The sequence below is a fragment of the Oryctolagus cuniculus genome, chromosome 21, assembly GCF_964237555.1.
Source record: "Oryctolagus cuniculus chromosome 21, mOryCun1.1, whole genome shotgun sequence".
NCBI classification, from domain to species: domain Eukaryota; kingdom Metazoa; phylum Chordata; class Mammalia; order Lagomorpha; family Leporidae; genus Oryctolagus; species Oryctolagus cuniculus.
The window spans coordinates 23576414-23637361 of NC_091452.1; the positions used below are offsets into that span (position 1 = coordinate 23576414).

Sequence of the window (60948 nt, forward strand, 5' to 3'; positions counted from 1 at the left end):
CCTATCCTGATGCCGCGTTCCAGGAAGTGAGGGGTGGCCGGAGACTGACCCAGGTCAAGTTCCTCTGCCTCTGCGAGTTCTTCCCGTGTGGCTGCTGCCTCTGCAAGTTACAGGCTTAGCGGGGTCTCTTCCGAGAAGGGATCCTGGGTGTTAGGGGGGAGCCCGGTGTCCTGAGGAAACAGACGGGAGCTCTAACCCACCCCAGAGCTCCTCGGAGAGCAGTCAGAAGCACACACAAAGTCCCAGGCTCTGCCTGAGGCAGGATCTGTTGTTATCATGTCCATTTCACAGATGGGAAAACTAAGGCTCAGAGACAGCGATTTGCCCCAGGTCGCCCAGAACGGATGGAACGGGACTGAGGTGAGGTTTTGACCTCACCTTGACCTGCCTCCACCTACCCCAGGTGTCCTGTTACTCTGTGCCCACAGACATCTGCTCCTTCCTGGGTACCTATCGCCTGCCCACGTGTGCCAAGCGGGAGCTGGTGGCAGAGGTGTGGCTGCAAGCCCACAGCTGTTCACTCCACAAGTGCTTAGGGCGCCCCCTGGGTCCCACACACTGCACGTGCCTGTGTCCCTCCAGGGGGCCCCACAAGCATACACTCACAGGAGGACCCACGGACACATGTCTGTGCTCACACGTGCATGGACACCTGTGCAGACACACCCAGACACCGTCCACACGTGCTCACGCCCACAGACACAGCACCCTCTAGGACACTGATGTCTAGGCTCCAAGATGACATAAGAGGGACCCGTGCTGTGGGTTAAGCTGCCTCCTGCAAAACCAGCATCCCATGTGAGCGCCGGTTCAAGTCCCGGCTGCTCCAGTTCCCATCCAGCTCCCTGCTAATGTGCCCGGGAAAGCAGTGGAGGATGGCCCAAGGGCTTGGGTCCCTGCACCCATGTGGGAGACCTGGATGGAGCTCTGGGCTTCTGGCTTCAGCCTGGCCCAGCCCTGGTCAATGTGGCCATTTGGGGAGTGAACCAGTGGTTGAAAGATCTCTCTCTCTCTCCCCCCCCCCCATAAAATAAATCTTAAAAGAAAAGACACACACAGCACCTATACCCCAGCCACACAGGACCTGGGGTGTCCTCAAGCAGCCCACACCCACCAGCTTTCCTCACCCTTGTCCCTAGTCTTCAAGGGACAGACCTAGCAGGTGTGAGGTGTCCCGCGGTGCGTGTGACTCCCCTTCCTGGCCTGCAGCCCACCCCAGAGCCCCCGACATCTCCGGCCTCACCCTGTAAGAACCCCCTTCTCAAAGAATCCAATCCCCTCCCCCCATCCTCTCCCACAACAGAGAGACACAAGGGCTTTAGAAACCAGACAAGTTTTAAATATATGTTAGCACAATATTAACATTAAATATGCATCATAAATAAGCCGTATAAATATAAAAATGATTCAAAACTGATATAAAAAAATCAATAAATTAGTCGTATCACTCCAGAAATCGGCTCTGGGGCCCCCGCCTGGAGGGCCATAGATTCAGCAGGAAAAAATTCCCCCGAGGCACCACCAGGGGGCGCACCAGCAGCGAGGCCCCCTGAAGACTGGCCGCTTCCCAGCCTCCTGGCCCTTGGTCATTTGCATGTCTGTCCCGATTTACACGGACAATCTGATATCCACTCTGTGTCACCGAGCCCCAGCCGCTGCCAGGCAGAGAGGGCCTTACACGGTCCCCACCCGGCGGGATCTGGGCCCCTCACATCCGTCTAAGACACCTTGCTCCTGTTACAGCTGCCTACAGTGAGGTCACACAGGCGTGCAGGGGTCTGGCCTGAGATACGAGAAGGCATAGGCGGCCCACAGCCCAGGCCCTGACCTCCCGCTGAGAACCAGGCCGGCCCCGTGAAAGGAGGAAGTCCTGGGGGCCTCGGAGAGCAGATCGGGGGACAGTCAGCCCAGCCGTGAGTCAGCCTATGTCATCAGACCCCTGAATCAATGGAAAGTCGGCCCCGCGTGGCCTGACCTGGTCAACCCCACCCCCTCCCCGCGCCAGCCCCGACTGGGGAACTCAGGGCAGGGGGGCCAGCCTGGAGGAGGTAGAAGGGTCTCGCCCAGTTCCACAGCCGCGAAAGTGCACTTCTGAGCCGCAGGGACTCGCATCCCTGGGGCATCGCCCATCACGGCGGCCCCTCTCGGGCTACAGGAGCAGTTTCCCCCTGAGCTTTGGTCTCTTGGTCCTCCTGGAGGGTCGGATGCCAGGGATCTGCTTCGGCAGGTCCTCGGGGGGGCTGTGTGTCGGGCTCGGGTTCAGGCTGTGCGGCCACTCGCTGAAGACCCGGCGCGCGGAGCGCATGAAGCGGTGGTAGCCACACAGGAACCTGCAGTTCTCCTGCTTAGCTTGGAAGACGTGCTGGGAGCGGGTGGGCGGTGGCGGCGGCGGCGGCGGCGGCGGCGGCGGCGAGGGCTCGGAGCCAGACTGGGTGGGCTTGGCCGGCTCCGAGGAGCCCTGAAGCAGCCGGGTCATGCAGTAGAGGTTGCTCCTGAGCCCCAGGAGGTTGTTGGCGGTGGCCTGCAGCTGCTCCAAGTCCGTGGGCGCGAACAGTTCCTTCTTCATGGTCTCCAGTCTGGGCAGGACGTGGTCTATCGTGGCGTTGAGGGTCCACAGGAAACCGCGCCTGCTCAGCCGCTGCAGGGCAGCCTCACTGGGGAAGTCCCTGGGGTGCTCCGTGCAGGGTTCACTCGGCCCCGGCACCTCCAGGCCTTGGTACTGGATCTGGGGGAGGAGGGAACCGGAGAATCGGGGTGAGCGCTGGCACCCCATAACCAGGTCAGCCTTGAAAATGGAGACCTGGGGTTGGCACTGTGGCTCAATTGATTAATCCTCCACCTGCGGGCAGACACCCCATATGGACGCCGGTTCGAGGCCTGGCTGCTCCACTTCCAATCCAGCTCTCTGCTATGGTCTGGGAAAGCAGTGGAAGATGGCCCAAGCCCTTGAGCCCCTGCACCTGTGCGGGAGACCCCAAGGAAGCTCCTGGTTTGGGGTCGGTGCAGCTCTGGCCATTGTGGCCATCTGGGGGGTTAACCAGCAGATGGAAGACCTCTCTCTGTCTCTCTCTGCCTCTCACTGTCTGTAACTCCACCTCTCAAATAAATAAATAAATCTTTTTTTTTTTTTTTTGACAGGCAGAGTGGACAGTGAGAGAGACAGAGAGAAAGGTCTTCCTTTGCCGTTGGTTCACCCTCCAATGGCCGCCGCGGCCGGCGCGCTGCAGCCGGCGCACTGCGCTGATCCGATGGCAGGAGCCAGGTACTTCTCCTGGTCTCCCATGCGGGTGCAGGGCCCAAGCACTTGGGCCATCCTCCACTGCACTCCCGGGCCACAGCAGAGAGCTGGCCTGGAAGAGGGGCAACTGGGACAGAATCCGGCGCCCCGACCAGGACTAGAACCCGGTGTGCCGGTGCCGCAAGGCGGAGGATTAGCCTAGTGAGCCGCGGCGCCGGCCAATAAACAAATCTTAAAAAGAAAAATGCTAGGCCCGCTCCCCACCCCATTCCTGTGACCCACCCCTGTCCCTACTCCTGTTGGACAGAGTCAGAAAGGTCCTAGAAGGTCATGGTAGGCAGGGCCAAGGGGCCCGAGGGCGCTGGTCGGGGCGGGGCATCGTGCACGTGGTGACTGGGGTCTGGGGACCTCGGTGGAGGCAGGTGTGTGTAGGGGCTGGGCCTGGCCCTCCCAGCAGCTCCCTGATTTGCTGATGTCTGCACACACACACCACGGGGCTGGGAACTCACGTAGGGGATCAGCAGGCTCTCAGGGTTCTGCAGGAGGTCCGCCTGGTTCCGCAGCTGGTCCAGGAGCTCCGGGTACCGGCGCGAGCAGCTGCACCTGGCCGTGGTACTCAGAAGCAAGAGTCCAAGGACCACACCTGGGGAGAGAGGGGAGGCGTCACCTAACTCAGGGCCTCGCAGTGCCCATCCCTGGACCCGCACTGGGGCCTCCCCCACCCTGGTTGCCGCCCCAGTGAGTCACTCGCCAGGACCTGAAACCATGTGGGAGGGGACAGGGCCCTCACCAAGGCGGTCTCTCAGCAGAGGTTGCAGTGCTAAAATCAGGAGCTGGGAGGCAGGCGCTGTGGCATAGCAGCTAAAGCCACTGCCTGCAATGTCGGCATCCCATATGGGCGCCGGTTCGAGTCCCGGCTGCTCCACTTCCAATCCAGCTCTCTGCTATGGCCTAGGGAAGCAGTAGAAGATGGCCCAAGTCCTTGGGCCCCTGCACCCACATGGGAGACCTGGAGGAGACTCCTGGCTCCTGGCTTCACATTGGTTCAGCTCTGGCACTTGTGGTCATCTGGGGAGTGAACCAGCGGATGGAAAACCTCTCTCTCTCTGTAACTCTGCCTCTCAAGTAAAAAAATACATAAGATCAGGAGCTGGCTGAGGGCAGCCTGTGGAGGGGACTGGCTCCCACCAAGACCTCAGCACTAAGTGCTGGCCACTGCCTCAGGACCCTAACTTGTCAGCACCCCCTTAAGAGACCTGGGTCCTGCCCCCCACAGGTAGGCTTGAGAGAGCTGTGGGGCAGGCAGCCTGGGAGGGGCCTGGTGCCTGTGTTCTGTCTGCAGACCCAGGAGGTCAAGTTTGGAAAGGACCTGGCAGGTTGCCCAGGGCACACGCCCCTGTTCCCGACGGTTACAGTGAGGCTCAGCCAGCCGGTGCTCCCCTGACCTCCCACGCCTCCCTCTTCTCTCCAGCAGGGACAGCCACTTCTCTCAGGTCCCCCAGCGATGCTGCGAGCCACTCAGAAGGTCCCAGGGGGCGGGCCCAGTTACGGCTCTCACCGCACCCCCGCCGTGCACCAGCAACCACGTGGTCGGAAGAGGCCTGTGGCGCAATGGGCCGGAAGGCGGTGACACCATCGTCCCCTTCCTACAAACCGTTCAACCCCGTGGGGAAGACAGGCTGCTGGGGAGGGCTGAGGGGCCAGCCACGGGGCACCCTCATTGCTCCGCTGGGGGGCGGGGGGCTGCTGTGTGTGTGTGTGTGTGTATGCACGTGGGAGCAGGCATCTGTAAGGGTGCACCTGCTCTGCTCACCCGGGCCCAGGGTCTCAGCCTGGGCGACCTCAGGGGACTCCATGCACCTGTTACTGTGTGTGTGCTGCCTGACTGTGTGTGCTCGGGACGCTGGCCTGGCTGCCTTCCTGCCCACCCCGACTCTTCAAATCCAGTCGGGAGGAGAAGGAGGCCCCATGGGCCCCTCCACGCCGTGCACCGCTTCCCCACCCCACCGCTCCCAGTTGCCATCTGCCTCTCTCTCCTGCTTCCTTCACTTCCTCGCTCCCAGAGCTGCCTCAACATCTCCTCCAGGAAGCCTTCCAGGGAGAGCCCTTGTCTACCCGTGGGGATGCTGGGTTCCCCGTGGACCCCTCCGTTTGCCTGGCCTCCTAGCTCTCTCCCGGTCTCAGCATCCCTCTGCCTGGTGCCCGGTCTCCCCAGCTCCCGGAGGGGACAGGTGGCCCCGGCTCAGCGAGCCGAGCCGGCGGGAGGAAGTACTCACTGAACAGCGACCTCCATGTGAGCCGTGCCCGCATGCTGGGTGCCCGCGCTCGAGCCCGTGCCCGCCGCGGGTGACGACTCCCGGCTGGGAGCCCTGCGGGCTGGCAGCCACTTTATGCCCGCCGGGGCGATTGGCCAACACCTCGTGAGGTGGGTGGGGAGGGGGTGGGGGGAGGGCAGGCCTTCTGGGAACATGACCCCAAAAACCAAACTTTCCACGGGCGGCCAATGGGCTCTGGGCGCGGTGCTGTGCCCGCTCCTCCTCCTCTTTTCTTCGAATTCGTTCTTCGAGGTCAGCCCCACGCCCAAGGGTGATGCAAACTGCAGCCTCAGCCCTTCTGGGGTGACAGTGGGGAGCAGGGGGTCCCTGCCATCTCGGGGGAGGCCGGGAGCGGTGGGGGGAGGGGCCGGGAGCCGCGTCTCTCTGCAGGCCCCCGGGCCGATGTCCGCTCAGTACCCGGCGGCCTCGCGGTCACGGAGGTTTGGGGCTGAGGGCAGCGAGACATCCTCCTTCTTGGGTGCCTATCCCGCCCCCTTGCTGGGGCAGTTGGGACATCTGTGAGCGGAAACCACTGGGCTCTGGGCACGGAGCCAGACCCAGGCCGAAAGCCCCTGGTGTTGTGGTTCCAGCCCTGGGACCAGCATCACCACAGCCAGGTTCCTGCTGTGTTGCTGTCTCCCTCTCCTCTCCCATGCACCCCTGCTCAGGCCCCTCTCTGCTCACCACGTCCTCTAGTGGGAACAAGAGGCTTGGGTCAAGGGAAACAGGAGGCTGACATGCTGTGTGACCTGAGGCAAAGCAGTTACCCTCTCTGGGCTGCTGTGGAATGAGGGAGAAAAGCCCTGGCCAGCCCACTTCCTAGGGCTGCTGCTATCATGGACATAAAAGGCAAAAGGCCTTTGAAAGGAAAAGGAAAGATGAAACCAATTCCAAGTATTTGCTCTGGGGGGCGGGATGGAGGGGGTGGGTGAGGACATGGGGAAGCGGCGAGCTCTGAGGGGAAGCTGGGGAGGGGAGTCGCCCGCCCGGTGACGGTTGGGGACCAGGTTTCACTTTCTCTGAAAGATAGCGATCGTGGGTTGGTTCTCCGCTTGTCTGAACATCAGAGAGGAAACTTGGAGAAGGCACCTCCCCAGCCAGGTGCCACTGCGCCGTGCTACGAGGCCCGGGGGACAGCAGACAAGGTGCAGGCCATGCCCGGAGGCCTCAGCACGCGCACAGGCCCGGAAGGGGGTCCCTGGCCCGCCCCCTCTGGAGCCAGGCTGGGGTCCCTGGGGCTGCACGGGGAGGCGGGGGTGGCTGGGCTGCTCTGGCCTGCAGAGCCAGAACTGGGAATGGCCAGTTAGCTAGACAGAGGCTGTGCCCACCGCCCTCCACCTCCGCACACACGCCCCCCCGTCTGTGCCAGCCACTCGCAGGTGCATCCAGTCACAGCTGGATGTGACCACACCAGCTCCCTGGTGCTGTCCACTCGCTGGGGGACTCCCCGCTTGGGGCCCAGGACCCACCGTGGCCACGCCCACTCTCATCCGCTAAATTCCTGTGTCTTCGCCTACTCCTGCCCACCGTTCCCTGGGGCCTGTGCCCAGCTGGGATTCTTCTCCATTTCACATCCCTGAGCTCATCTTGCAAGCGCTCCCGGGAGAAAGAGAGGAAACCCGAGTACTGAGAAGTTCAGGGCTGCGGAGCTCCTTGTCCCGTCTCGGGTGTGGCTGGGCTGGCTGCACTTGAACCCAGTGCTCTGCCCTCCCTGCAGTCCCAGGAGGCCACCTTGTGGACAGGTAAGAGAGGGCTTCAAGCCCAGGACTAAGAGCCCTCAATACCCACGTCACCAAAAGCCAGGAGAGCTTGTATATGGCTTTGCTAGGGGACTCTGCACGAGGAGCCGGTTCCCTGGACCCCCCCCCCCAGATACCCAAATCCATGGATGCTCAAGTCTCTTCTGCAAAACAGCATGGTCTTGGGGCTGGCGCTGTGGCATAGCAGGTAAAGCCACCGGCTGCAGTGTCAGCATCCCATATGAGTGGCCGGTTCGAGTCCCAGCTGCTCCTCTTCCCATCCAGCTCTTTGCTATGGCCTGGGAAAGCAGTGGAAGATGGCCCAGGTGCTTGGGCCCCTGCACCCACGTAGGAGACCTGGAAGAAGCTCCTGGCTCCTGGCTTTGGATCAGCGCAACTCCGGCCGTTGTGGCCAGTTGGGGGATGAACCAGCAGATGGAAGACCTCTCTCTGTTTCTCTCTCTCTCTCTCTCTCTGCCTCTCTGTAACTCTGCCTTTCAAAAAATCTTAAAAAAAAAAAAAAAGGCAGTCTTTGCATCAAACTACACATCGCCTCCCCTGTTCTTTAAATCACTTCTAGATTACCCATGATGCCTGACACATTGCAACCGCTGTGTAAATAGCTGTCACGCTGATTGGTTTAGGGGATTATTTCTGAATGTTTTTCGTTCTCGGGTGAATCCGGGAAGGCAGAGCCCTCAGGTGTGGGGAGTGGGGGAGGGGAGGGGCAGTAGTGGTAGCAGGTGCAGCTTAAGCAGCTCAGATTCTATTTCTTCCACCCTGGAGGCTTGGAATCAGATTTGAGCAGAGCGCCGCTGGTGACTGCTGAGCTCCCCCACCCCTGCCCTTTTATTTATTTATTTATTTTAAGATTTATTTATTTGAAAGGCAGAGTTACAGAGAGAGAGAGAGGTCTTCCGTCTGCTGGTTCACTCCCCTGATGGCCACAACAGCCGGAGCTGCGCCGATCTGAAGGCAGGGAGCCAGGAGCTTCTTCCAGGTCTCCCACATGGATGCAGGGCCCCAAGCACTTGCGCCATCTTCCACTGCTTTCCCAGGCCACAGCAGAGAGCTGGATGGGAAGAGGGGCAGCTGGGACTGGAACCGGTGCCCATATGGGATGCCGGCACTGCAGGTGGCAGCTTTACCTGCCACACCACAGCGCCAGGCCAGAGACCCCGGTCTTTGGTTTGAAGATGGCTCTTTGCCACATCCTCACGTGACTGTCGGTTGATCTATGCATCCAGGTCCTCGTCTGCTCTTCTGAGGCCCCCAGCCAGGTCGGATGGAGCCTCCCCCAATGACCTCCTTCTACCGTAACCATCTCTTTCCAGGGCCCCACGTCCAAATACGGCCACTCTCCGAGATAATGAGGGTGGGGGCTTCCACGTCGGAGCTTGGAGGGGACCCGGTTGGGCTCCTAAGAGCTTGCAAAGGAGGCGTGGTTGGGGGGCGGCAGGGAGAGGGGCTCAGAGCCTGGGAGCTAGGTGGTGCCTGGAAGAGGCCTCGCAGCCGCACCAGCGCGGGTGAGGGAAGGTGCGTCAGCCGCGCTGGTGAGCTCAGCGCCCAGTGACGTCCCTGCCGCCAGCAGGAAAACCTTGCAACACAGCGCAGCCAGTATAAATAGGCTCCCCGACCACAGGCCCCGGGCTGTCCCCTCTGCCCGCCACGTCAGTCAGGTCCGCGTGATTCGGAGAGGAAGAGCGGCCCGGCTCGGTTCCTCAGAATCACTGTTGGCTCGCTTTTCCGGCCCGCCCTCCCACGGTGGGGGCAAGGACAGAACCTGCAGGGGCCTGGGGGTCAGGGTGGGGTGGAGGAGTCCGGGCAGAGCTGGAGGGGGTGGGGAGGAGGTGGCTCGGCAGCTTCCCGGTCAGATGGAGGTAGACTCCAGGCTCTAGACGCAGTCTGCTTGGGAGCCCGCTGTTCTCTGCCCTCTCATACCCCCACCCCCGCCTCAGCCTCAGTTTCCCCTCTGTGACACAATCAACAATAACAACGAAGACAGATAATCCTGTTTAATAAAAATGGACAAAGGAGGGGCCGGCGCTGTGGCTTAGCGGGTAAAGCTGCCATCTGTAGTGCCGGCATCCCATATGGGCACCGGTTCGAGTCCCGGCTGCTCCGCTTCTGATCCAGCTCCCTGCTGTGGCCTGGGAAAGCAGTGGAAGATGCCCAAGTCCTTGGGCCCCTGCACCCACGTGGGAGACCCGGGAGAAGCTCCTGGCTCCTGGTTTCAGATCAGCGCAGCTCTGGCTCTTGCAGCCATTTGGGGAGTGAACCAGTGGATGGAAGACATCCTCTCTCGCTCTCTCTCTCTCTCTCTCTCTCTGGCTCTCTGTAACTCTGACTTTCAAATAAATAAATAAATTTTTAAAAAACAAAATGGACAAAGGCTTTGAAGAGACACGTCTCCCGGAAAGACAGACAAGCAGCCGACAACCACGTAGAAAGGTGCTCACGTGTTTTTATCCAGCCTGGGGTGGGGGCAGGGGAGGGGAATCCAAACCACGAGCTCCCGCATCACACCGCACACACCATCACACAGTGGGAACCAGTGAGCACGCGCAAGGCTGGAGCCCCGGATGTCAGTGGCAGGGAGGTGCAGTTGGAGCTCCCGGAAGGGTCACAGGTGGAGCAGTCAGGAGCCCGAGGACCCTACTCCCAGACACAGACCCTGGAGATGCCATGTGCACGGAAACCCACACAGGTTCATGAGAGCAACTATTCATGGCAGCCAGCCAGCCAGCCAGCATCGAAAGCGGCCCACGTGGCTGCCAGTGGAAAGTGGACTCACAGTGGGAACGCAGTTTTTCATAAGGTTTTTTTTTTTTTTTTTTGACAGGCAGAGTGGACAGTGAGAGAGAGAGAGAGAGAGAGAGAAAGGTCTTCCTTTTGCCATTGGTTCACCCTCCAATGGCCGCCACAGCCGGCACGCTGCAGCTGGTGCACCGTGCTGATCGGATGGCAGGAGCCAGGTACTTCTCCTGGTCTCCCATGGGGTGCAGGGCCCAAGCACTTGGGCCATTCTCCACTGCCTTCCCAGGCCACAGCAGAGAGCTGGCCTGGAAGAGGGGCAACCGGGACAGAATCCGGCGCCCCGACCGGGACTAGAACCCGGTGTGCCGGTGCCGCAAGGCAGAGGATTAGCCTAGTGAGCCGCGGCGCCGGCCTCATAAGGTTTTTAAAAACAGATTTTATTTATTGGAAACACAGAGCAAGCCAGAGCAAGCCAGAGAGAGAAAGAGAGAGAGAGAGCAAGAGAGCACTTCCATCCATAAGTTCACTCCCCAAAGGCCCACCACAGCTAAACCAGGCTGAAGCTGCAATGAACTCCATCCGGGTCTCCCACATGGGTGATGGGAGGCAGGACCTCGAGCACTTGGGCCATCTGCTGCCTCCCAGGCGCATCAGTAGGGAGCTGGATCAGAAGTGGAGCAGCCGGGACTTGAACCTGCACTCTGATGTGGGCTGTGCGAGAGTCCTAAGTGGTGGCTTAAACCTGCTGTTTTTCAACGCCCGCCCCAGTGAAAAAGTCGCCAAGTCACGAAAAGGAATTAAAAACTGAGATAAGCTCCAATAGAAATGAAGCTTGAAAAGATGATGTTAAGTAGGAAAAGCCAAGACCCAGCAGTCCACGCACCCTGTGGTCCCACTTACATGAGACATGCGGAAGAGGAAAACCCGCAGACGGACCGCAGCTGCGCGCTCGGCGGGAGCCGGGGGATCCAGAGCTGGCGAGCGACAGCCAGTGGGCACAGAGCTCTTTGTAGTGATGATGAAGACACTCTGGAGTTAGACTGCAGTGGTGCTTGCACACTCGCGTGCAAATGCTCAGGCCCACGGACACACGGCTGCAGGTGTGCGAATCGCGTCGGAAATTTGATTTGAAAAATGCGGTGGCAGCGCGGCCACTCAGGACGAGCCGCATCTTCGGGGAGAGGCCGAGCATGAGTGCCCGGCCCGCAGCAGGTAACCCAAACACACCTACCCAGTGGCCCTGTGGCAGATGAAGACGCACATTCGCTTATGTCACAGGGTGGCTGCGAGGGCGGTTGGGAAAGGCCTTGTTACATAAACGCCCGGGGTGAGTGCGGCTCCACCAGGCGCCTGCCCCGAGAGGTCAGTGAGGTCACTCCTGGCCTTGGAATCCCAGGCTCACAGCCTATGCAGAGTTCTCCCGGGGGCCTGTCCTGCCCTCTGCTCCCAGTGCTTCCCCCAGACTGGGTAACTGACCCCTCCCAGGGGCTTGAAAACCTATTCAGAGAAGTATAGTATGGGGTATTGGGGGGATCCCTTTTTTTAGGTTTATTTATTTATTTATTGAAAGGCAGAGAGGGAGAATTTTTCTACCCATTGATTCACTCCCCAAATGCCCATAATAGCCAGGGCAAAGCTGGGGGTCTGGAACTCCATCCAGGTCTCCCTCACGGTGGCAGGGACACAGGCATGTAGGTCCATCCTCTGCTGTCGCCCAGGCACATTAGCAGGGAGCTGGATCGGAGGCGGAAGAGTTGGGATTCGAACCAGGCACTCCCGTATGGATGTGGAGGTCCCAAGCGCTGGCTTAAGGGGCTGCACCGCGACCTCCCTCTTCTTGTCCACTCACCCCAGCTGTACCCCAGACAAGGCTGGTCACGGGGAGCCCCCAGACCGTGGGGTGACCGCCACCATGCAGGCAGGGTGGCAGGAGGCAGCACTGGCCTTCTGTTGTCTCCAAGCCCAGGTCCTGTCTGTGAGGTGGGGACCAGCGATGACCCCAGGGGGGTCAGAGCCAAACCCTCACACTGAGATATCAACGCTAAAGAAAAGCGGCCCCCTGGGGCCAGTGCTGTGGCACAGCGGGTTAAAGCCCTGGCCTGAAGCGCCGGTTAAAGCCCTGGCCATATGGGCGCCGGTTCTAGTCCTGGCTGCTCCTCTTCAGATCCAGCTCTCTGCCATGGCCTGGGAAAGCCATCTCCCCTGCACCCGTGTCGGGGACCCAGAAGAAGCTCCTGGCTCCTGGCTCTGGATCAGCACAGCTCTGGCCATTGCGGCCATCTGGGGAGTGAACCAGTGGATGCAAGACCTCTCTCTCTGTCTCTACCTCTCTCTGTAACTCTGTCTTTCAAATAAATAAAAATAAATCTTAAAAAAAAAATCAGTCCCTGGGGCGGCTGTGGCTCTGCAGTGTGTAAGCTGCTGCCTGGAACACTGTGTCCCCTGTAGGAATTGCCTGATTCAAGACCCAGCTGCTCCGCTTCCAATCCAGCTTTGTGCTAGTGCACCTGTAGGGCGGCAGGTGGTACCTCAAGGACTTGGGTCCCTGCTTCCCACATGGGAGGCCCGGATGGAGCTCCTGGCTCCTGACTTTGGCCTGGCCCAGCCCCTGCCATTGCAGACAGTGGCAGAGTGAACCAACAGATGGAAGATCTCTCTCTCTCTCTCTGTTGCTCTGCCTTTCAAATAAGTAAATCTCAAGAGAAAAAAAAAAAAACACTAAACAAGGAGAAGGAAGTCCACGGAGCCCTCACCCTTCTCAGGGTGATAAGATGCAACACGTATGTTGAAACGCCAGGTCATTGCCAAGGACGTTTTTGGGCACATTTCCGGAATCTTCTGTGGGCCGGGCCCAGTGCCACGCCTTCCAGGTGAATCTTTGCATCCACCTTAGGAAGCCAGTATCACTGTCCCCATTCTATAGATGGGAAAGTGGAGGCTTGGGAAGCAGAGTTCAGGGCAGGTCTGAGCCTTAGAGTGACGAGATTAGCCAGCATGCCCCACGGGCTTCTGGGGTGGTGGGAGGGGCTTCACTGAAGAGGGGGAGGGAGAAGCAGGTCAGAGAATGGTGGGGAGGAAGCCTGGAGGGAGGGGTCCCGGCAGCCCCCCGTGGGAAGGGTCATACAACACAGCCTGTGCTTAGGACAGGCTCCTGGCTCCCATGGCCACTAAGACCGTCCACCTGCCCAGCCTCCCTCCTACCTCTCTCACCTGCTGCCTTCTCTGGCCATCTTTGGTCCCTAGGGGAATTGAGTGCTCACCTCAGGGCCTTTGCACAGCCGGTGTCCACCTCCTGCACAGTCCACCTAGTGAGGTGCCTCCCAGACGTGCAAGCCCAGTCCAAGCTTGACCTCTTCAGGGAAGACCTGACCTTCCTCCACGCCAGCCTGGCTGGTCCCTGTCCCCTGGGACCCCTCCTAGAGGACTACCCACCTCTCCATGTAGCACTCTCCCGAAGCGCAGACTGCAAATTCCAAGAAGATGTGCATTGAACTGGCGGCTTGCCATTCGCTGCCTCCTTAGGACAGGTGCGTGGTGGCTCCCCCTGCAGGGCCCCAGCGTGGTCCGTCCCACACCTGTGGCAGCCTCAGCAGGGGCTCTAGGGGGGCGGGGCCCGTTGCCCAGGAGCAGCCTCCTTCAAAGGAGGACCCCGCCCCAGGGAAGTGCGCACGTGCTCCATCCAGCTCGCCTGGGCATGTGATGTCCTTTCTGAACAGTCCCGTCTGGGAAGATGCTGACTTTTTCCTTTATGCTACTTTTTTTTTTTTTTTAAAGCAAATTTAAGATCTGCTTCTTCGTCTACTTGCAGATTGCAACACTTTCCTGGAAATCAAACCCCCTCCCCCCCAGGAAAAAAAAAAAAAAGAAAGCCAATGCATTTCCCAGGTTTCCTTTAAGGAATTCATTCGGAGCCAAGGGCACATGAGCTGCACCGGTCCGCTCCTTGGAAGCGAGGCTGTGTCCTCGCTGGGACGGGACAAGCCCGCGTTTTGCAAAAAACAAAGACATTTTGCAAAACTAAAGCAGACGCTCAGCCTCTATGGAAGTCCCTAAGAGCCGCTGTGTGTGCTGGGCACTGGGCTGGCGACAGAGCATGACTCAGCGAGAAGAAAGTGCAGTGTCAGGTGAATCCGCTGGGGGTGCCGTTTTACACCTAAGTTCTGAGAGAATGCGCGTGGTACCCCAGGGTCTAGCAATGTCCCTGTGTCCTGGGCGGGAAGCAGATCTCTGTGGCTCAGCTGGGGGGTGGGGGTGGGCTCGGGGCTGGGATGACATCACCGTCCTGGGAAGCCATCTCCCCCAACCCTGCAGGGCAGGAGTGGGGGGCCAAGCCCAAGGCAAGCCCCCTTGCGGGGTGTCTTTGCACGTGGATCTGTTTCCTGTGGCACTGGGAGCTGGGAGGGCTGGGTCTGGGGCGCAGGCCGGGTGGGGGTGGAGGGGAGGAAGAAGCGACAGCACAGAGCTCGCTCTCGGTGCACAACTCGGATGCAGTAAGCAGGAAAGACCAAAAGCTTTGCTCAACAGAAAAGGCAACTGGAGAAAGCTGCTCGGAAGAGCCCAGCTTGGCTTCCGGCGGGGCTGTGGGTGGAGGAATGACAGCCTCTCTCCCACGGGCGCGTCGGGACGCCCAGGCGGCCGCACTGGACGAGGAAGTGACCTGGAGCAGATGTCTGGAACGGATGCTTTCTCCCCACCCTGTTCTTGGGGAGGTTCCCAGGAACTTTGGGCATGCATTGTATTGTACTTAAGACTCCTGGGGCCGGCGCTGTGGCGCAGCAGGTTAACGCCGTGGCCTGCAGTGCCGGCATCCCATACGGGCACCGGTTTGAGTCCTGGCTGCTCCACTTCCGATCCAGCTCTCTGCTGTGGCCTGGGAAAGCAGTAGAAGATGGCCCAAGTCCTTGGGCCCCTGCACCCACGTGGGAGACCTGGAAGAGGCTCCTGGCTCCTGGCTTCGATCAGCACCACTCTGGCCATTGCAGTCATTTGGGGAGTGAACCAGCAGATGGAGAACCTCTCTCTCTCTCTCTCTCTCTCTCTCTCTCTGTGGCTCTTTCAAATAAATCTAAAAAAAAGAAAAGAAAAGAAAAAGAAAAAAAAAGACTTCCTTATTTATTTTAAAGGCAGAGAAACAAAAAAAAAAAAAAAAAAAAAAAAAAAGAAATCCTCCATCCATTGGTTCACTCCCCAAATGGCCCCCAATAGCCAGGTCTGGTCCAGGCCACAGCCAGGAGCCAGAAACCCCATCCAGGTCTCCCATATGGGTGGCGGGGCCCCAAAGATTTGGGCCATCTTCCATTGCTTTCCCAGGCACATCAGCAGGGAGCTGGATTGGAAGCTGAGCAGTCAGGACTCGAGCTGGTGCTCCCATGGGAGGCTGGCAGGTGGTGGGTTAACCCGCTGTGCCCCACCCTGGTCCCCAGACGTTCATCTTCACGTATTTCCCAGGGGGAGAGAAGGCCATGGAAGCTTACTCTACCCAAGGACGATGGGCGTGAGCAGCTGGGGTCAGGGGAGCTGTCCCCAGAGGCAGCCCGCAGGGAAAGCAGGTAGAGAAAGGAAGGCATTGGCTTTGCACAGGTGCAGGGAAGCCAAAAGCTGCCAACAGGCGATGCTTCCACAGGTCACAGGGCAAACCGAGCAAGGGTGCAGTAGCCAGGTTGGCGCCAGAGCGCCTGAGTCTGGTCCTAGCTCCTCTTACTTCTCCAGCGTCCCACTAACGTGCACCGTGGGAGGGCATATTTTAGCAGCAGGTGTTGTGGCACAGAGGGTTCAACTACTGCCTGTGGCACCAGCATTCCAGACCAAAGTGCCGGTTCGAGTCCCGGCTGCTCTGCTTCCGCTCCAGCTCCCTGCTATGGCCTGGGAAGGCAGCAGCAGATGGCCCAAGTGCTTGCACCTGCGTGGGAGACCCGGAAGAAGCTCCTGGCTCCTGGCTTTGGATCGGCGCAGCTCCGGCCGTTGTGGCCATCTGGGGAGTGAACCAGCGGATAGAAGACCGTCTCTCTTTCTCTCCCTCTCTCTGTAACTCTGCCTTTCAAATCAATCAATCTTAACTCACTTGAAAACACATCAACCCCAGGAAGCCTAATGGAGCTGGGATGCCGTGAGTCAGGCGGGGGCAGGAGAAAGTCGCAGGCCTCCCACGGCCCTTCCTGTTCCACAGGCGGCAGGCAGTGGGGGCAGACAAGGCTCGCTTCAGTGTTAGACCCAGGGCCAGGGCGGCCTGGAGGGCCAGGCAGCTGGCGAGGGTCTCCAGTGTGGCCCTCCCATGCAGGGGGCTGTGATGGGGGAGGGAGGGGACATGTGCTGACAGGGTGATGGAGGCTGGGGCAGGGGGTGCAGGGGAGACCACTGGGGCGGCAACCCAGGTGAGGAACCGTGTGGCTGAGCGAGGGCCGGGGGCAGGTCCTTCGGGGTCAGGACAGGAGCCCGGAATTGGCGGCTCTGGGCACAGGGCAGCAGGCAGGGGCAGGCTGGCTTCAGCCGCAGACAGAAGAGGGAGGCAGAGAAGGAGTGGGCAGAGAGGCTGCAGGGAAACTGGGGAGGCTGAGGGCGGGGGGGGGGGGGCGGTGAGAAGTGGGGAGGGGCGGGTACCCGTCCAGTGCCTCCACGCCCCTGTGGCCACAGGTGAGGGCTGGGCTCTGGGGGAGGCGGCAAATGTGGCAGGGCGAGGCAGGGCGGCACGCACAGGCACCCACGTGACCATGAACACCAGGGATGCCGACACGTGTTCCTCTCATGTGCTCCAACATACAAAACGAGCCGGGCCCACGTCAGCACACACACTGGGAACCAGAGGCCCCGATGCTCACGCACGCACACACAGGCACAAGCAGATACACACGCAGAGAAGGAACCGACCTGCAGCTGCACACATATGTGCAGCCATGCATGTGAACTCTCTCTCACACATACACACACCCCGGCCCCTGCTCATTGCCAAGTGCCAAGTGCCAAGTGCCGCTCTATAGGGGACCAGGACCAACCCCGCCTGCCGCCCCACGGAGGGGAATTCTGGGCATCCCCACCAGCGGCAGCCTTGATCTTGGAACCCCCAGCACCAGGGCCCAGACCGTGGCCATTGCCCAACACGTAGCCACCCCACCGGGGCCGGGGAGGGGGGGGAGGAGCCAGGGCCGAGGCCACCAGCAGCAGACACTGGATTGCCACCAACGCAGACAGCGGGGGATTGCAAAGGGATCTTGCAAAATCGTCCCGATCCCTCAGGGGTCAGCTCGAGAGTCACCGTCCCTTGGGGAAACTCCCTGGGTTCCTGCGGGCACACGGCCCTTGTGGAATTCTGTCGCGGCCACGCCCAGGCTGTGTGGCCGTGGACGAGTCGCTGGGACCACAGGTGCACATGCTGAACACAGCTATGCAGGCAGCTGCAGAGTTGAGGGTGTGGGCGGGGGGGGGGGGCGGGGAGAGGGATGAGGCAGGAGCTTCCCGGTGCCCGCCCTGGGGGCCGGCTGCAACAGAACTCCCCATTCTCCCTACCCCCTCTCCTCTCTCTCCTGCTCAGCTCCCAACAACTGGGGAGCAACTTGGCAAGCAGGGGACAGCAGGTGGCTCCGCCTCACAGACACAGACCCCACAGCCCGAGTGTGGCCTGGATGTAAGCGGTCACTTCCTCTGTATCGGCGTGGAGATCACAGGGGGTGGGAACAGGTCGCTGCCCCTCCCCGCACCGCCACGCCCACATCCTCCCACACACGCTGGACATGGGGGGGGGGGGGTCTGAGGCCTCAGGGGCCCAGGCGTCACGACTGATGGGGCAGATGGGGGCTTCCCAGGGCTGCGGGAGGGGGGGGTTGCCACATGGGCTGTGACCCGGGAGCTGCACCCCCTCCCCGTGCCGAGCCCGGATCTGCAGTCTTACTTCCTGGGGCTCCGCACCAGCCCGGCAGAGTGCAAGGCCTAACTGACCAGACCCTGAGCATCGGTTGGGTCCAGGGCCAAGGTTGCACCTTAGCTGGGCGCCCAGACTCCTTTCGGGTTTTAAACCGCTACCCCCTCCCTGGCACTCACAGAGAAGACCCTCCCATCCATGTGTGAGTTGCTGAAGGCCCAAAGACCCTAATCCCCTGGGAGCTACCAGCCCCTCTGCACAGGCACACTCAGAGAGGCGACATTGATGCTGACCCCGCCCCCTCCGGGCAGCCTGGCCGGGCTGGGACCCGCTTAGAGACACCTGTGGGGGCTCGGGGGTGCAGTGACACGTTGTCACAGCCCAGCAGAGGTCAGACACTCGAGCCAGACACAGGGCCAGGAGCCTCCGGCTGGCTGTGGGGGACGCTACCCCAGGGCTGTGGATCCCGAAGCCCCCACCCCAGTCACGCCCAGGACACCCGCCAGAGCCACAGACAGTGAGGGAGAGGAAGCAGGCACTCCCCACCCCAACCCCTTCCCAGGCTTCCTGAAGGAGCTGCCTCCTAGGTTTCCAGGCCCGGGGGACACTGAGGCTGGAGGGACGACCTGGCTCGGGAGCCCCCTGCTCACTCACCCGGCCTCCGCTCTGCTCACCCTCACCGTCGGCTCCCCCAGTCTGCAGCCTGAGGCTCCAGCCCCCCGGGGGGCCGCAGGGGCAAAGGCGGGCGGGCGGGCTGCCAGATGCCCAGCCCCCTGTTCTAGTTTTTTCCAGGAGGCCACCACGACTTCTGAGTACACAAAAGTCACACCCTTTTCCCTCCGGGCCTAGCGTGGGCGGGCCTGGGCTGAGGGCACCTGATAACCTCCAGTGTGCATCACAGGCGGCCCCTGTGGCAGGAAAACCCAGGCCCGGAGAGACCCAGGGCAGGAAGAACTGACGGAGGGCTGGGCCGACTTTCAGAACACAGGCGAGGCCCCCAAGAAAGCAGGCGGCGGGGCGGGGAAAGGTGCCTCTGGTGCCTTCCTTGAGGGGTCTCCTGGCCACACCCACGCGGCAGGGAGGGGGCGCCCCGGCAGTTTCTGCCCAGGGGTCCACAGCTTCCTGGGCTGTTCCTGGAAGCAGCAAGGGACCAAGGAAGAGGCACCCCCCATCTCAGAGGCAGACAGCGCCCCCTGGTGGGAGTTACGTGACCCTGGCTCAGCCCGGCCAGGTCAGACCCAACCAAGAACAGAAGCCCAGCCCAGGCACCGCCAAGTCCTTTATTAACTGTAGATTTAAAAAAAAAAAAAAGCGATAAATGTAAAAAAGACTTTCTTGGAAGCCCTGGAAGGGGTTAGGCACTGCTAGAAGCTGCCTGGCCGGGGAAGGCATCCCAGCCAGAGGCAGGAACGGACACCAAAGCCCCGCCCAGGGGGGCAGCCGGCCCCGGGAGGGCAGCGAGGGGCTTGGCTCAGGCCTCAGGCGGGGACTGTGCAAAGACCAGGGCAGCACAGGCAGGGCTGGGTTGAGGGGCGGATCCCCCGAGCACCGTGTTCCCACTGCCACCTGCCCACTCCACTCGTGGGCACGCACACGTGTCCACGTGTGGGCTGGCGTGCCTGGGCACAGCTTATACATACGGACAGCAGGATGAGGGGCCCCCTAGCAGGAACGGGGTGGGGGCGCTCATCCCAGAGCTTGAAGAAATAGCTTAGAGAAGTCTTTGGAACCTCCCCAACTCCCGGGAGTGGGGGGAGCCTGAGGGAGGGGTAGGAAGCCAGCTCTGGTCCCCCCCCTCGCCGCCGCGGGGCCTCATGGGGCCAGGCCCTCCTGCCGCCGCTGCAGCACCTCGATGACGTTGCTAATTCCGTCCTCTGGCACCTGCAGGCAGGTGGACGGGAGGGAGGGGGGTCAGCACTGGCCAGAGCTGCCCTGCCCCCCCAACCCCCCCCCACCCCGCACTCAGCCGGGGGCACTCACCAGGGCGTGGTCGAAATTGAAGGTGCTGATGTAGTAGGCAGAGATGTCGGCGGCCGCCAGGGGCCCAGCAATCTGGGCCACGATGCCACACTCATCTGAGGGTTGCAAGAGGGCCCGGAGTGGCTCACCCCGGCCGCCCGCCCCCACCCCAGCCCCACCCCACCCCCAGCCTGGGCAGCGGCCCTCACCAAAGCCCAGCGGCTGCCCGCCGATGCGCACCATCCTCCACAGCTCCCCGGAGGAGCTGGTCAGCAGCAGGTCGCTGGGGAACCTGGGAAAGGCAGGGCAGCTGGGCTGTGTCTGAGCCAAGTCCCCGGGGCAGGTCCCACCTCTTCCCTCTGGTGAGGCCTGCGGCCCCGGCTGGGGTGGGGGCGGGGGGGGGCGGTCACGTACTTTTTCTGTGTCTCGGCGTCCATGACAATAGAAATGTAGCCCTCGATGAGGGAGAAGGCAAAGAACGGGATGGAGCTGGACTCCAGGGAACCCGAGGCCGGCTCCTTGGGCGTGCTGGGGAGGGCCAGTGGGTGAGGGGCTCTGAGGGGCCCCCAGCCCGCTCCTTCTGCTCCCCAGCAGCCTCCAGCCCCCCTGGGAAGGGACTGGCAGGGGTGGTGCTGGGCCAGGACCGCTCATCGCTGCTCCACTGCCCAAGGGCCTGACTTCCTGTAGCTGTGGGTGGGGCCCTGCAGGACCCTGGCAGAGAGGGCCTGGCCAGGGTTTGGCTCGGGAGCCGCTCTGCAATGCCAGTGGAGACGGCGCTTCCCCGAGCATCGGCGGAGGGCCCACGGGCACCCCAGGGGGCCGGGAACCCCCCCCCCCAGGACACAGGGCAGGGTGGACCCCCAGAACCAATGGAGGAAGGTGTTGGGGGTGGAAAACAGGGGCACACAGGGCTCACCTGTGGGAGTAGAAGAGGACATCGATGAGGGTGATGGCGATGGCCGGCAGCGTCTCGGGGTCCAAGGTGAGGACACAGAAGCGGTTCTGGGGGCTCTGGATGGGATGCACCGTGGGGCTGGGCCCTGCTGGAGACAGGGCAGCCAGTGACCAGTGTCTGGAGCAAGCGCGCCCCCTGGTGGTCAATCAGGGAGGGACCGGCCCCGGTCAGCTCCCAGCTCCTCAGGGTCAGTGTCGGGGTGCAGGTGCACAGACCCACCTGCAGGGCCCCAGTGGGACAAGGCAGGCCCCGCTCCAGTATGGGTGTCCGGGGGCAGCCCTCACCATGCTGGGCGCGGGGGAAGCCGTTGCTGGAATCGTCCCTGACAACAGGCACAGCTTCCCCGCCCACCTCACGGTAAATGGCGAACTCCTGGGCCAGCGTGTGGATCACCACGGACAGGTCCTGCTCCCGCACCTGGGCCACGGGCAGACGGGCACATCAAGTGGGTGCCGGCCCGGGCGCCCTTGCTCTGCCACGCCACGCCCCCGCGGGAGACTCACCAGGATGAAGTCCGTCTGGTAGGTGGACAGCATCAGCACGGACACGTGATGCTCGGCCAGCGGTGCGATGACGGAGCGGGCGATCTTGGTGACCCCGGCGGCCTGCACCGCCGCCCCGCTGGAAGACGACACGTTCAGCACCAGCCACGTGGCCTCAGCCACTTGCAGAAACTCGGAAGGGGGCAGCTCTGTGGGCGGGGGCACATGCCTGGTCAGGGCTGCCTGCTGGGGCCTGAAATTTCGCAGCAAGCCCAGAGCTCCAGGCTCAGATCTGGACCCAAACTCAGATTCGCCGTTTACTTGCTGTGGGACACTGGGGCTAGCGACTTGAGAGTTTCCTCATCCCCGAAATGGGCTCCACGGGACTCCTCTCTATTGGCCAAGAGGCATTACACCACGTGGCACCACCAGGGGGCGCCAGCAGATCAGGTTGGCCCCCTTTTGGCAAGACCCAGGGTTTCCTGCAGCACAAACAGGTAAACTAAGGCCTTTCGGAGAGACCCGGGGCAGGGGCCAAGCCCCACTTGGCTGGCCTGAGATCCCAGGCCGATGAACACCGGCCAGGACTGCAGGAGCCAGAGTCAGCTCCAGGGCCAGGCAGGGACCAGGATTGGCTTTCAGTCCTGAGCTGGGGGGTAGGGGGGCCCTGCCCTGGGATGCCCACACGCTCTAGCATTCCTTCCGCCACCCTCAGATTCCCAGAGTTCCCTGAGCAGCCGGGTCCGAACGTGGGCGATAAAACTCGGAAGGAAATATAACGCCCACGGGGGTTCCAACAGCGCCGGGAACCCCAACCCTGCTGCAGGCCCAAGACCGCCGGGGGCCCCTCCCTCACACACAGTCTGCAGAGGCCTCGGAGGAGAAATCCCCCTAGGTCAGAAGAACCCTGTCTACACCCTTTTCATACAGCGAACGGAGCTCAGAGAGGGGCAGCCAGTTGCTCACGGGGCAGGGAGTGGAGCAGTAGGACCTGAACCCAGGTCCATCAGCCTTGAAAAAGGCCGCAGCTCCTGGGACATCAGAGCCCGGCATCTGGCGAGAAGCCTGCAGCGTCCAGCCCCGCCCTCTCCAGCGCAGCCCCCTCCCCAGGGCAGCCCCCACCTTTAAAGCCCTCGTCGTCCACCATGAGCGTGTAGTCCTCGGGCGTCTCGGTCAGGCTGAAAAACTTGCACCTGGTTGGGGGCGGGCGGGAAGCATTCTCAGCCAGGAGTGCAGGGGGCCCGCCTTGGCCCGGTCCTGGGGCCAGGAGTACCCTCCTCCGCCAAGCTGAAGTTTCCTCCCCAAGGCACTGGGGAGGGGGCCGCCTCCCCGAGAGCCCCCGGCTCCTCCATCCCCGCAGGACAGGAGCGGCCCGAGGCGGACCCGTGCCCCTCTGGGGTGGCTCCGCGGGCCAGGGTCCAGCACTGTCTGCCCTCGCTGGGGCTGTCTGCGCCCGGACAGGCCCTGGGACAGGGGCCCTCGCCGGGCCGGATAGGCGGCGGTCCCGGGGAGGGCAGGCCCGGGCCAGATGGCGGCCGGAGAGGGAGCGCCTTCCCCAGCCACGGCCCCCCGGTCTCGGGTCGCCCTCGTCCTCCGCGGCCGGACCCCCGAGCCCGGGCACGCACCGGCTGCGGTGGGACAGGAAGAGCAGCTTGATGAGCGGGTGCGTGTAGAGCCAGAGCCCGGGGCGGGCGAGGCTCAGCACCCGCACCCGGTGCTCCAGGATGCGCAACTCCATCGGGGATCGCGTGGACCCGACCCCGCCGTCCACCCGACCCAGGCCTAGCGGGAGGCGGGGCGGCAGGGGTGGTGCCCTGCGCTTAAAGGAGCCGCGGCGCGCCAGCGACCACGCCGCCAACTACGCCCCGGGCCCGCCCCGCCGGGCGTCGGGCCCGGAGTCCGGATCCTTGACTGCCGCGCCCTGAGGGCCGCGCGGCCTATCCGGGATGGCCACGCCTCCCCGCCGCGGCTCCGCCCCGCCGCCTCCGACACGGCAAGCCCCGCCCCGACGGCCGCGCCGCGTTGGCTCCGGCTGGGATCGCCGCCTGGCTCCACCCCGGCCCCGCCCCCGGCCCCGCCCATTCCGCTGCGCGGGGGGACGTGGGTGGGGCGGTTTCTGGCCTTGAGGCCCGCACGTGGTTTTTATGCCTGGGACGAAGCGGAGCTCCGCCAGCGGGGTCAGCACGCTGCCCTCGGGCCGCAGGGGCGTGGCGGGGCAGCGGGCCAGTGTGCCGTCGGTCCTGGCGGGCCCCGTGCTGGGTTCCCGGCCGTGCCCCGGTGCCGTCTGCTCACGGTTCGGCAGGCGCGGGGACGCCGGGGCAGCGGGCTGGGCGGCTGTGTCCGAAGCCCCTTGTCCCCCACAGCCGGGGCTTCCTGGGATTGGTTTTGGTACATACCCTTCCCCACTTTATTTTTAAAGATTTTATTTATGTTTGGAAGGCAGAGTCACAGGGAGGGAGAGGGACGGAGATGTCTATCTGCTGGTTCACACCCCACATGGCCACGGTGGCAGCGGGGACTCAAACCCGTGTCCATATGGCCCCACACCTCCCGACCTCGTCGTGGGCTGACCGGGTGAAACCCAGGTGGCCTCACTTGTTGCTCTCAGCCGACTTCAGAGTAGGAGGCTCCCTACCAGGGGCAGAGAGGCCAGGGGCGTCCTGGCCGGCTGTGCCTGAGCCACCCACGGTGGGGTAAGGGCTTTAGGTGTGTGGGCCGGGAAGGCCCAGGGCCACACTCTAGGGGTGCATGGCGTGTGCCAGAGCGACTTCAGGCCAGAGCCTTGAGCCTGCTCGGGCCTTCCTGAAGCCTGTGGCCCCTGGGACCCCCATCTAAGCTGCTTCAGGCCCAAGGCCTCCAGCCCCCTGCCCCCTCCCCCCCGCCAGCACTGGCAGACACTCTAGATCTTACCCGGCCTCCGCAGGTCTAAGAAGACCCCGCAGGCTGAGCAGGCATCAGCAAGCCCAGGGTGGGCTTCATAGCAGGGCAGGGCACGCTCCAGGGGGCCCTTATCTGGCCAAATCATCTGCAGGCCTCTGCTTTGAGGCTTTGAACCGAGTAGGTTGAGGCAGGCCTCAGGGTGGCTGGGCAGGCCTGAGCAAGCCGCCTGCCCGCTCAGCGCCTGCACTGTAGGCAGATGGATAAGCCTCCTGCCTGGCCTTCTGGGTTCCTGTGGACAACAGAGCAGCTGCCTGTCCCCTGGAGGACCAGGGAAGGAGGGGTGTTTCTCAAAGACTGGGCCCGGCTCATCAATGGCAGGTGCAGTTAGAGTGGGAAACAGCAGGGGCTGGGGGCAGGGGGCAGGAAGTGGGTGGCCTGCCTGGGCCTCAGTATCCCCAGCTTGGCTGGGACAAGATGTTCCAGGCCCTGGAGATGCCTGCAAGCTCCCGGCGAGGCTCTGCCCCTCCCTCCCCTGCCATGTCTAACCCTGCCTGGGCCCCTGCCAGGAACAGTGGCTATTGTTTGACTGGGAAAGCCGCTTCCTCAGCAGTGGGGTGGGGTGGGGGGCGCTCCCTGGGACACGCCGTCCTGGCTCTTGCCAGTCATCAAGGGGTGACCACCGGGCCTGGGATGGTGGCCGGGAGAAGGAGCTGAGGGGCTCAGGATGTAACCCAGGTTGGCGCCCCTCTCCAGGGGAGTTGCTTTCTTCCCCGTCAGCTCTAAGAAGTGGGCGACCACAGAGCTACCTGATGAGCCGCTGACAGAGCCAGCCCAGCCGGGCACACGGGCACGCGGTGAGGGCTAGTGACCAGCACCCAGACTTCTCCCCGCCGCCTCCGAGGGCGGGAGGCCTGGGCTGAACGGGTGAGGATACTCAGGGGCCCCAGCCCTGGTGTCGGCCCGTGACCCAGAATGGGCATTTGGAAGCTGGTCAGGGCCTGAGGGGTGTCCCGGCCAGGCCTGGAGGAGGAAGATCCTGCAGCCCCCCTCAGAGAGCCTGCTCCCCCTGGGAGGTAGTCAGGGACCAGGCCTGGGGCACACCCGCTGCTTTGCCCAGCACCAGGTTCCAGTCTCGGTGGAGGAGGGGCCGCAGGGATGGGGCAAGGCTGCTCCTGGACTTGGCGTCTCTGGTGCTGGGCTGGGGGGCCCAGCTGGGGGGCTCTGCAGGGTGTGGAGAGGATGCTGAGAGCCAGAGCGGCACCCCTTTCCCAGCCCCCAGCTGCACACCAGCTCTCTACACAAGCTGTTTATTTCTGTTTTGTACAAAACCATGTTTCTATTTTACACAAAGAGCACCCCACCCTCTCCCCTCACGGCAGAGCCCTAGCCCTGGGAGCAACCCCCCCAGGAGGCGGGGCTGAGTGGGGCCCCACCCACTTGGCCCTAGCTTTGGCCTGCACTGGCTGGGCCAGCCCGAGCTCCAACTCTAGAGAAAATAAATAAGGAGGCTCAGGCAGAATCTGTGCTGGGCCTGCCAGACTCTATCCCAGTGCAGCGGCCAGGAGGCTGGTCCCTAGGAGGGTGGGCAGGCCCTGGAGTGTCCGTCCGTGAACCGTGTAGCAGTATGGAGACCCCGCCCCGGAGGCCGGAGCTGCCGGGGTTACAAGTAGGTGTCTTCACTCTCCTGGGATGTCAGGCTCTCCTGGGAGCGGTGATGTGTTGAATCCTGGGGAGCCAAGTCCTGGGGGGCTGGCTCCTGTGGGGCCAGATCCTTTGGGGGTGCATCCTGTGGGGGACGTGCATCTCCCGCAGCGGCTTGATTTGGGGCTGGGGGCTTGTCCAGCTGCCCACTCGCCTTTGTCCGCTTCCGCTGCTCCTTCTGGGTCTCCTTGGGTGGCTTGGGCTTGGCTTTGGAGCCGGGGAGGGGGGCGTCCGGAGGCAGACGGATGGATGGCGAAGGCTGCAGGGCGGGCCGGGGACCGGGCTCTGCATCCAGGATGGCCTTGGCGCCGTGCAGCCGGGGCGGGGAGCGGCACTGAAGCTCACCCCGGGTTTCTTGCCAGCGCCGCAGCTGAATGAGGTGCTCCCGCTCAATCTGGCGCTCGGTCACGGGCAGCTCCACTATCTGTGGGGGCAGTGAAGGACAGGTGGGCACCAGGAAGAAGGACCTTCCCTTTCTGCCCCTCAGCCCGGGCTCCCACGCTCCCTCGGCACCTGCTAGCCCTAAAGACTGACACCAGGAAGGATGGGGTCTGGTCCCAAGCTGTGAGCACAAGTCCCAGGGCTGAGTGCCAGGTGAGCTCAGAGTCCAGGAGGGGTAAGGCCCAGCCGGGGTAAAACCTGCTCTCGGCCACTGTGTCCCCCCCCCCCCCCCGCCAGCTTCCCAGAGCAGCCTGGCCACGCAGGCTCGAGCTCCAGCCCTGCTGCTTTCTGGCTGGCGGCGTCACGGGCCTGCGCTTCCTCCTGTGTGAAGGGGGGATAATGCCTTGGCCTGTGGCCGCCGTTGGAGAAGCCAGGTGCAGAGATGGGCTAGTGTTCTGCTTTTGTGCCCCCAACACTGGCCTCAGCCCTGTTCCCAGTCTGGCCCTCACCACACCCCAGAGAGGCTGGCCACTCATGTGTCACCACCGCATTACAGCCCTGAGAGACAGGAAGTAAAAAGGAAGAGAGCCGTGGCCTTGAGTGTAGGACAGGGAGGGGGGCTAGGGGCTGCAGCTCCTCCTGACTCCCAAGGGGTCAGACAGGGATGCCCCGCCAAGCCAGGCCTCCACCCACACTGTCCTGGGCTGCCGAGCAGTGGGCTTGGCACGGGGTGGGGGTGGGGCAGAGTTACAAAGTCCCCTTCCCAGTGGTGGGCCGCACCTCCTGGACCAGGAAGGCCTCCTGCATGATCTTGGGGCTGAGGCTCCGCAGTCGCTCGATCGTCTCGTACTGGCCCTGGCAGGCTTTGAGCTTCTCAGGGGAGCCCAGTGCGTGTTTCAGCAGCACCAGCCCGACCCGGAAGATGATCTTGACTCCTGCATGGGGAGGGGGGGGCAGGTGGTAAGTGCAAGGGGGCCTTCAGGGGGCTTCTCTGAAGCTGGAGGCCCCGGAGCCCAGCCTGGTACCTTCGCAGAAGAACATGTCCCAGACGCGAAGCACGGAGCTCCAGGGCAGGGTGCGGGCGAAGGCGCACATGAACCACTCGGTCATGTAGAGCAGAGGGTCGATCTTCTGGCGGCTCAGGTGCTTGTGGGCCACCGGCGACACCTTCTGCAGCAGCGAGAACAGGATTTCTCCGTCCAGCTGGATCGCTTCCTGGCACGACACAGAAGCCACGGGGCCATGACTGTGGCCTGTGGGGGTGGCCACCACCAGGCCCCGTGAGCAGAGGTGGGGGCAAGGGGGTGACAGGGCCATGGCAGGCACAGGGTCACTCCGTGAGCGTGGGCTCGAGGGGCCCGCTGGTCAGGGCCGAGGAAAGCTCAGATAGGAGAGACGGCGCTCCAGGCAGGGGTCATGGCCTGGGCCCGTGCAGAGGCCTAGTGGGCAGTGGAGGCCTCCAGGTTGCAGCAGGCACCAGGCCAGACAAGCACTCACCAGCTTCTCACTGTAGTAACCGGGCAGGTACTTCTCACAGATCTGTACCAGGCACCAGAAGGCTTGCTGCGGGGGAGAGAGACGTGAGCAAGGCCTTGCTGCCCGCCTGCCTGCCCGCCCACCCGCCTGCCCGCCCAGGGCTTGGTGGCACTCACCTCAGCCGGCATGTGCATGAGCAGGACAGCAGCGATGGGTGCCTGGGCCTGGCAGTAGCCCTCCTCTGGCCGATAGAGCGTGTAGGCCTTCAGCACGCGGAACAGGTCCTGCTGGCTACAGTGAGGCCAAGCAGGGCAGCAATGACAGGCGTGACTCTGATGCCCGCTGCTCCAGACCTGCCCCAGAATCCGGCCTTCCCCTTGTCACCAAGGGGTCGGTATCCAGTGTGGGACACGGACCCTCAAGTGACCAGTGAGGGGCTCCCACGTGACAGGGAGGGCACAGGCTCAAAGAGAGCGGGGCTGGAGCCAGGCCAGGGCAGGATGCCAGCCAGACACAGGCTAAGGAGGTACTGAGGCCTGTGAGTGGGGGGACCCTTACATGGCAGCCACGCCCCTCAGCCAGGCCAGCTTTGCCCCAGCTGTCTGTCTTGGTCCCCTTGCCTGCCTCATCTCTCCTCCTGCAAGCCTCCCACCCTCTCAGCTCCCCCTGCCCTTTCTGATGAAGCCTGCTTCCAGGGGAGGGCCAGGCTGAGCCAGCTCTAGCGCTCAGAAGTCAATGATGAAAGCAGCCGCAGAGGTCAAAGAAGCGGCTGAGGGCATCCCTCAGACTCAAACCAAAGGAGGGAAACGCTAACAATGGAGTGCTGGGCACGCGGCTTCTGAGCCCTGCCAGACTTCCTTGCCCCCGGAGGACAGGCCCAGGGTCACCTCCCAGCCCACAGGCCCGCGGCTCACCCGTGGCCCCCCCGGGACACAAACATCTCATGGAAAGGGAACTGCCGGTGCAGGTCACGTTCAATCACATCCAGCCACTTGGGGTCCCCAGGGGACATGTCCAGCTCCTAGAAGCAAGGGTAAGGGTACACATTAGGGGCCGGGGAAAGCAGAAGAGGGCATTCGTGCCAGGTACCACCGTCTCAGGTACCAGAAGAGCCTACTCCTGGGAGTGCCCACCCGATTCCAACACAGGACTGGGCCTGCCTGAGAACAGGAAAGGCTGGGCAGGGGCAGGGAGGACGGGGCCCTGGAACCCAGACAGCGTGGTCCTGGCTCTGGGAAGCCCTGTGTGGGCAGAGTGCTCATCCTAGGTGCGGCTGGAAATAGCCTCCAGGCACTTCAGGTAGGACTCGGGCGCACACAGGATGTCCCATCTGTAAGAAGGAAAGCTGCTTATCCAAGCATTAGCTGCCACTCTGAGCCAGGTGCTAGGCAGGGAGCACCTGTGGGCCCCACTCACTCCGAAAGACAGGTCCTATTGTTATACCCTGTTCACAGATGAGGAAACGGGGGGGTCAAAGAAAAGTCACTTGCCCATGGCCTTGTAGCTAGAAAAAATGGTGGAGCTGGGACGAGAGCCAGGTCTGATCCAGCGTCGTCAATCCCAGCTCCTGTGCTGCCTGCCTCTGCGCTGGTGGCGTCACCGCCTCAGGAAGGGGTGTGTGTGTCCGTGTGTGACCCGCCCAGAGCGCCGTCGGGGAGGACACAACATCTGTCAAACCATTAACCTCAGCTGCTTCTCCGGGTGCTGGGGCTTCAACAAAGCTCCTTTTCTTTGAACTTCCGGGAACATTTTAGCATGTGTACCTTTACGACAACAACAATGCTATTACAAAAAAACAAAACCGTTCCTTGGTCATTGGAAGGCTCTCCCTCCTGACTGGCATGGTGGTGACGTGGGGCTCTGTCATGTGTCAGAACTGAACTGCATGCCCAGGACTGAAGTGTTTTTTAAAAAAGAAGGCAGACCAGGGAAGAAAGAACAAGGGGCCTGAGGACAGGTCCTGGGGAGGGAGGCCCAGCAAACACACCGAGCGAGAACAGACCAGGCCCTGGCCCTGGCTGGCAGGTGTCCTCATACAAGCCCCTTGCCCCCTTATGCCCCTCAGTGGGGGAGCAGGAAGGGCCCAGCATTAAACTAAAGAACTGAGGGTGCCAGGAATAGGAGAGTAGGCAGAGGGAAGGTTGACAGGTGTGCATCCCCTGAAGCCCCCCACCCACCCCCAACTCAAGATAGGAGCCAGTGTGTCTCCCGTGCAACCCTAGCTGCTGTGTGAACACAATTCAGGTTTGCTTTTGTCAGAAAGGGGAGGAGGGGGACCGGCTTCCTGGCACAGCGGGTTAAGCTGCTACATGTGGGTTCAAGTCCCAGCACCTCCATTTCCCATCCAGTTGGGAAGGTGGCAGAAGATGGGCCAAGTGCTTCGGTCTCCAACACTTGGAGATCCAGATGGAGTTCCTGGCTCCTGGCTTTGGCCTGGCCCAGACCTGGCTGCTGACTGTTAACAGCCACTTGGGGAATAAACCAGCAGATGGAAGGTTTCTCTCTTGGTCTCTCCTTCTCTGTTTCACTCTGCCTTTCAAATACAGAAATAAATACATCGTTCAAAAAAAGAAAGGGCAAGTGGGTCTCACAAATTCTCTCTGTGGTTCCCATGAGATAGGGACTTCAAAACCCCAGAAGTCATTTCTAGGTCCCTCAGCAGCTCAAGGTGCCTGACCGCATACAGGGCTGCTGAGAAAGGACAGGGGGCGGCTGTGGGGTGCCCGGGGAGAAAGAGCTGGGTGCGGGCTCTGGCAGACCCACTGCTACTGCAGTCACTGTCTGGGCCTGCAGCCTCTGTAGCCTGAGAGGCGCAGGTGCCTGATGACGGGGTGCCAAAGAGAACCAGGCAACAAAGGCAGGAAGGTTCTGTGTGTCCAAGGAAGAGTTAGAAATAGCAAGAGGTGGAGGAGAGGGAGCCACCAGACACTGCAGTTGGCCAGACTGCTGAGATGGGGTCAGCCACCAGGCTGTGGGTTAATGGCGGGGGAAGCACAGGACCAGGTATGTGCTACCACCACAGCCCCTCCCTTGGCTCACACAGCCATGGCAGCTGCTCACCCCCATCTGTTTCCTCTGGGTCACCCACAGGCAAAGCCTGACCTGGTGTGTGCGCAGCCCCACGACAGCCGCAGGGAGCTTCCACTCCGCCTCAGAGCACTGAGAAGTGCCTCCTCACATCAGTAACCTGCCAGCCCCAGCTCTGCACTCTGCATCATACTCTGTGGACTGCTTGCTGTGCCACCAGGAGGCTGGCTGGCCCGCCCACCCTGGCATTCATCCCGGGGCTCTGGACTGGAGTGGGGCTCCCACCTGTGAGCCTCCTGTTCTCCCAGGATGCAGCCCCTTGGACTGAAGTGATGGGAGACCACTCCAGAGTCTGAAGGCCACTCTGGTGGGGCCTGGTATGGGTGCTCACTGGGATAAACAGAGCTGCCCTGCCCCCACTCACCTCTCTCAGAGAACAAGTTTGGCAGGACAGGAGTGCTCACTGAGGCATGAAGTATGTCAACAAAGAGTTGGTGGCTGGCAGCTCTGTCACACTGTCTGCCTGTCACCAGTCCCAAGGACCTGGGAGAACCCTGATGCCTCAGGCCAGGTAAGCTGTAGGTAACCCACAGCTTCCCAGGGGAGGCACTGTTCTCCTGCATGCCATGGGGCCAGAGGGAGGCGGGACTGTACAAGGAATCCTCTCTGGCCACAGAGTGGCTTCTGACCCCTTGAGGACACGGGTTTGACACCCCCAGAGCTGATGACCCCATACGGGGGACTGTGTAGGGCTGAGTTTGGCTGAGGTGGGACAAAGAGCAGAGGATGGGAAGCCAGGAAGTGCTGAGGGTCCTGAGGTCCTGCTGGGCAAGCCCCCAGAGGCCCAGAGCAGGCCCAAGGCAGCCAGGGAAGTGATGACTGCTCCTCCTGATGACCGAGCCGGGAGGCAGCTTCTGAGCCCAAGAAAGCGGACCTGAGTGCCCGGAGAGAGTTGGAACGGCGTTAGCATCTGTCCATCCCACTGCGGTCTGTCTGCTGAGGGCTGAAGCCTCAGAAAAGCAGAGCCTCCAGGAGCTACACGTCCTGATCTGGGCCGCTCTGGGCCGCCGGGGCCTGCGCAGTCAGGCACGTGACTGGAGGTTCCGCCGATGGCTCATCCTGCCGAGGGCCAGATGAGCACGTGGATTGCTGTCGGGGAAGATACGGAAGGAAGGGCTCAAAGGCAGGGAGACTCACGTCAAACTTTCCTGGGTTCTGCTGTAGCTTCACCTTGCCTCCTGACAGGTACTGCCACGCACGGCCCCGCAGAGAAGGTGGGATGCCCTTCTGGCACCGCAAGCGGATCTGAAAGTCAAAAGGACAGCTGTGCCCGCGCACCCACCCCAGCAGCGCCCCCCGCCTGGCCCCTCTGCCAGGTCTGGGCGGGCCTTCAGCGAGCATTTCAGCAAGAGCAGAGAGGGGAAGAAAGGAGGACTGTCTCATTGTTGCTACAATGCAGATCCTGTGTTGGGGGGCAGAGGAGTGACTGCAATTAGACACGCTGCCCCCAGGTGAGGGTAGAGTCTATCCCCTGGTCCAGTGACAACACAGGCAGCCCTGAGGTCTCTGACAGAATTGCAGACCCCGCCCCATACCTGGTTTCTAAATCAAAAGGGAACCATACAGATTGGGGCAACCCCATGGTTTATCACCAGGGAAGGAACTGCACGGGGTGACCTAGTCACTTTCATGGGGAGTGGGAGGGTTGGTTTCAGCAGCTGTGTACTGGAGAGGAGAAATCTCAACAGAGGTTTCAAAAATTCCTTCTCTTCTCTCCTCTTCTCCTTGACCCTGAGCTCCCAAGATCACCAGCCTGGAGCACAGGCGGCCGTCCTGACCCCAGACCTTGCTCAGATGGCCCAGGTCTCCCCTGCCACTCACTGAATGGGCAAAGCGAGGGAGGACGTGCTGCGGTAGCCCATTTGGGCTAGCTGTTCTTACTAGAAAACATCTTCCACTACCAAAACCCAGGTTGAGACAATCATCTTTTATGAATGGGAAAACTATGAATGCGGAAAAGGAGGTATAGAGTGGGAAAAATTAAGGTCACACCGAGACCCAACTACTTCTCTGACCGTACTGCACCGGCCGGAGGGAGCCAGCCCCGTATGTTCCCACTGTGCCGGCATCGCAGAGATGAGTGGGCAGGTGGGCTCCCCTGGGCTTGGGAACAGAATGAGGCTCTGAAGGCAGCTGCCCCGCCCTGGCTGGTCCCGGAGGTGCCTCGGCACCACTCCCATGGAAGGCCCGTGGGATGGCAGGCGGTGGCCAGAGACACTCCCAGGGCTCCTGCACTGAGCAGTCTGGCCTGGGATCAAGGAGCTGGGTTCTCAAAGCATGAGGAGAACACCTCATCACGGGCTCGAATCCAGTGCTGACCTCAGGCCAAGCACGTCTCTTAACTGCAAGATCAGGTCGGGATGATAAGACCTACTTCTCTGCAGCCCCGCTGAAAGGGTTCCACTAAGAAGAGGGGAAGTGCTGAGCGCGGGGTCTGTGTCCAGCAAGTGAAGGCTTCTCTACCCTGCGTCCCTGGGAGATGCCCACACAGAGGCCCAGGGCCTCAGTTTATGCCTAACTTCCCCTCACCTGGAAACCCCCTCCAGCAGTCCCACTGGAAGCCGTCAGCGGGGAGCACAGAAGGCTGGCCTTCCTGATGAACAGTGCAAACAAGAGCAAAGTTTCCAAGGGGCAGAGACAGTCAAGAACCAGGAAGGGGCCAGGCAGCAGGCTAAGGGCAGTTGGGGGACAGCAGCAGGGGCTGTCGCAGAAGCCGAGCTGCCTGGAAAGGAGGGAGAGAGGGGGCAGCAGAAGGGAACTGCCCCAGGGTCTGGGGACTGTTTCCTGCTGCTATGGGACAAGGGTTACCTGCAGGAAGCCACTCTGGGCAGGCTTTGGCAAAGGCGCTTGGTACAGCCCAGACACAAGCCCTCCAAGCTTCCCCTAGGGCCAGGCTTGGCACGAGCACCCCCATCAGCACAGCTCCCCTATACTTGACTGGCAGCTCCATAGAGCCTGGGACACTCTCGTCCACTGGATCCCCAGAGGCCCTGTCCTCGCCGCAGGCCCAGGGCCAGGGAACTGCGGACTGAGAGCCGGGAGTGCAGCCGGTCTTTCCTGCTCCGGCCTCCAGCGTCCTCAGCACAAAGGTGAGGGTCAGCCAGCAGGAAGTGGGAGAAAGTGCTCCCCAAAAGCACAGAGGAATTCGCTGAGGCAACGCCTTGGGAATGGAGGTCTCTGATGATAGCTGAGTGCAGCCGCACCCTCGCCTGCCAAACCTGGGCAGGGCAGGGCCCTACAGGAACACAGCATTCCAGCCGCAGCCCTGCCTCTCGGCAGGCCCCGATTTCTGTCCTGGACGCAGCTGAGAGGGGTAGGAAGGCCCCCCTCCCAGCAGGACCAGGGAGTCCAGGCGAAGTGTGGGGTCTGGGCCACACTCCGACTCTGAAACAGGTACGGCATCTGAGCCCTGATGTCCAGTGGAGCCCAAGCCTCCACGGCCAGGCAGGACGAGCTGGCAGGGCAGTGCGTGGTGTGGCCAGAGCAGAGGCTGCTGGAGAGTGCCCTCCGCAGTCCCGGGCCGCGTGGACTGCAGTGCGCCTGGGGAGGCCTCCGCTGGGCAGGGGCCGCCTTCGCCCTTGGGCTCTCACCACAGTGCCAGGGGAGGATGGGGAAGAGGAGGTGCTGCCAGCCACCCTGCCAAGAGCGCCCAAGGCACCCCTCTGGAGTCCCCATTTGCAAGGTAGGCCGGGGCTAGAAGGACAGAGCCACAGGCCCTGTCAACCACCAGTCAGCACGACAAATAGCTAGAGAGCAAGCTTCAGCCAGGCTGAGTCAGAGAGGGTGAAAGGGCAGGAAAACAGACCTCAGACCCAGGCAGGAAGCGGCTGAAGAACAACTGCCTTAAGAGAGAGAGAGAGGAGACAGAGATGAAGGTTTTTCTAATAAGCAGACACTGAGTGCCCCAAATCCCACCTAGACAGCAGGAAAGAGCCCAGGCCTGGGTGAGCCCCTCCTCCCACAGCCCAGGGCTTTCAAGTCTAGGAAGGACCTGTGGTCACCACCTCATGGGAGCCTTGTAACAGGATTATCACTTGCACTTGAGGGAAACTGAGGATGGAGAGTGAGTGACTTACCCACAGCTGCACGTCGAGGCAAAGTCATGGAGGGAGGAAGAGAACAGGGCTGGGCCAAGCCATTACCTGACCTGGGTCTTGAACTTGCCACCAGGTGTGCCAGTCTGGACCAGACCAGGGCATTTGGCCCCAGCTGACGACGGGGCCCAAGGGTGCACTCTGTGGACTGGGATCTAGCGCAGAGATACCCCGAGTGGGAGACGATGGACAGGCCTCCACAGTCCAGGCAGTAAGTGCACTCTGCCAAGGGTGACCCAGAACATGGCCACACAGCTTATGAGTCGAGGCAAGCATGCTCTCATGGGGTGAGAGGGCGAGTGCTTATAGACAGCCTGACTAGGAAGGACTACTGGGTGTTTTCACTTTCATCAGACTCTCAGGAAACTGTGTTCTAACTTTGCTTTGTTTTGCTTTCGCCAGGAGCCAAGAGGGAAGTCACCAAAGTAGTGTAGCGGGTGCGAAGGCCCCTTGCTGTGGTGGTGAAGAGAGCAGGTGCTAAAGTTACCCTGCTCTTGATTCTGCAGGCCATCCCTCCAGAGGGGCCTCAGCATCGCTGCCCTCACCTGCGTGCAGTGAGGATTACGCACACTGCAAATGCTCACACACATCTGCTAACGGGTGATGGGCAGCACTCTGGCCTTCTCCCAGGAGGGCTACAGGAAAGCTGCCCATAACAGCTGTTGGCTACAGCAGCTTTGAAGTTTAGCCCCAGGACCAAGTCCTGCATGAATCTGATGTCATCTGTGAGGGCCCAGCCTTCACTTGGGTCCTCAAGATCCCAACCTTCCCCCTGCCCTCTAGCCGGCCGCTGGAGGACACCTAAGGCAAGCCCCTGTCTCCTAAGCTGGTGAAGTTCCCCTCCCTCCCCTCCTCCTCCCCTCTGCAGGCTGCCACCTCCCAGCCGAGGCCCGAGGCCCGAGGCCAGGCCTCTCACCTTTTTGTGCTTCTTGGCCATCCATTTGTCCCAGTTGTTGAGCATGTCCAGCCACTTGGACTCCCTCTGCCTCAGCACCTCCAGGGGGACCTCCTCCAGCCTGTGGAGCAGAAGGCAGGACTGTCAGATGCACCAAGAGAAGCAAAGGCCCTGGCTCTGGTCTTAGACATCAGCCTGCTTAGCCCTGCACTGCCGCTGTGCTCCCTCTGGGACTCACAAACACCCTCGTGTACATGACAGGAACGCTTCCCCTCCCTGGAGGTCACAGACCAGACAGACACGAAGTTCAAGTGCCTACTCCCTCAGTGTGTCGAGGGGCCAAGGTCACCATGCCTCTCTGGGGCAGAGGCAGAGTGTCTGTGTTTGTGCACAAAAGCAAAGCAACCCATTCCTGCCCTGGGTCTGCCTAGGTAAATAAGCTTCTTGGGAGGGCCTGTGTGCAAGGTGCGGAGTTGGACACGAAAACTAGTCCAACAAGTACAGAAACAACATGCTCACCTCTTCGCTAGAGCCAGACTACTTACGCAGAGTTCCCCAGTTATGCCTCGGGCCTTTCCTGCCTTGCCACTTTTACTCATGCCAGACCCTTTGCCAGAATGCGCCCCAAACTGTCTCTACCTATTGAAATCCTACACACACTTCAAAGCCCCATCAGACGCCACCGCTTGTACATATTTGTACAATATCCACTGACTGGGCAATTTGCACACTGTGCTGGCATTGTTCTAGGGTCAGGGCCTCTGGAGGGGTGGTGGTGGGGCTGCATTCCTGTGACCAAAACAAAGTCTTGACCCTCATGGAGTTGACATTCTGGTGGGCGCAGAGTGTGGGAAAAATGTCTTGGCATCAGCACTCACCCCAGGCGGGCAGACCAGCACCAAAGCAGGCAGAGGCAGGCTGGGGTGAGAATTCCCGGCTTAGCCAGAGGGTGCTCCAACAGACCTTTTTATGTTTCTTCTTCGTGCTTTGTGTGTGTGTTTTAATTTTAAAAAGGGTGGTTGACAGTAATAATAGAATGACAGATAAGGAAGCACAAGCTCAGAGGGGTAAGATACCCAGGGAGGGTTATCTTGTTGAGTCAAAATTGGTGAAAAAACCTGGACTCCGCTCCCGGTCAGATCCCTGTCCAGAGCCGGCAGTCGGTCCTGCCCAACTTCCCAGAAAGGAGCGCGGGGGCCGGAGGCACTGAGGGCGGCACAGAGGCGCTCTCGGGAACAGGACGTGGTGGGGCTGGGCCTTGGCCCAGGCCTGAGTCTGATTCTCTTGCTGCCGGAAGGAAACGTACTGGTTGGAAAGCAGAGGGAGGGGCCCTGGCAGAGCAAAGGCCTGAAGACACGGCAAAGCAGGTTGTCTTTTTCATGGCACTCTATCAGGGGAACTGTCCAGGCCTAAGAGTCAGCGTGGGCTGAGTGGCCCCCTCCTCATGCTGACACAATCACCCCCTGGAGCTGCTGCTCCTCTCTCACCTAGAGCCACTGTGGAGAGGCTCAAGGACACTCCCTTCCTTTTTCTCCCTGATAAGAGAAAAGCTGAGCCCAAGTTTTCGGCCTGGTAATTTACAAAGGGACGTGCATTTCCAGGCAACCCCAAACATCCAGGGGGCAGAAACCCAAGGCCCTCGGTCCCCCTGTCATTACGCCTTCCCTGACCCACAATGCACTTGCTTCTGCGACAAGTCAGGGGACAGCCTCCTTGCTAACTGAAGGAAAAGGTGCCCACATTGAGTCAACAGGAAGCTCTGGCTGTAGATAATATTTGAGCCAATCCTCCCGTGGCGCAGATGAGGAAACTGAGGCTCGGAGATGGCAGGGCCTTCATTTGAGATGACCAGTTTATCAAGAATTCCTATGTGAGTAAGTCCTGGGTCTGGCTCTGGTAAAAATCTAACTGCAGTGCCTGGCTGACACCAGTTCTCCCAGGTGCAGACATACCGAGGAACATGCTAGGTTGAGAGTTTTTTTTTTTTTAACTGATGTCAGATAACAGCTTTGGCAGTTTCAAAGCCTCAGTGCCAAACCTCAAACCAGAATTTCAATAGGGTACAAAACAAACGACCATACTTCCTGGATTCTAAGACACCACTGATTTTAAATTACACCATTGATTTGGCAAGATCATCCTAGAAACAAAAATCTGCTGCTTTTAATGAACACGTCAATCAAAAGATCTAGTTTGAGTTTAAAAAAATTTTTATTTTATTTTCAAGGCAGAAAGACACAAAGTGAGAAAAAGAGGCAGAAGAAATCTTCCATTTGTTGGTTCACTACTCAAATGTCCCCAATAGCCAGGGCAAGGTCATGCCAACACCAGGAGCCCAGAACTCATTCTAGGCTTCCCACATGGGTGGCCGGACCCAGGTACTGAACCATCACCTGCTGCTCCCAGGGTGTATACTGGCAGGAAGCAGGAGTGGGACTTGAACCCAGGCACTCCAATATGTGGTACAAGTGGCATCTTAACTGCTGTTCCAAATGCCCACCCAAATGTGATATTGTCAAAGGATGCTCAGGAAGGGTCTGTGAGATGAAGTTGGGGTCCGGGGTCCCTGCACCATGTGATGGTGTAGAGGCTCTAGGGTGACTTCCTCCTGACAAAGGCATGAGCTGGTCACTAGTGGGAGAGAAGCTGACCCAGTACACGGGACCAAATGGCCTCTGGGCGATGCCTCATCTGAGCCTTACATGCTCTCTAGAAAACCCCCTTCTTGGGGCCAGTGCTGTGGCATAGTGGGTAAAGCCGCCTTCTGCAGTGCCAGCATTCCATATGGGTGCCGGTTCTAGTCCCAGCTGCTCCACTTCCGATCCAGCTCTCTGCTATGGCCTGGGAAAGCAGTAGAAGATGGACCAAGTCCTTGGGTCCCTGCACCCATGTGGGAGACCCAGAAGAAGCTCCTGGCTTTGCATCGGCACAGCTCCGGCCATTGCGGCCAATTGGGGAGTGAACCAATGGATGGAAATCCTCTCTCTCTCTCTCTCTCTCTCTGTAACTCTGACTTTCAAAAAAATAAATAAATCTTAAAAAAAACCCAACCCTTTCTTTTTTTTATTTTTTTACATCTAAAACTTTTTTTTTTTTTTGACAGGCAGAGTGGACAATGAGAGAGAGAGAGACAGAGAGAAAGGTCTTCCTTTGCCGTTGGTTCACCCTCCAATGGCCGCTGCAGCCGGTGCGCTGCGGCCAGCGCATCACGCTGATCCGAAGTCAGGAGCCAGGTGCTTTTCCTGGTCTCCCATGTGGGTGCAGGGCCCAAGGACTTGGGCCATCCTCCACTGCACTCCCGGGCCACAGCAGAGAGCTGGCCTGGAAGAGGGGCAACCGGGACAGAATCTGGCGCCTCAACTGGGACTAGAACCTGGGGTGCCGGCGCTGCAAGGCGGAGGATTAGCCTATTGAGCCACGGGGCCGGCCTAAAACTTTCTTTTAAAATATTTATTTATTTGCTTGAAAGGCAGAGTTACAGAGAAAAGGGGAGAGACAGAGAGAAATCTTTCATCCACTGGTTCATTCCCCAAATGGCCACAACTGCCTGGGCTGGGCCAGGTCAAAGGCAGGAACCAGGAGCTTCTTCTGGGTCTCCCATGTGGCTGCAGGGGCCCAAGCTCTTGGGCCATCTTCTGCTGCTTTCCCAAGTGCATTATAGGAAGCCGGACTAGAAGTGGAGCAGCTGGGACCTGAACTGGTGCCCATATGGTATGCTGGCATTGCAGGTGGTAGCTTTACCTGTTACACCACAAGGTCAGCCCCATTGCCCCATTTATTTACTTATTTATTTATTTTCAGGAAAGAGAGAGAGAGAGACTGATCTTCTATCTGGGGTTCACACACCCCCCCCCCCCAGATGGCTACAATCAGCTTGCCAGTCCAAAGCTAGGAGCCAGGAGCCTCTTCCAGGTCTCCTACATGGGTGCAGGGCTGAAGCACTTGGGTCATCCTCTACTGCTTTCCCAGGCGAATTAGCAGGGAGCTGAATCAGAAGAGGACTTGAACTAGCGCCCATATGGGATGCTGGTATCGCAGGCTGTGTCTTTACCTGCTATGCCACAGAGCTGGCCCCCAAAACCCCTTTCTTTAGGTGGCCTGGGGTGGTCTCAGAGCTTAATGAGAACAATCTCTCGGGGCCCAGTCTCTGCTGGAACTCCTCCAGGGATGAGGTCTCATTGTATCTGCTTGAGGCCACTCTACTGTTGAGCCGTTTCTACTGCTAAAACATTCTTCCTCATGCTATGTCCAGACTTTCCCAGTATCTTTTAGCTATAATCTCAACACCCTCAGAGGCCATACAATTCCCAGACCCCTCTCATATCAAGCACACCCACACTTATTCCCTTGTCATCCACCCATCCTTACCTGGAATGCCCTTTCTTCTCCCCCCATCAAGCCACAGCAACCCTTCAGAACCCAGTACAACATTAAAAATTAGAACCAGGGGCAGGTATTATGCCAACAGTGGTTAAGCTGCCTCTTGGGGTATTTGCATCCCATATCAGATTGCTGGTTCAAGTCCCAGCTCCTTTGCTTCTCATCCAGCTCCCTGCTAATACAACTGGGAAGCAGTAGATCATGGTCCAAGTGCTTGAGCCTCTGTCACCCACATGGAGACCCAGATGGAGTTCCTGGCTCCTGGCTTCAGCCTGGCCGGGACTCAGCTGTTGCAGACATTTGGGAAGTGAACCAGCAGATGGAAGGTCTCTCTCTCTCTCTGCCTCCTTTCTCTGACACTCTGCATTTCAAATAAATTTTTAAAAGATTAGAATAATAGACCCAGCAATAACAGTTACCTGTTACACATCTATTATTTAGCAAATTCCTTCTCAACATTTCACATATGTTTATGACATGAGCATTTCATAAAAATCATACCCTAAAATCATTCTCCCCTTTTCACAGTACAAGCCCAGACTCAGTAAGGTGAAGGGCCTAGCTAAAGACCATGTAGCTACAAAGGCAGACCTGGGACTCCAATCTAGGCCTGCCTGATTCCATTGCCCACACTCTTGACCCATGCACCACTCTCTACCTCCCCAGGCTAAGCCCACAGTGTACACACCTGCCTACCCAGATCTCAAGAGCTGTTCAACTAAAGGCCTTCACCTTGGATTAGAATACTATTTCTCACATGTTTCAAACTGAGACACACAATAAGAAATATATTTCCTATTGAGTTTATGCAACACACAACTGAAAGTTTGTTTTATGAAACAAGTTGTCCCTATATATATGTAGGCACTCTGATATTTTCAGTTCAATTTTATATTTATTATTCTATTTCCTCTTTCTTTCTTTTCTTCTTCTTTTTTTTTTAAATCCTGGTCACAATCCCCTAAAACTAGTTTCAGCACCAATTCACAAACAGGTCAGGACATGAAGTCTGAAATGAGCACTTCATTATAACTTGCTCAGCACTGTCCCTCCCTAACTGAACCAAGTCTTGAACTTCTTCTGTAATCCTCACCATATACCTTACAGGTACTTAACAGGTGCCTGCCTGGCTTTTTACATGACATCATTACTTTCATCTCCATTCAGGGCTATTTCTGTCTACAGCAATTTTGTCCTCCTAATAGGCCCAATGACATGGAGTCCTCACCCATTAATTAAAATTTCATTTTTTATTTGTTTAATTATTTTGAAAGTCAGAGTGAGAAAGAGAGAGAGAGAGAGAGTTCTTTCATCTGTTGGTTCACTCCCCAGATGGCTACAACAGCCAGGGCTGGGCCAGTCTGAAGCCAGGAGCTAGTAGGTTCATCTGGGTCTCCTACTTGGGCGGCAGGGGCCCAAACACTATGGCCATCTTCCACTGCTTTTCCCAGGCCATTAGCAGAGAGCTGGATTGGAAGTGGAACAGCTGGGACACAAATGGGTGCCCATATGGGATGCTGGCACTGCAGGTGGAGGCTTTACCTGCTACGCAACAACGCCAGCCCCAGAGTAATTACTATTTCCATTTGGCTCATGAGACTTGAGCTGATCAGATAGGTTGTATGACCTGAGCAAAGCCACAAGATAAAAGGAAGTGGCTGAACAAGGGCTTCCCTCTGCCACAGTGACTCTGACTTCCCCAAGAGACTCTGCAGATATCAGGCTCTTATCCAGATGCCACTGTGTGGCTCCACCTCTAGCCCCCTGCAGACAGTCTAACCCCCTCCCCTGGTGTTCTCACTGCCCCTGTGAGTGGCCTGCCCATACCTAACCGAGCTCTGTCAGGCCAATATGCTGGATGGGCACTGCTCGCAAGCACAGCCTCAGGTGGAGATGGCGAGGCTGCGTGATCTGCCATTGGCTGGTTGCCCCTCCCCTGAGGAGGAAGACTCAAAGGACACAAAGGTAGTGCCTGATCACAAATCCTGTTGGGCTCCCAGGCCCCGGCATGGCCCAAGGCAGCAGTGATAGTCCACTGATACCACTCTCCATAGGCTTCTGGTTCCCTGACCTTCTCCTGAAACCCGGAGGCCGGAGGCCCCCAGAAGCTCAGAGGGACAAGATGGTTCCCAAAGCTACTGAGACCAAAGGCTGGGGCTCTCTCTCCCTGGTCCTTCTAGCATACCTCAACTCTTCCTGCTTGGCAAACCTGGAGGCACTATGCCCGTGCCCATGACCCCTTTAGCCTCTGGTGGAAGATAAACTTTGGTCCCAAGGAACTTGTCTAACCTCTTCCTCTAAGCTTCACTCCCTAAACCAGCCCAAATGAAGAAAAACACACTCCAGACAGAAAACTTGAGGTCACAGGATTGATCCTCATCATGGAAGCCAGGTGGAATATGGGGCGGGAGGGGGAAGGGCGGGATTTAAAAAGTAGCGATCTTGCAGTCAACCAATCTAGGATATTCCGGGTCCTCCATTTAGTAGCTGGAAGATAGGGAAAAACACTTGACCTCCTAAACTTGAACTTCTTCACCTTTAAATATACAGACCTCATATTTTGTGGAACTGCAGTGAGGAATAAGTGTGTACGAGGGCCCAGCCTGGTAGGTTGGCAGCAAATGGCAGCTATTGGGAGACCAGCATTTGCAGTTTGCCTAGCTCTTTCAAATCCTCTGAGGTAGGCTGGGCAGAATTAGCCTCATCTTACCCGTGAAACAGGTAAAGCACCAAGGAATTATGTAATTTACTCAATGACACACAAACTGTCTCTGCTGGCTTCTGAACCCAGCCCTACCACATTACAGCTGTGTGAAACAGGGCAGGGCTGCTCCACTCTGATCTTCCGGTTCCTGTTCTCTAACACGGGGGCCATGCCACCTCCTCAGAGAGTAGCGGTTAAGATGACATGGGGGCAATAAGAGACAATACATTTTGAGCACTAGCTCCACCAAGCACGACACAGACACACAACTCTCCCAAGGAAATAGCGTGTATTACCTCTGTTAATAGACAGGAACATTACGATTCTGCACAGTTGAGTAATCTGCCCAAGGTTTCCCAGCCTAGAAGTGCAGGCTGCTACCTGAGCACTGAATGACCCAATATGTATAAAGAGCAGCAACCCATCACCTTCCCTTCCCTCTCCTTCGCCATCTCACGTGCTGAGAAGTGGCCTCTCACATTTGAGTCTCTGGGACAGAGAGGAGACAGTCAAAGGAAGTCCCAGCAAAGTGTGGAAAACTGGAAAGAGTGCGTGCAGAGGGAGCGCCACCAATCACAAATCCAGGGACAACACGGGTGGGACAGCTTCCCACTCCCACCCAGAACTCAAAAGAGAAGCGAGGATAAACACAAGGCTGGCCTACTTTGCACACTGGTAACAGTCTCTGGAATTCATTACCCTAAGAAGTGATAATGACTCAAAGTATAAATAGCTTTTAGGTCAGTTCCACAAGAAGTGCTGATGGGAAAACAGAATGTGGGAGACAGGAGGGTGGTGGTGTGAAATGGCTGACTGTCAGGGCTGGGAGGCAGGTCCACTCCACAGCCGGGGAAGCCTCTGGCCCCCAGAGGGCAGTGGCCTGCCCAGGGCCATGCCGTGAATCAGTGTGAAAAAGGACGATGGTTGCTGCAGCCTGGTGCCCCCCTCTGGCGGGTGGCCCGGCTCCCCTGTCTGGGTGAGAGAGCGTGGCTTGCTTCACTCCCCGTCGTTCTGGTGCAGGCCAGTGCCGGGCCTGCCTCTCTCCCATGAGGAATTCCCTGGCTCTGCTCCCTCTAGCCCCGGGTCAGTGCACAATGGTAAACAGGTTCTCTCCACCCTTCACTGGCCTTGGTGCCCTGGGCCTCTGCCCAGCTGTCCACTCTGCTCAGCTCCACCCTGCTCTGAGTGAGATGGAAGAAATGGTTCCCAGGCACCTGCCTCGCTGGCCCCAGAAAACCAGGAATCCTCCCTCCATCACACTCACCTAGCAACAGTGCAGACCACAGTAGAAGCCCCCAGCTCGTCTCTCATTGACTACAGAAAGCTCTGGACACTATGTCAACAGGAGATACACCCCCTCAAACCCCAACCCCAACCCCTGCCAGGCAGAGTGATGCTTGAAATTCCTGGCCTCAGAGTGAGTCCTTGGATCTCAACCTCACTGTGGATACCACCATGACTCACATGGCCCACCCACCCTTATCTAATTGTAAGATCGCATCGATAGATTTTTACCAAATAAGTCTTGACTTACTGTTTAAACAAGCCCCTCCTCCACTCAGCCCTCCTTGTCCAATAGAAACCTCAGGCGCTGGCTCCCAGGCCCTCCTGTTCCTCTGCACACGCCTCCTTTCTCCCCTAGCCCTCTCTAGGTGCCCTCCCCCTGGGCCACCCTCCTTCAAACTTTCCCCTCCTGTATCTAATCTGATCCTCTCATCTTCATGCAGACACAGCACAGCCCCTCATTACATTCCACACGCCTCTCTCTAGAGCTTGTGTCCCACTCGGATGAATAACATGCAACTCCTGCCCTTGAGGGGGTGACTCTGGCAAAGACAGGCGGGTGGGTAAACAGCATACAGAGAAAAGCCAGGACAGAGGCATGTCGTGGGTGCTGGGACTCTCCCCAGGGTGATGAGGGAAAGCCTCAAAGGGGAGCTGACTGTCGAGCTGGGGTTTGACGAGTGACAGGAAGTGGCCAGGCTGAGCAAGGGGAAAGGACACCCAAGCAGAAGGCCCAGGTGTGTGCAAGGGTGAGTTACTGGGAGAGAGCTTGCTCGGGAATGTGAGCAGTCCAGCGGGGCGGGTGCCACCCGTCTGTCCGCTCTGCTGAGGCAGCACTCAGGAGAAGGGGCGCTGCTGGAGGGCAGGGCTCCTGGAGGAGCGGCAGCTCCACTGGTCTCCTTCGCTGCAGTGTGTCCTGCGCTGAGAACAGAGCTTGGGACCCAGCTGGCGCTCAGTAAATGTGTGGGGCCGTGTCCATGGGCTTGGTGACCTCGGCAACTCTGAGTTCCAGAGTCCTCTGCCTTGAAACCAGGTGCGTACACAGCGTAGCAAGGGCTTGATAAAAGGCCTCTCCCTCTGGCCAGCTCCAGACCTTCCTCAAAGGCCAGCACAGAACTGAGCATGGATATGTTTGATGACGGCTTTTTACAACATTATAGTTCTAATATTCAATTAACTTAACTGAATGGTTGTGATAACATGTACCAGGCACTTGCTGTGCAGACACTGTGCTCAGCACTTAATTATTTCATTTAATTCTGGCAACAAGCTCCTGAGCTCAATCCTCCAATTATCCCCCTTTGCGGATGATGAGACAGGTTCTCAGCAAGCCAGTAACTGTCCAAGATCCACAGTGAGCAGGGCACAGCTCTGGGAGTGAATCCAGGCCCTGTTCTTCTCCCACTGGGTGCTATCCATTTGGCTGCATGCACGGTCATGTTCCCAGGGAGCTTAGAGCTCAGTGAACCCAGAGCCACAAGCCGAGAGATGCTTGGCAAGCCACTTCAGCTCTGGGGTTGAGTTTCTGTCTCTGTAAAATGGGGGTTACGATGATAACTATTGCACAGAATTAAACGAGGCAGGATACGTGAAGGTCCGCCTACTGTACAGGCTCCCCTGTGCAGCAGCATTACCGGACTGCGCTCAGAGGACAGAGCGGGTCACTCAGAGGCAGACTGCAAGCCCAGGATGACGTCTGGAAGGTGCACAGAGGAAGGTGGTGGCAGTTACAGAGCAGACTCCCTCCCCCCTCCCCAGAAAGACAGAGGCCCCAGGCATCTCTGGTGCATGCCTGGGGATGAAGCTTGCAGGCCCACCTCTGCTTTCTCACTTCCGCTTTCTCTTCATGGGCTAAGGGGAGCGATATCAGGCCCTCAGAGTCAGAGCTACCAAAGGGCTCTGCTCCACATGACTCAATGAGGAACTGAAGGGGGATTCCCAACCTGCCCTGGCAGGCTTGGCTACAAGCTGAGTGTGACCAAGGCCATGGGGTGAGTGGGCAGAGCACATGAGGGAAGCCTCATCTTCCTACCCACACCACCTCACTCCCTCGCCATTATGCCAAAGGCCCGCAGTGCAATCTCAGAGGGTCATTCAATGTGCATTATGAGACTTGCCATGGACCACAGGGCCCTGACTTTGTGACAGACACTGTGCCAACATCATCTCCCTTGATCCTCCTACCATCCCACTGTAGGACACCACTGATCTATTTACAGAGACATCACATCCCCGGAAAGCGACAGAGGCAGGTGTCAGAGCTCGGTCTTGCTGCTGTCTTGAACCGACCTGGGCTCCCCAGGCCCAGGTTAAGTTTTCTCTTTTTGTGAAGCCAAGGTGGAGAGGGAAGGGGAAGAAACGTCCTCCAAAAGGGGCTGGCCAGGAGGATCACCCCAGACACGCGGCATCCAACGCCCAGAGTGCACTGAGGAAGAACAAGAGCTCCCCACACTTACGCTGCCTCACTGGGTGCCTCATAACCCAACGGCACCTGTCTCAACCTGGGGTACGTGTGAGGGGCTGCGTGTACAGACCTGGGACAGGAGTTGGGCCATAACAACTCAGTGGCAAAAACAACCTGAGAAGCCTGTTAGAAGTGCAGAGGTTTGAGGCTCGGCTGAAATCATAAGGCTGGGACAAGGAGGGGAAGGAAAAGCCACAAAGTGGGTCCAGTCTTAGGAAGATGGAAAAGTGGGAAGGAGGAGTCCAGATCCAGTTCCATCACTTGCTCAGCCATGGTTTCCTTGTCTAATAGTGCAAAAGAATGCTTACCCTGCCAATTTCCCGTTGCTACCGTAAGGATCACTGCGAAGTAAAGAAACTGAAAGTACTCTGCAGACTAAAGAGCTACATGGATTAAAGCATCCTTTGATTACACCCCTAAGCCATGAGGGTCCCTGGTCCTGCAAAGAGCATGCTGGGAGCATGGCTTGTGCGGGATGTGCATGAGGACCCCTTGCATTCTTGTAGTAGGTACCACATAAAGAACCTCTTCAAGCGTGGTTCTACTTTGAAGTCAGTCGCAGAATGTTAGAAGTAGATGGTCTCATTAACATTGCCCCATTAAGAGTGTCTTACAGGACCTGGTGCTGTGGCACAGTGGGTAAAGCTGCCGCCTCCAGTGCCAGTACCCCATAAGGGCACCGGTTTGAGTCCTGGCTGCTCTACTTCTGATCCAGCTCCCTGCTAAGGCTCCTGGGAAAGCAGTGGAAGGAGGCTCAACTGATTGGGCCCCTGCACCCACATGAGAGATCCAGAAGAAGTTCCTGGCTCCTGACTTCAGCCTTGCCTGGCCCTGGGCATTGTGGCCATTTGGGGAGTGAACCAGAGGATGGAAGATCTCTCTCTCTTCTCTCTCTTTTACTCTGCCTTTAAAAATATAAATAAATCTTTTAAAAGAGAGAGAGACAGAGAGAGAGAGAGAGAGAGAGAGAGAGAGAGAGAGAGAGAGAGAGAGAATACCTCATTTATATCTTATTTTATGTGGGAGAAAGACTAAGCCACTTTCTGAAGGTCACACAGCTAGTTAGTGGCTCAGTGAGGCCTGGGGCTTGGGTGTCCTAATCCTTGCTCAGCAGTCTTTATTTATACAATGCTCCTAATCCAGTTATCTCATATGATCCTCACAGGCCTCTGCACACAGCCACACCTGTAACTAAACTGTTTCATATCTGACTTCCCTCTAAGTTGTAAGGCCTGTGAGGGCAGGGCCTGTCCTTTATCCTGAGCCTAGCACAGGGCTGCATACACAATAAATGCTGGATGAAAAACAGGGAACATTAGTCCCATGACCAGATGAGGTGACATGCCCAAGTCACAAACCACAAAGGAAAGTAGGGGAGCTGGCACTAGAACTCTGATCCCTGTGCCTGGTTTAGAGCCCCTTCCCACACACAGGCCTCAATTCCACATTTGCAGCCAGAATCTCTTGTCCCGCAGAGCTGCTAAGTACAAAGGTGTTTGCCTTCTCCTAGGTGCTGGACTTGCACCCACCTGTCCCAGCCGAGGCACCACATCCGAGAGCAGAACAGAGATGCGAGGTGAGGTCATGCCAGATCTCAGATGCCCTCTACCTCTCTTGAGAGTTCAGGCCGTGCCCAAAGACTCACACCTATCCTGCAAGCTGTTATCCCTGCCTTCAAGGCCTCGGCACTCTCTCCTTGGGGAGGGGCCTAGCTTTCTTCGCATTCTTCTTGCCATCCAATATGTTTACCAGGAAGAAACCACAAAGCTCAGAAACACTCACCCGACTCCCTCCCTAACCAGGTCAGCCAACCTGCTCTCCTGCTAGAGGGAGACAAAGAACCCCTTGATGTGCCCTGGGCATGCCAGGCACGCCAGGCCTTGGGGAGCCCAGGGCTGTGACAGAGCCTGCTGCCCACTGCTGAGGAAGGCTGTGGCTGGCCTTGCCTCCCTGTAGTCAGAAGGCTCCAGAACAGGTTCTCTGAGAGGCCTCAGCATCTCAGTGTTGGCCAACACAGCCAGTCGTGAACCAAGCCCTCTTGATTTGCCAGCCGCTTTCTCCTCATGGCCCCAGATCTGTGTCCAGGCCTCAGTGTCGCTCTTTCGGGCTATCCTGGGTTCTCCCGACAGGTCTCACTGCCTGTGACCCAGCTCTCTCTGCCGTCTTTCACACCAGACCCAGACTACCTTCTGAAGCACAGGAGGCCTGACAGTCAAGGTTAGAGGCAACTGCCCGACTTCTTTTCCTTGCTTATCCTAGCTTCACACCATCCTCCCGCCTTTCACCCTTCTGGTTACCTCTGCTCTAGCACATGGCAGTCGCAAAAAGCTGGCATTTGAGGAAGGACTGGGCACAGGGGTCCCCTCCCATCCACTGCCCCTGCTGAGGCCTGGATGTAGACTCCTGTAAGCACAGCTGCTTGCCTCTTTCCATACTTTCCAGAGTAACTTCACACCTGAGTTATGGCCTTCATCACCTGACACTGTAAAGACATGTCTGTGGTTCTATTTTCCAAATAGTCTGTGAGCCCCGTGAGTGCTACAAAATGGCGACATCTTGTTCAGTTCTGTATCCCTTGTCCCAGTCCCAGGTTCTGGCTGAGTAGGTGCTTAGTAAATGTTTGGTAAATAAGCTCACTGCCTAGAAGGCTAAGCTGGCAACAAGTGACCGTGGCTTGCTCTCCCAGGAGGCTGATGCTGCTATTTCCTTACCTGAAGGAGGGCACAGCCTCTGAGGAGCTGGACAGGGCATGAATGGATTTAGGAGGGGAGGCTTGGTTAGCAGGTACAAGGAAGGGAAAGATGAGTTAGACAAAGCCTAAGTTGGCAGGTGCCCCCAGGTCCTCGACAGGTGGCTTCCAAGCAGGTTAAGCATCAGGAATGTGGGTTTGCCAGTGGGGTGGACAGTTTTCTCCCTGCCAGAGGGGGTCCCTGGGCCCAAGATAGCAGCAGATTTTCTGGGGGCCGACTATGCAGCTAGGGGCAAGTGTGCTGCCTGCAGGATACAGTGATCAGTTAGGGTACTGACAAAAGGTGGATGACGGCAGCACTCTGCTTTGCTGGGCAAGGCCTCCTAGGCCTGGAGGCTCACTGGGCTTGACAGTGAGAAGAACAGGCAAGAGTGCTGGGCTGAGAGTCGAAAGACCTGGGATCCCTCTCTGCTCTGGCTCCACTGTTAACTCTGCTTCTCCAAGCTTCAGATTCCTCACGAGGAACACATGAGTAATGCCTGCCTTGCCTATAAACACTTCTTCCAAAAGGCACAGACCGGATATCAGTCAGATGGCCATTAGACAGCATTTTCGGGTCAAGACCAATATGTGGACTTGAGCCTAAGGGAGAGTTAGGCCAGGTCTGATCTGACCATGTTTCTAGGGCCTCCTCAACCCAAGGGCCTTCCTCTCTAGGTTTTTCCCTACTGGGATGGCCACGAGCTTTAACTAAGATGTGCCTCACCCTCCACACTGGGATGCGGAGGTAGCCAGGTTCCTGCTGACTCCTACCCTGAGTATGGGGGCCTCAGGGATTGTGAGGACCTGGCACCCTGCCTGCTGCCACCTTAGCCAGGCTTAGTCACTGGATTTAGACATCAGGAAACAGGCTCAAGCCCAGTTTACCACTGCAAACTTCGGGCAGTTTCCTCTCAAGTCTTCAGTGTGCTTGTCTACAGTAGGGATTCCTACCCCTCACAGGGAAGAGAGGGTTCACTGTGGATGAGGGTTCACTCACCCACAGGGGCTGGGTCTCGCTGACACTCTATCATAGCCAGAGATAGGAAGTCAAAATGGAAAACAGGGCCCCTGTCTATCCCAGACTGTAAGAGAGGGCACCTACTCTGTGCCAAGCTCTTTTCAAACATCAGTTTATTTAACCCTCATAGCAACCCTACCAAGTTGGTATCATCACCACAACGTTGCATTTGAGAAACTGAGGTTTACAGAGGAGAAGCAACATATCCAAGGTCACAATGACAGCCAGACTCCAGAGCTCGTGTGAGGAGGGAGCCCAGAGCACCCTCTTTCCTCCATCTCTGTGTAAGCAGAGTGCATGGCTAGACGAGGGTCAGGACTCACTGCCCCGTGGAGGCCTTGTTTCAGGACCAGATGCAGGGAGGACAAAACATCAGGCAGGGCCCACCGCCTTATCTCTTTCCCACAGCTTAGGGTTTCCTAGCTGGCGGACACATAGGCACCTTCCCCGAGCAGCAGCTGGTGCGTCGGCCCCTCCTTTACCAAGTCAGGTCTTGTCTGAGGCCCTGGAACACCCACAGGGTCAACAAACCAGATTTTCTTTTCAGGCTGAGAGAAGGGAAGAAGGAGAGAGAATGGGAGGGCCTGTGGTCTAGAGTCACAGACCAGGGCCCACATGTGTAGCTGACTCCTTCCAGATGGGCCACCCAGGGACCACTCCATTGCCTGCTCCATGCTCTCCTGGGATCTGTAATAGCTCAAGAGAAGTGGATGCTCTGGACTTTTACAAACTAGGGAAGTTGGTGGGAAGACAGGGAGGCAGGCTCTGGCTTGCCAAGAGGGCCTTGGCCCCATGCCAACCAAAACTGGCATAGACCAATCTACAGGGATGCCAATTAAGCCAGTTCCACGATTTCTAAAGTCACATCACTGTTATAATTGGCCACAGTAGAAAGAAGGCCCAGGAAATAGGGAAACTGAAGAAGGCAACACTGCCGTTCCAGTTATTTTTCCCTGGGCCCAGCTCAGATCCCTCACTCCCACAACAGGAAGCCAACACCCACGAGATCCCAGAGAACAGAGCTCCTCGCCTCATCTGGCCTGCAGACTGAGGCCCAGTGGGAAGCCCCAGCCTCAGGAGCCAGTCCTGACAGCACAGGGAAAAGGAAAGCCAGGGACCCGCCTCTCAGGCCATCTCTTTTGGGCCAGGAGATGTGGTATCCAACTTGATCCTTCTTTCCCTTCCTGACTGTCTCCTCTCTGCTGCCCAAGGGACATCAAACAAGTCTGCTCTTCCTATCCCAAAGTGACAGTGAGGGCAGCATCACTCCCTTGCCCTCCCCTGCCGAGAATACTTCTTTCTCCTTACCTGGTCCTTCCTGGGCTTCAGTGCCCAGCTCAACCTCCAGCCAAGCCAGAACCACTGCTACCAGCACCCCTGTCTGGCCTGTGCCACCCACAGTCACTGCTATCCAGCTGCTTTCATGCCTCTGGCTACTGCTCAACAGTAGGGGCTACGTCAGTCCCACCAGGGATCCCCTGTAGAAGTAGGCACAAAAGACAGGCAAGCTGAAGGAGTAGGAAGCTTTAGGGGCTAGGAATTGGGAATCCTGGGTTCAATTCCTAGGTCTGCTCCTAATAGATGGAAGAGGGGGAGGCTAGCCACTCTTCTCAGGCCTCAGTTTAACCAGCTGTATGACGATGGCCATCTCTAGGGTGATTTTCAGCTTTCTGAGTTGGCATGTCTACCAGTAAATCATTTAGTAAATAACTAGCACTTGGCGATTTATTCCACTGCAGACCTAAGCAGAAAAGGTGCGTCAGCTGGGTCCTAGCCCTGAAACAGATTAGTGTAATGGACTGGTAATGACAACACACTCTTGCCCTCCTGTGCCAGCCCTTGTAGCCACCTACACCGCTGGGGGACTCAGAAGTGCTGAGCTAAGCCAGGGAAGGTGAAGGAGGCACTTTCTGTTACACCTGACACCTGATTTCCTGCTGGGGCCACGGCCATATTTATGGATGGTGAACACAATGGAAACTGCCTGACTAGGACCTCTTTTTAAAGATTTATTCATGTGAAAGGCAGAATGACAGAGACAGAAGGAGGGAGAGAGAAAGAGAGATCTTCCATCTAGTGGTTCATTCCACAAATGGCCCAACATCCAAGGCTGAGTCAGGCTGAAGCCAGGGGCCAGGGACTCCATCGAGGTCTCCTACATGGGTGGCAGGGACCTAAGTACTTGGGTTATTATTCGCTGCCTTTCCAGGTGCATTAGTAGGAAGCTGACCTGGAAGCAGAGCAGCTGGGAGCAGAGTCTTGAAGCAGCACTCCAATGTGGGATGCAGGTGTGGCAAGCTGCAACTTAACCTGCTGTGCCACAACACCAGCCCAAGATAGTCTCTCTAAGCCTCAACCTCCTCATGTTTAATAAATAAGGACTAAGTGGGGCAATCTCTTAGGCTCCCTTGCAGCTCGGTCTATGACTTTTTTTTTTTTAAGATTTTATTTATTTGAGAGGTTGAGCTACAGACAGTGAAAGGGAGAGACAGAGAGAAAGGTCTTCCTTCCGCTGGTTCACTCCCCAAATGGCCGCAATGGCCGGAGCTGAGCTGATCCAAAGCCAGGAGCCAGGAGATTCTTCCCAGTTTCCCATGTGGGTGCAGGGGCTCAAGGGCTTGGGTCATCTTCTACTGCTTTCCCAGACCACAGCAGAGAGCTGGATTGGAAGAGGAGCAGCCGGGACCCGAACTGGCACCCATATGGGATGCTGGCACTGCAGGTGGAGGATTAACCTACTGTGCCAAGGTGCCAGCTCCAGTCTATGATTTTTTGATTGACTGGTGCCAAGTACCAAACAGCCATCTGACCTACTTTCTTCCCCATTCCTTCAGCCCCTGGCAACTGCTAAGATTGACTACTTTTTTTTTTTAAAGTATTTATTTGAAAGGCAAAACAACAGAGATAGAAATAGATAGATAGATAGATAGAAGATAGGCCTTCCCACCATCTACCACTAGTTCACTCCTCAAATAGCCACAAATAGTTACTGGGCCAGGACAAAGCTAGGAGCCCAGAACTCCATTCACATCTCCCATGTAGGTGGCAGGAGCCCAAGTACCTGGGCCATCCTCTGCTGCTTTCCCAGGCACACCAGTAGAGAGCTAGATCAGAAGCAGAGCAGCCAGGACTCAAACTGGCACTCCAATAGGGGATGCCAGCATTGCAAGTGGCAGCTTAACCCACTGTGCCACAATGTTGGCCCCAGATGGACTGTTTTGAGACAACCTTTGGCCCAGGGTGGCTGAAACAGACCTTTAATCTGGAGCCAGAGTCCCTTCCATCTCCACGGCAGCCATCGGCGCTAATGTTTCACTTCTCTGGGACGGCACATGGACTCCTAGCCCTCAGCCACGAGACTGGGCTCAGGGCGGTCACCCTGAAACTTCCCATAACTTCCCCTCCATGGCCTTGAGCTGGGACTTACTCTTGGCTTTTTTTTTTTGAACCACAACATAAACTAAGCAGGAAGCAGCCAAGCTTTCAGATACCAGAGATTTTAGGTTGACCAACAGGCTTAAGAAAGTGAGGTAGGGAGAAGGAGTTGGGCTGGGAATCCCACCTCCTCAGCCCCAGCCCCAGTGTTGCAGAGAAGTGGAGGGCATGAGAGAGCCATAGCCCGGGTTTGTGGTTCGGGGGTAGAGAAAGCAGATGTCTGGCTTGCAAGGCTGGGAACCAGAGCCAAAGGGAGGTGCTCCCACTGGGACCTCTCTCTGCCCACAAATACCAGAGGTACGCCCTCATTTCTCAGATATTTCGAAGGAAAAATAAAGAAAACCAACATCTTCTGGGCCACTCTGTACACCAGGCAGTGTGCTAGGCTCCTCCCCTTACCTGATCTCATGTAATCCCCCACGGGACGGTGGAAGTGTTGCTCCTCCCTTTATAGTGTGTAAACAGGCCCAGAGAGTCAGAGCTTGTTCAAGGTCGCACAGCCAGCAAGTGTGATTTCTAAATCTGGCCTTTTCCCACTATATTGCTCTGCTCTGCGCCCGCCCTGAGACCTGGTTAACTGCCTGAGAAGCATACAGTAGAAAGCCTCACACCCTAGCATTCACCAACAAACCCGAGCTCTTTCTTCCAAGACCCCGCAGCCGAAAACGAGAATTTGTTTTTCTGTTCTTATGACACCACACCTCCCTGGCCTCTGGTCCTCAGTGACTGCTCCCCAGTTCAAAAACTCACACCCCAAGTCCCCTTTGGGTTCTCACAAGTGAATCCCTCCCTGGGGCGCTGTGAGAAAGCAACAAATCAGGATGGGGAATCCTAACTAGGGGTGCTCTCTGAGGCTCCCTGTTGGACTAGACTGCTGGGGAGGGGCTGGAGGAGATAGAGCCAGTGGGAAGAAGGAAACTCCCCTTAGGGGAGTGGCCAGATTCCTCTGAGGGAGAGAGGCCTGGTGAATGAGAGGCTTTGGGGCTGGGGAAAATCCCGGAAGTGACCTTCATGGGGCTGATGTGTGGGGTGCGGTTCCTAGACAGTCAAGGCATGTCCATAGTCCTGAGAGAGGCTGCAGAGCCTTGAGGAATCTCACGGGGTCGGAGAAGGGGGGAGGAGGGGCCCCCCACTGGAGGAGGGTCCTGGCGGGCCCCATGGGGGCCATCGGTGAGGGGCTGCCTGTGTCGGATGGGAGGCACAGCAGAGAGGGGCTAGCCCGTTCTGCGCACAGCACCGGTCTCATCTGACAAGACAGCTGGCGCGAGAGGAGGGTCTGGAGTCCATGCTTCTTAAGCAGACCCGCATACAGCCCCTGTTAGGATTGGGCTCAGGGGGTCCTGCGGGGCCAGAGTGAGGCTGTCCTGGCTGCCCAGCTTGGAGGGAAGGTGCTGCTCTAGTCCCTCGCCGGCCAGCTGGGTGCCTGGGTGCTTGCTCTAGGGGTGGGGCGTCTGGCTGTACTCCATGAGCAAGGACCCTGCCACCTCCCTGCCTCCCACGCCCCAGGTCTGGGTTCGGGAGGAGGCGCAGGTGCCTGTGGCCTGGCACCAGGAAGGGGGAGTGTCTGCTCACCTGTTGCCAGTGACAGCGGGGGAAAGAGCCTTTGGGTGGGGGAGGTGGAGGGGAGCCCTCTCTGACCCTACAGGGATGAAGGGACTGTCTGTCCCTGCATGGGGCTGTCCACCCGGGAGCTGACCAGTGTCAGGTCACAGAGGCCTGTGTGTCCTCAGGAAGGGGTCAGTTTGTCCTGGGATGGGGTCGGAGCAGGCCTCTGGTCTCCTGGTGTGTGTGTGTGGGGGGAGGGCAGTGGGGTGGGAGGCGAGGGGGCTGTGGCCCGTGGGGGAGGGGATAGGGATGGCGACTATCTGTCTGGAAGAGGGGCAGCCATCCGTGGGCCTGTCAGGCGTGGCAAAGCCAACCCCAAGGCTAGGAGGCAGTGGAAAGTCTCGGGTGCTATCTGTCGTTCTGTCCCGCCACAGGGACAGGGCACGGTCGGTCCCTCCCGAGGGGCGGGTCAGTCCGTCTGGGGCGGGGGAGGGGAGTGGGCCTGCCTGGCCCCGGTCGGAAGTAGGGCTCCCCGTGGGGGTGGCTCGGGGGGGGGGGGGGCTGGGGCCGCGGAGGGAAGGGGGCGGTTGCCGCTGGCTGGGCGGGGGACAGGTCAGCAGGTCCTGAGGGCGGCTCGGTGCGAGTCCAGGCCCGGCCGCGCGCCTCCCGCGCCCGATCCCGACCCCCGGCCCAGGGCCCCGGCCGCACTCACGCGCCCTCCACGCCTTGAGAGCCCACGATGAAGCCGAACTTGTCGATGCGGCGCTCGGCGAAGCCGTTGGCCTCCGAGTCGGAGCCGAGAGAGCTGAGCTCGTCCGCGGCTGCGGCGTCGGGGCCCTGGGCCAGGCTCTCTCGGGTCCCGGAGAGGCTCCCCGCGGCCGCGGGCGCGCGCGGCCCATTCTCTCCGCTGCTCTTCGCCATCCCGGCCGCGCCCGCCGCCCGAGCCCCAGCGGCCACCTCAGCCACCTCAGCCGCCTCAGCCTCCCGGCCGCCGCCGACGCCGCCGACGCCCCTCCCATACGCCGCGCTCATTGGCCACCGCAAGGCTAGAGGCGGGGCTCTAGTCCCACTGGGGTGCTCCCCCCACACCCAATAGGCGCCGCGAACCCCGGGCCCCGCCCACCTCCCCCAAGCTGGCGCCAACAGGCCCGCCTGAGGGGGCGGGACAGCCGTCACTCCGAGCCCTCCCCACTCGGCTGCCAATCACAAGAACTCACCTGGACCAGCTCCTATGGCTTTTCCGGGTTGGCCCCGGCCGTGCCTGTCACCTGCAGCGGCGCTCCAAGTGGCCCAGAGCTTCTGCGGGGATTTCACGTCTGCCTCCTGAGTCCCTCCCCTCATGAGACCCCAGAGACATGGATGGAGATTGCTTTACCCCTTCAACCTGTAAGGAACTCTGAGGAGATCCGAACGGGTTCAGGGACGCACCAGGGCGCCAGAAAGGCTGTTAGAAGTTTTCCTCACTGTTACTGTGAATGAACTCGTGGAAGGCCTATTTTTTAAATATTTTATTTTTATTTATTTGAGAGGTAGAGTTACAGAGAGAGAGGGAGAGGCAGAGAGAAAGGTCTTCCATCATCTGGTTCACTCCCCAAATGGCCGCAACGGCTGGAGCTGAGCTGATCCGAAGCCAGGAGCCAGGAGCTTCTTCTGGGTCTCCCACACGGGTGCAGGGGCCCAAGGACCTGGGCCATCTTCTACTGCTTTCCCAGGCCACAACAGAGAACTGGATCAGAAGTGGAGCGGCCGGGACTCGAACCGGCGCCCATGTGGGATGCCAGCACTGCAGGCAGCGGCTTTACCCGCCTCATTATTAATAAGGACCAGGTCCGGAGTGGTGATGCAGGGGGTTGAGCTGCCTCACATGTTGATTCCCTGCTATCCACTTTGGAACAAGCTCCCTAACTCGCCTGGAAGGCAGTAGATGATGGCCAGGTCCTTGGGTCCCTGCCACCCACGTGGGAGACCCAGATGGAGTTCCTGGCTCCTGGCTTCAGCCTGGTCCAGTCCCTGCTGTTGCAGACACTTGGAGAGTGAACCAGCGGATGGAAGATCTTTCTTTCTCTGCCACTCTGCCTCTCCCTGTCTCTTAAATATTTTTAAAAGAGAGTAAGAGGGGGGAGGGGGCAGCGCTGTAGCATAGTGGGTCAAGCCTCCACTGGCCACACCAGAATGCCATGTGGATACTGGTTCTAGTCCTGGCTGCTCCTTTTCCACTCTAGCTCTCTGCTATGACCTGGGAAAGCAGTGGAAGATGGCCCAAGCCATTGGGCCCTTGCATCCACATGAGGGACCTAGAAGAAGCTCCTGACTCCTGGCTTCTGATCTGCCCAGCTCTGGCCGTTGCAGCCATTTGGGGAGTGAACCAGGAAATGGAAGACCGTTCTTTCTGTCTCTCCCTCTGTAACTCTAGTCTTTAACTTAAAAAAAAAAAAAAAAAAAAAAAAAGGCATAAGGACCAACCTTCACTGTGCCCTCCCACACTGCCCTAAGTTCTGCTTTCTCTTGTAATCTTTTTGACCCCACAGCTTTACTGAGATATAATGAACATACCATAAACTCGGGTTTCAAGTGTACAATTCAGTGGTTTTCCGTGTGTCACAGAGCTGTGCAGTCACAGCCGACTCACGTTGGAGCATTTCATCACCCAGCCGTCAGTCCCCAGTCCCCCTTGCCCAGTCCCAGGGAGGTCACTTTTCTGTCACCATAATTTGTCTTTTCTGGACAGTTCATACACTATGTGGCCTCCTGTGGCCAGCTCCTTTAGTTTTCCAAGGTTCACCCACACTGTAGCACATATGAGCGCTTCCCCTTCCTTATGCTAGATAATAGCCCATCACAGGGACACGCTGTGCACCCATCAGCAGTGATGGCCGTTTGCGTGTTTCCATGTGGGGGCTGGCATGAACAACGCTGTTTGAACACTCAGGTACAAGCATCTGTGTGCACACACGTTTCCATCGTTTCTCTTGGGAAGATTCTTGGGAGTGGAACGTCTGGGTCATATGGTTCTGTTTAACTTTCTGAAGAACTGGCAAGTTGTTTTCCAAACTGGTTGCATCATCTCCTGTGTTCTTTCAGCGATGAGGTCTATGCTACTATTAGGCCTGTGTCACAGTTAAGGATTTCAATGCAGCTTACACTGGGAGGGCCAATTTTACCTACGAGGACTTAGCCCCATGGCGTCCTAGTTCTAACCCGAGGGACTGTCAACTCTTGGAGCTATAACGATGGCTTCTCTGTGTAGCCCTTCATGGCCACAAGTCCCCTAGACCTATGGAAGAGACAGGCTCGGAGAGGGGAGAGGACCAATCAGGACTGAGCTGTAAGGCCTGGGAGAGGCTAAGAGCTCCGGGCCAAGCCTCGTGGGGGTCTTCAGCCTTGAGTGACTTCACCAGCTGTTTCTTTGATGGCACGTGGCTCAGACATTCTTGAAGACTTTGCTGTGCAATCTTCACATTCCATGGGTTTCTGGTTTTCCATAAACAGGGCCACAGCAGACATGGGAGTGGGCACAGACTATTTTGGTCTTAAACCCTCAGTCTGGGAAGATGTTCCTCCTTTCTAGTGGCTCCAGAGTGGTGGGCTTGAACTCCCAGCTCCTGGGAAGGGCAGAGTGGGCCTCCCATTGGGGGGTGGGCCTATCCCAGGGAAGGGAGAGAGAAGCCAGGCACACCTACAGCAGATGTGAAGCCCTGAGCACGGCGAAGTATCCACAACCCTCTGACTTCCTAATTCTTGTCTAGGGTCACATCCCAGACGCGTCTGTAGCTCTGTGAGGGAGCAGGCACACGGATGTTCACACTGGGAGTAACTGAGGTGGGGACGGGGGGCACCTGGGAAGCCCCTTGGCTGGGGCCGGTGTTGTGGAGCAGAGGGTTAAGCGGCCACTGGCAACCACAGCTTCCCATGTAGGAGCACCAGTTCGAGTCTCGGCTGCTCCACTTCCGATCTAGCTCCCTAACGCGCCTGGGAAAGCAGCAGCAGATGGCCCAGGGCTTGGGCCCCTGCGACCCATGTTGGACACCCGGATGGAGTTCTGGGCTCCTGGTTTCAGCCTGGTCCAGCCCAGCCGTTTCAGCCATCTGGGAGGTGAACCAGAGAATGCAAGATCTCTTTCTCTCTCTGCCTTTCAAGTGAAATAAATCTTTACCGCAGCAGCCCCTGGGTGTTCATCTCTGGGAGACTGGGTAGATGTTACTCCAATTAAGGCCTTTAAACCCCAGCTTCTAATTTTGTTACATCAGACCACCCAGGATGCAGACTGCTGCTTTGTGACCTTGAAGTAATCACTTCTCCAAGTCTCTTCATCTGTAAAACAGAAACACTGAGTTGCTCAGAGCTAAGCATCTGCCACGCCGCCGCGAGATGCTGGCAATGGTGGCTCCAAAGCACTTGCCAATTCATTGTCTTCTTTTTTTTTTTTTTTTTTTATTTATTTGAAGGCAGAGAGGCAGAGGGAAGGAGGGAGGGAGGGGAGAGGGAGAAGGGGAGGGAGACAGGTCTTCCATCCTCTGGTTCACTCCCCAGATGGCCACAACAGCCAGAGCTGCGCTGATCTGAAGCCAAGAGCCAGGAGCTTCTTCCAGGTCTCCTAGGCAGGTTCTATCTTCCACTGCTTTCCCAGGCCATAGCAGAGAGCTGGATTGGAAGTGGAACAGCTGGGTCTAGAACCAGTGTCCATATAGGATGCTGGCCCTGCAGGCAACGGCTTTACAAGCTAAGCCACAGCGCCGGCCCCTTGAGTGTTTCTCACCACAGCGTGTGGCTGCAGCAGGGGATCACCCGCACACAGCCTGGGAGTCTTAACTTCACGACTGGGCCCCTCAATAACTGGATGTTGGAGGTGGGATGTGGTGAAATGGCTAAGACACCACTAGGGATGCCCGCACCCCATACTGAGAGTGCCTGGGAGATAACAGGTGACGCTGGCTACCTGCCACCCACATGGAAAACCTGGATTGAGTCGTCAGCTTCCTGGCAGTTGGGGAGTAACCCAGCAGGTGGGAAGTTTCTGTCTCTCATTTATTAAAAATGCTTTTAAATAAAAAAAATAGGGGTGGGCATTGTGGTGTAGCAAGTTAAACCACCGCCTGCAGCAGCCACAATCCGTAATTTTGTAGTGCCGGTTTGAGTCCTGGCTGCTTTGCTTCCCGCCAGCTTCCTGCTAATGCATTCATCGTAGGCAGATCTTTGTGCTTCATTGTAGATGACGGCTCAAATGCTTGGGCCCCTGCCCCCGTGTGTGAGACCTATATGGAGTTCCAAGCTCCGGCCTGGCCCAGCCCTGGCTGTTGTGGCCATTTGGGAGTGAACCAGTGACCAGAGATTTCTCTGTGTTTCTCTTTCTCTCACCCCGCCTTTCAAGTAGATGAATAAATATGTATTTTATTTTATTTTTTGACAGGTAGAGTTAGTGAGAGGGAGAGAGACAGAGAGAAAGGTCTTCCTTTTTTTTTGTTGGTTCACCCCCCAAATGGCTGCTATGGCTGGTGCACTGTGCCGATCTGAAGCCAGGAGCTTCTTCCTGTTCTCCCATGCAGGTACAGGGCCCAAGCACTTGGGCCATCCTCCAC

The 60948-nt window shown here is 58.4% G+C and overlaps 3 protein-coding genes across 4 annotated transcripts; all 3 read right to left on the reverse strand.

The window, feature by feature from the left end:
- Positions 1 to 1317: 1317 nt before the first annotated feature.
- OSM (oncostatin M) lies at positions 1318 to 5659 on the reverse strand. Its single transcript, XM_008274704.4, has 3 exons — positions 5515 to 5659; positions 3748 to 3881; positions 1318 to 2725 (listed from the first exon to the last, which is right to left on the reverse strand). Exons 1-3 carry the CDS (start codon positions 5546 to 5548, stop codon positions 2150 to 2152), a joined length of 744 nt encoding a protein of 247 aa, XP_008272926.1. The 5' UTR covers positions 5549 to 5659; the 3' UTR covers positions 1318 to 2149.
- A 13503-nt stretch (positions 5660 to 19162) lies between these two features.
- On the reverse strand, positions 19163 to 23210 carry CASTOR1 (cytosolic arginine sensor for mTORC1 subunit 1). 2 transcript variants are annotated; one of them, XM_051826686.2, is made up of 9 exons: positions 22923 to 23210; positions 22420 to 22490; positions 21319 to 21506; positions 21100 to 21232; positions 20777 to 20900; positions 20275 to 20388; positions 20070 to 20152; positions 19882 to 19976; positions 19163 to 19782 (listed from the first exon to the last, which is right to left on the reverse strand). In XM_051826686.2, the coding sequence occupies exons 1-9, from the start codon at positions 23033 to 23035 to the stop codon at positions 19714 to 19716; spliced, it is 990 nt and encodes a 329-aa protein (XP_051682646.2). In that variant the 5' UTR covers positions 23036 to 23210; the 3' UTR covers positions 19163 to 19713. The 2 variants fall into 2 exon arrangements, with proteins under 2 accessions (XP_051682646.2, XP_051682645.2); XM_051826685.2 differs by having other exon boundaries at positions 20777 to 20903; positions 22923 to 23195.
- A 2258-nt stretch (positions 23211 to 25468) lies between these two features.
- TBC1D10A (TBC1 domain family member 10A) lies at positions 25469 to 56374 on the reverse strand. The gene is made up of 9 exons (XM_008274706.4): positions 56085 to 56374; positions 35833 to 35932; positions 31960 to 32067; positions 28650 to 28756; positions 27912 to 28026; positions 27757 to 27822; positions 27285 to 27474; positions 27040 to 27194; positions 25469 to 26302 (listed from the first exon to the last, which is right to left on the reverse strand). Exons 1-9 carry the CDS (start codon positions 56291 to 56293, stop codon positions 25838 to 25840), a joined length of 1515 nt encoding a protein of 504 aa, XP_008272928.3. The 5' UTR covers positions 56294 to 56374; the 3' UTR covers positions 25469 to 25837.
- Between the last annotated feature and the right edge of the window lie 4574 nt (positions 56375 to 60948).

Bases quoted from the DNA above. Each gene is read 5' to 3' on its own strand.
- OSM (XM_008274704.4), bottom strand. From the start codon at position 5,548: ATGCGGGCACGGCTCACATGGAGGTCGCTGTTCA. The intron at 3,882-5,514 runs GTGAGTACTTCC...CTCTCTCCCCAG, and splicing joins CACATGGAGGTCGCTGTTCA to GTGTGGTCCTTGGACTCTTG. The intron at 2,726-3,747 runs GTGAGTTCCCAG...CTCCTCCCCCAG, and splicing joins AGAGCCTGCTGATCCCCTAC to ATCCAGTACCAAGGCCTGGA.
- TBC1D10A (XM_008274706.4), bottom strand. From the start codon at position 56,293: ATGGCGAAGAGCAGCGGAGAGAATGGGCCGCGCGCGCCCGCGGCCGCG. The intron at 35,933-56,084 runs GTGAGTGCGGCC...TCTGCTCCACAG, and splicing joins TCTCAAGGCGTGGAGGGCGC to GCTGGAGGAGGTCCCCCTGG. The intron at 27,475-27,756 runs GTGAGTGCTTGT...GTGTCGTGCCAG, and splicing joins GTTACTACAGTGAGAAGCTG to GAAGCGATCCAGCTGGACGG.
- CASTOR1 (XM_051826685.2), bottom strand. From the start codon at position 23,035: ATGGAGTTGCGCATCCTGGAGCACCGGGTGCGGGTGCTGAGCCTCGCC. The intron at 20,904-21,099 runs GTGAGGGCTGCC...CCCTGTCTCCAG, and splicing joins CTTCCCCCGCGCCCAGCATG to CAGGGCCCAGCCCCACGGTG. The intron at 19,783-19,881 runs GTGAGTGCCCCC...ACCTGCCTGCAG, and splicing joins TCAATTTCGACCACGCCCTG to GTGCCAGAGGACGGAATTAG.